Consider the following 72,089-nt stretch of genomic DNA (forward strand, 5'->3'; position numbering starts at 1 on the left):
CAGACATGTCTTGCACAACATAATTGATGAAAGAAGCTGTGCAGAGACACTCGACAGATAAGGGATATCCGTCGGGTTAGCAGTTTGACTTTCCGACGGATAACTGCGGTTAAGCTTATCCGTCGGGATACAATCACTAATCGATGGATGAAAAATATCCATCGAGTGAGTTGAAATAAATGAGTTTAGAGTGGAAACTATTGTGGACTCTGTGCAGATTGATGAGAATTTTGGCACAGATGTCTCAACAGTTTTAGAAAGAAATGGCAAGTGAGCCAACAAATCATCTAGAAGATGATGCTCACTTGTTTGGATTTTTGGCTTCTCCAAGAGAGTTAAAGATGGAGAATTTGGAAGTAATGTGTTTATCATGTCAACATCTAAAGAGTGTGTGGAGTTTGGTGTTTCAGGGGCTTCAATTGTTAGAGATTTTGGTTGTGACTCCACATTTATTGGAGCCACATCAACCTAACTTTGAGAAGGTGCAGTGACTGTGTCTTTAGCACCAGTTTGCACAGTGTGTGAACCCTGTGCCTCCCCAAGGGTCTTTGATTTCTTCTTTCTAGTGTAAGTTTGGGGTGAGCTTATGTCCCTTACCCTTTTGGCCTGTGCTCTTGGCTGAGAGCTTTGTTCAATGGTCACATCCTTTTGGGAGGATGTAACTAGTAATGAGCTTATATCCTTATTCAGCACTGCAGCTTATGGGAAACTGCAGTGTGGCTAGGCTGGAAAACACTCACCTCTTTAACCTTATCCTTAGGGTTTCTTTGATGTTCACCCTGTCCCTCACCTTTCTTACCCACCTTCACACTCCCCTCTTTTGGTTTGGTGGATTTTACAACTGACATCTTTTGAGAGACACCGGAGGGGCTTTCTTTGTCTTTGTTTTTGAAATTTTGGGTTTGACAGCTTGGGTAGGCAACTGTTGGGTCAATGACACAGTTGCCATAGCTACACTAGAATGCAAAGAAGTTTGTGAGGCTGGAAGAGTATAGACTGTTGAACTTACCTCACTTACCTGAGGTGCCTCCATAACAGGAAAATAGAAGAGTGGCACCTCTTTGTGATGGTTTGCCCTGTTCAAATATGCAATGATTCTTCTTTATTGAACCCAATAATCTAATTTGTTGTTTGGGTTCTCAAGCACAATATCCTCAGAGAGGTGGTTAGCAAGCATCATTAAAAATCTAGCATAGTAAATATTTTTACCCCTCTTATTTAGCTCCCCTAACTTAAACCCCAACTCAAATATGACAAGATCACTAAAGTTGAAGAATTTATTAGTTACTAGCATGTAAAACATGTTAAGTATAGAGATATTAACTGAATCAAAATTGCTAATTTTACCAGAAAATACTTTAGTAACTACATCACACAGATAACTCCACTCCTTCCTAAGACCCAACCTCCTAATTTCACTTAATTTAGAAGTAGAGAGTGCATAGCCCATGGAATTAAGCATATTAACAATGTCAGTGTCTGTGTGTGGAGAAGTTACAGTATTATTAGGAATTTTGAAACATGTTTTAACAATATCACTATTAACACAGAATTCCTTACCTTTAATAGTGAAGGTGATAGTCTTATCAGTTGAGTTGTACGTTGCAGTCATCCACATTTCTTCAACAACCTCATAAAAATGGTGGGTGATTCCAGCATGGCATAGTTGAGTTTGCAGTTCTTCACAAAATCCATCATTTTATGATAGTCCCCAGACTGCTGAATCCCCTTGTTCACTAAAGCTGTGAAGTTGTTCTTTTTGTAGATAAATCCAGTTTGAGACATGATCTTTACAACTGGTGCCATTGTTAGAGAGTAAAAACTTGTAGAGAGAGAGAGTAAGTGCTTTTGAGAAAGAGAGAAGTTGGAGCAGATGATTTGAGAATGATAAAAGATAAGCAATGAAAATGAATTATGCTTTTATACTATCTCAAAAATAACTGTCAAAAATAATAAAGTAAAATAAAGTGACCAATAAAAATTTCCCAAAATATTCGTTTAAAAATAAACTGTAAAAATTCCATCAATTATCCGTCGTGTTATGCTTACAAATTGTAAGTATACTCGATGGATAATGTTCAGAGAATCAACGGCTAAGAATAAGACAATTCGACGGATGAGAATAAAACAGTTATCCGTCGAGACATAAAATATTCTAGAAAAATAATTGATTTTATTAACAAAATATATACCGACGGATTATCAAACTCGATGGATAATGATCATCCGTCATGTAAATTTTGACTTAGCCAAAATTTCATCCAAGACTGAAAAATCAATTAAAATTTTGGCTACATTTCAACTTGCAAATTATCTGTAAAGATTCAAGAGTAATTTAGCATACCTAACTCACTTACCAACCTTGAAAAGGTGGATTCATCCAGTGGCTTGGTAAATATATCCGTAAGCTGCTTTTCACTTGGAACAAAATGTAGTTCCACAGTACCATTCATTACATGTTCCCTTATGAAGTGGTACTTGATGTCTATATGCTTTGTTCTTGAATATTGTGCTGGATTTTCAGTGATGGCAATTGCACTTGTGTTATCACAGAAAATAGGAATTATTTCCACTTGTAGACCATAGTCTAACAATTGGTTTTTCATCCACAAAATTTGTGCACAGCAACTGCCAGCAACAATATATTTAGCTTCAGCTGTAAAAGTAGAAACTGAATTGTGCTTTTTACTGAACTAGGACACAAGCTTGTTTCCCAGAAATTGACAGGTTCATGTTGTACTTTTTCTATCAATTCTACAACCTGCATAATCTGCATCTGAATAACCAGTTAGATCAAAACCAGAATCTCTAGGGTACCAAATGTCAAGTTTTGGTGTTCCCTTGAGATATCTGAAAATTCTCTTAATAGCTACTAAGTGAGATTCTCTAGGTTCAGCCTAAAATCTAGCACAAAGACATGTAGCAAACATTATATCTGGCCTACTAGTTATTAAGTACAGAAGTGAGCCAACCATGCCTCTATAACTTGAAATATCCACAGACTTTTCAGTAGTGTTTAATTCAAGCTTAGTTGCGGTGGCCATGGGAGTTTTTGCAGATGTGTAATCCATTAGATCAAACTTCTTTAAAAGATCATAAATGTATTTAGTTTGACTAATGAATATTCCATCACTAACTTGCTTAACTTGTAAACCAAGAAAGTAAGTTAGTTCTCCCATCATGCTCATTTCATACTTATTTTGCATCAATTTGGCAAACTTTTTGCAAAGTTTCTCATCTGTAGAGCTAAAAATAATGTCATCTACATAAATTTGAACAAGTATACTAGAGCCATTAACATTTCTAAAGAATAAATTTTAGTCTACAGTACCTCTAGTGAAGTGATTCTCTAAAAGAAACTTTGACAAAGTGTCGTACCAGGCTCTAGGTGCTTGCTTCAATTCATAAAGTGCTTTTAAAAGATAGTAGTCATATTCTGGAAAATTTGGATCTTCAAAACCAGGAGGCTGACTGACATAGACTTCCTCCTCCAAATCTCCATTCAGAAAGGCACTTTTGACATCCTTTTGATAGACCTTAAAATTGGCATGGGCTGCATAGGCTAAGAAGATTCTGATGGCTTCAAGTCTTACAACAGAAGCAAATGTTTCATCAAAATCTATTCCTTCTTGTTGACAATAGCCCTTAGCAACCAATCCAGCTTTGTTTCTGACTACTATGCCATTTTCATCCATCTTGTTTCTGAATACCCATTTGGTATCTATTGGATTCTTTCATTTAGGCTTGGGTACCAGCTTCCATACCTTATTTCTTTCAAATTGGTTTAGCTCCTCCTGCATAGCTAAAATCCAATCAGGATCCAACAAAGCTTCTTCTACCTTCTTTGGTTCTTCCTTAGAGAGGAAGCTGGTATATAGACATTCTTCTTGAGTTGCTCTCCTTGTTTGAACTCTAGAAGATACATCACCAATGATAAGCTCAAATGGGTGATCCTTTGTCCATTTCCTTTGTTGAGGTAGATTAGCTCTAGATGAAGAGGCCTCATTGTTGTCTTGATGTGTGATTGAGTTTTGATTATTAGAAACTCCCCTTGAATTAATGGATCTTTGATTTGAGAAAGGGGAAGTTTCTGTAAGTGATCTATTCTAACTTCCAGCTTCTTTTGATGACCTGACGGATGGTGAATTTTTAGTACCGACGGATGAAGCTGGTTGTCTCCCGATGGATAAAGCAGATTGTCTCCCGACGGATGAAGCATTTTGCAACTCGACAGATGTTGAATTTTGTGCTTCATTGGTAGTGGATTTTTCTGCATTATCATTTGATACTGTCTGTTGATCACTTTCATCATCACTGTCATCACTAACCATCTCCACATTATCAAATTTGAGGCTCTCATGGTAATCACCATCTTGCAGTCCTTCAATCTTTTTATCATCAAACACAACATGTATTAATTCCACAACAATGTTGGTTCTCAGATTGTAGACTCTATATGCTTTACCAATAACATATCCAACAAAGATTCCTTCATCTGCTTTAGCATCAAACTTCCCATTCTGATCAGTTTGATTTCTCAAGATATAACATTTGCAGCCAAAGACATGAAGAAAATTTAGAGTTGGCTTCTTGTTCTTGAACACTTGATAGGGAGTCATGCATTTTGCTTGATTAACCAGAAAATATTCTGAGTGTAGCATGCAGTATTTACAGCTCCAGCCCAGAAATATGTTGGTAACTTAGACTCTTCAAGCATTGTCCTTGCAGCTTCAATAAGTGATCTGTTCTTTCTTTCTACTACTTCATTTTGTTGTGGAGTTCTTGCTGCTGAAAACTCATGCAAAATCCCATTTTCTTCACAAAATACTCTCATGACAGAATTTTTGAACTCAGTTTCATTGTCACTCCTGATTCTTCTAACTTTGAAATCAGGATGATTGTTGACTTGCCTTATGTGATTGATGATGATTTCACTAGCCTCATCTTTGGACTTAAGGAAATATGTCCAAGAGAACTTTGAGAAATCATCTATAATTACTAGGCAAAATCTTTTCCTTGAGATGGACAACACATTGACTGGTCCAAACAAATCCATGTGTAGTAGTTACTAAGGTTCTTCAATTGTTGAATCAAGCTTCTTTCTGAATGATGCTTTAATTTGCTTTCCCTTTTGGCAAGCATCACACAGTCCATCCTTAGAAAACTCCACTTAAGGAATGCCTCTAACCAGTTCTTTCTTTACAAGTTCATTCATGGTCTTAAAGTTTAGATGGGATAGCTTCTTGTGCCATAGCCAACTTTCATCTTGACTTGCTTTACTGAGAAGACAAGTAACAGATTCTGCATTTGATGAGTTGAAGTTAGCTAAGTACACATTTCCTTTTCTCACTCCAGTGAGAACCACTTTGTTGCTCCTCTTGTTTGTCACAACACAGGCTTCTGAGTTGAAGGTTACTGAATTGCCTTTGTCACACAGCTGGCTGATGCTCAACAAATTATGCTTGAGACCATCCACTAAGGCAACCTCCTCAATGATGATATTGTCTTTTGAAATCAAACCATATCCCACAGTATATCCCTTGATGTCATCTCCAAAAGTAATACTTGGGCCAGCTCTCTCCTTGAACTCTGTGAGCAGGGTAGAATCACCAGTCATGTGTCTTGAACAACCATTATCCAAGTACCACAGATTCTTTCTATTTCCCTGTACACATTAAAATCAAATCAAGTTGATTTTGGTACCCAAGTTTCCTTGGGTCCTGCCTTGTTAGCTTTCTTTTTCTGTTTCTTAGGTTTGATCTCATTTGACTTGGGGATATCAGATTCATCCTTAGTCATTTGATTTGGACCTTTAAAACCATTCATTGCAACAGAATTATCATGCACATTTTGATTAATAGGAAATGACATGCTATTAGTAAACATGTTATTCCAGTAGGGCATGCTAAATGGCATTTGAGGCATACTAAATGCAGCATAATATGGATTACATGCAAATGGCATATTAGCAAATTGTGCATTCATATTTTGTGTAGACATAGCATTCATAGGCATAGAAGGCATGGCATTCATGTTGGGAAAAGGAGGTAGCACAGATATGGAAGTAGGCATGGCAGTTTTGCAATTAACAGACAAATGATTTACACTATCACACTTAACACATATTTTTCTTGGAGCATACTTATCAGGTGTGTAGTTGTTATGCTTGTTAATCCCTACTTTACCATTTCTATTGTTTTTCCTTTTAGCCTCTGTTTTAACCTCAATCTTTTCTAGTCTTTCATTCAATTGCTTGATAGACAGATGACCAACATTCACTTTCTTCTCCTTCCTCACTTGACTAGATTCTCCTGAAATGAAGTTTTTCGAAACTGATCCATATTTTTCATTGAACTTGGCAAGTTTGGCTTTACTCACAGGTTTGCTAACAGTCGACGGATGAGGGTTTATATCACTCGACGGATAATCCTTTTGATTATCCGACGGATGACTCTCATCATCCGTCGAGTCCACATCTGTTAGCACTCCTCCAACCAAATTGGATTCTAGCTTCTCCTTATTCTTCTTCCAGGCTGCATCACAAAAGGACTCAATACTTTGAACTTTGGTGATTTGAGCATGAACATCTCTAGATGTTTTCCATGCCTTAATCACCTCCGGTTCTCGTTCAAGCTGCTTCTTCAAGATCTCTTATTTCTTCAAGGACTCAGTTAATTCATCCTTAGCAATTTTACACTCAATTCTCAATTTTTCAAACTCAATAAATTGAGACTCTAGCACATTATTTCTTTCACTTAAAAACAAGTTGTTTTCTTTAATTTTAGCATTTTCCTTAGTGAGGGACTTAAGTGTAACACGCAGATGATATAATTCTGTAGAAATGTCATTTATAGCATCATTACACTCAGCTTTAGATAAATGTGCAAGGTTAGTGATGATTACCTGATTACTTAAAGAACTTGTTTATGTTTCATCAGACTTGGCCATTAGGGCTAGATTGGCATAGCTGACATCCTCATCCTCATCCAGACCATATGCTGCCCAATCATTTTCTTGTGTAATGAAAGCCCTTTCCTTTTGTTTGAGCAACTCAAATTATTTCTGTTTATAATCCGTAGGCTCAAACTTCTTCTTGCTGGAATCTGACTTTCTACACTCACTGGTAAAGTGCCCTGCCAAGCCACATTTGAAACATTTGAATTTAGATTTATCCACCATGTTTCTATTTGGCTTAGTTGTTTCAAAGTTCTTCTTGAACTTGAGCTTGGAAAATCTTCTGGAAAGAAATGCAAGATGTTCATCAATATCCTCCATGTCATCTTGGCTCAAAGAATCTTCATTTTCTGCAACCAGCCCCTTGCCCTTGTTTTCACAGACCTTTGAAGTAGACTCAACAGCTTCTATCTTCATCTCTTTCTCTTTCTCTAACTCAGCAACCAGTGCAATGGACCCTCCTTTATTCCTCCCTTTCTCCATTCTTTCATCTTGCTCTATTTCAAGCTCATAAGTCTTTAGAATGCCATACAGTCTCTCTAGTGTAAATTCCTTGTATTCTTGTGAATTTCTCAAGGAGACTGTCATTGGTTTTCATTCTTTTGGTAGGGATCTCAGAAACTTGAGGTTAGAATCTTTGGTTTGGTTTTCATTCTTTTGAAGATTTTAAAAGCCCAGATCACAAAGATTAGTTTGATACCAAAATCAACAAATTTCACCGGAGATTTGTGGAGATCGAATTACCCTAGTTTTTGGTTAAGGCTTTATTTGGCATAACTTGTTAAGTGAAGTTGATTTTTTTGATTTAATTTCTTCTTAAGGCTTTTTTGGTTAATTTAACAAGTGTGTTAAAATTTTGTTCAATTTGTTTTATTTTTTAATTCGAAGGGCACACATTTATTTGTTTTAAATCCAAATTTTATTCTCATTTTTAATTAAATGGCGGATAATATTCAGATTCTAAAAACAAATTTTGTTTCAATTATTGAACGTGATCCAGTTAAGATGGCCTATTTTGAGACATGGATCCATTTTTTAAATGAACACTCCATTGTGCGCTTCGCATTAACTACTAATGTCAAATTAAATGTTGAGCTTCTCAAGCATGTTAACAAAACATCAACAAACTCCTCTGCTAAGACCAACTGGCCTTTTCTTTTGTAATTGAAAATGAGACCATCAGAATCACAAAAGACGATTTAAATAAACATCTTCAGCTACCTCGTGATAACTTTGATGCCATTTCACTTGACTGGGAAATATTCAGTTTCTTCCGAGGTATAAGAAGCGCATTAACAAGGAATGGCGATTTTCCTAAACACTTCAACAAGAGTCATCTTCCCAAGGAATGGAATTTGTTTTTCAACATATTATCTCACTGCTTGGCTCCCAAGACTGGTGGATTCCATGGACTGACTCACTTCAATCAAATTGTTGGTGTTGTTGTCGCGAATAATCTTCGTATCAACTTTGGGCGTATATTCATGAGGCATATTTTGGAGAACCAATCTCAGCATCAAAACTTTATCTTATATACAAGGTTTCTTCAGATTGTGCTCAATGGAAAATTGTCAGAAGCACAAAAGGCATCAACTCACAGTGACATCTTGGAAGATTCTCTTATCATGTCCCCATTGATAGTGGCTAAGTTGCACAGAAAAGGAAACTATCCAAATGCAAATGTTGCTTTCCTAACAGATTACATGACATATGTCTTTGTCATTATCACTGCTCAACATGAAGATGAAGACAATGAAGGTGAGCCTCAAGCTGATGATGCACAACATGAGAACATTGTTCATGAACCTGAAGAGAATGCACATGAAGAAGCAGATCAACCTGAGCCTGAGGATGTTGATCAAGCAGAGATTGAAGTTTAACCACAACAAGAAGCTGTACCTGAAAATGCTCAACAATCTCAACCTGAAGCTGCTAGACAAACTCCAGAAGCTGCTGAGTCTACCCACTCTAATACATCTGTCTATAGACCAGCTTTCTCAAGTATGGGTACATCTGCTATGAGTAATACTTATGAAGCATGCTCTGGTTTCATTAGTATAGATCAATTACAACTTGACACTCATCACACACAGCTACTTATTGAACAAGTAGATAGGAGAGGTAGTGAGTTTGGTATACCACAAATTCATAACCACCTTCTAGAGCCAAATCAAACACCTTCAACTCTCTTAGCCCAAACCCTGGAGTACAAGGACCCAATGCATATAGACGGAGAAACTACACTAGATGCAACAAATAAAGAAGGTATTTTGAGAGAACCCACAGCTCTGTCTCCAACGAAGAAAAGTAGTACCCCCACTGAGATAACTGTAATCCTTCATGTATCTTCCCAAAAGGATACACTGGCTGAAAAGGCACATAAACAGTTACTGGATTCATCTTCTCAATAAGGTGGGTCTATTGAAATTCGCTTGTCGGCCAAGGCATCCTGTAATGAGTCAAACACACTTTCCAATCTTCAAGCTCTTGAAGCTTTATATAAGTCGATAAGAAGAGTTCTTTTTGGTGAGGAAGTATTGACGGAAACAGGGCATTCAACCATTTTATGGTTAGAATATCATGTTCGAGGTCCTTCAATGGATCAACTGCCTTCATAGGTGTTAGGAGAGAGTATTGTAATCGCTGCCAAATCTAGCACAATACTTACCTCCCTAGGACTGATAACCCTGGATGCATCTGCAGATAGTGGATCCGACATGGGCGCGGATCGACAACCCATTGGCGATGAACTAGATTTAACTAGTGAGCCTAAGGGGAATGTATCTTCACATATACAAGGGGAAGCTGGGGATATGATGCCAAATATGACGGCCCCAGTGCTCCTACCAGAGATTCCATCTCTGGATGAGTCATCTAATGATGACAGGAAACTTGTCTCAGACAAGGATCGGTAATTACGAACTCCCATTGCACCACTACTGACCTCCTTAAGGATGGACTCGGAGCTCTGAGCGGAGTGAACATGTGAGAACGAGGGAAACACATCACCCCAAGCCGAGTGCTAGAGTGATGAGTGATACACTTCGAGAAGCCTTTGAGACACCCACCATCCAAAATACACCCATAGATCTATCAAACTATGTCACTAAATCCTATCTTGAAGAGCAGCTGGCTTTCAAAGACAATTATCTCAAAGAATAGCTGACTCTTAAAGACCAACATTTCCAGGAAGAATTATCTCTTAGAGATCATCAAATTGCCAGTCTTTCCGACCAACTAGAACATCAGCAAGCAACATTTGCTAGTTTACGAGAATTCGTTGATCGATCTTTATCTCACACAGGAAAAGGAAAGACAATTGCCAATACTGAGCCAAAGCTCTCAGTTAGCAAGCAAGCGCCGATCTCGGTCTTTTCTAAAGCAACTCTTGCTGGTATTGGGCCAATGACCTCAATCATTAAGCAACTTCCTATTTCTCTTGAGATCCCTGTCTCGACCTTACATGCTCAATCAACACCAGCTCTGAAGGATAACCCAACTGAGGGGGAGAAAAGGGTAAAAGAACAAGAAAAAGTAGCCATTGATGTTGATCTACTTCAAGATGCCTATAATGAATTTGGAGATGAGATAAGGGAAGAGCAAGAAGAGAGAATTGATGAAAGGGTGCTCCTCAAAGAAAGATTCACTAAGAAAAGTGCAACATCTCAGGGGGAGCAATCAGGACATCTGAGCCAAATAATTACAACTCAGAAAAATCTGTTGTCTCGGATTTATGCTCCAAGACCCTTATTGTAATATCTGGGATATATTGTGTAATTATTTTTGTTAATAAATAAATATTATGTATGATCTGTATTTATTTTATGAATTATCTGTTAAGTGGTATATATGTTTGGATGTTTAAATATGATATAATTTGAGTATTTTAATTTTTATATGTCTAAAATAATGTGTAGATAATTGTCATATTTTTCTATCAATTTTTATATTATTTTATGATTTTATAAAAGATTTATGGGTTTAATAAATTATTTTTCCGAGTATTTAAAAACTATTTTGTATAATCGGGAACCAGCCGACCTCACTCGTTTTTAAGTTTTTATAACCCAAAACTCTTCCGAGAAATCCTTTCTAACCTAATTGCAATATTCTGAGCATTTTCCATGTTTTGACTTTTTCGATCCGGCATACGGTTTTCCCCGTGCGGGTCCCGGCGTGATATTTTCGATACAAAATTTGTTTCGGTAAATCGATAAAACCCGTATTTTTGATAAACGGGATATTTTTACTAAACTATTATAATTATCATCTCGTAATACGTGTAATTAAAGTGCTGAGACCAAGACCGCAGTATAAAATGTACATATTTGGATAATTATCCCAAAACCGGTACCGTTTTGGATTTGTTTTCTCAAATAAACGTAATATTTTATATCCGGTATGATCCAATGGGGTACCAATATTCCGTTATTATAAATAGCCCTTACCGTATTTTATTTTGTACAAAAAATCATTTGTAGTCAGTAATTATATAATTTTACAGAGAAAAACAGTATATTCATATAAACTTCTGAAAATCAAACTGCAATTTCAAGGCGTTACCGGATTCCGATTGGAAAGCTGAAGTACTCAAAACGAAGGTCTTGAGGTGTTCTATCAGAATCAATAAGCCTTACAACTTCAGAAACTACTGGTATTTTCTATATTTTTATTTATTTTCGAATTAATTTGATTTAAAATATGAATTTTTGTTCGAGAGATTGTTTGTGTGATTTGATGATTGCATGTTGTAGAGCTTTCCTTCCTAATGATTTTGATATATTATATGACTGATTTGGAGTTCAATAACGTGTTCAAAACTGAGTTTTAATTTCAAATTATAAAATTAGGGTTTATAACCCGTATGAATGTTTTCAATCGAAATTTGGGGGTTTCTTCCCCATGGGTTATTAGACGTTTTTGTTGATTGCATCGTGTTCCTGGTTGAATTTGCAATCGATGTATAATACATCAACAGACGATTCCTGGTTTGCTTAAATCAAAGCAAACAAAACTCGCCGGAGACGGCGAGTTTCTTCATCAATTTTCGGCCAACTCCGGGGTTATTAACGTGATTTGATTGCATGAATGAGTTCATGGTGTTGTGTAGATGATATCTGGAGGAGATGGTGGTGTGCCGATTCCGAGAACGCCTTCTCCGGCGATTCCCGTCGTTTTCCGGCGAGATGTTTGCAAAATTGCAAACAGGCCCCTAAACTTTTAAAAACGATGCACTTTAGTCCCTGTAGTTTCCAGAATTTGCAAAAATAAGATTGTTGTTTTAAAAATATTTAAAAAACATATTCTCTATTTATTTTAATTACAAAAATTCATTTTTAATTATTAAAAATTCTAGAAATTATTATTCTAATTCTAAAAATTATTTTTAATTCAAAAATAAATCTGAATTAATTAGTTAATCAATTTTATTTAATAATTAATTAGTTAATTGGTCAATTAATTCAAAAATTAATTGATTAATTGATTTAATTAATTATTAATTGATTGTAATTAATTATTTAATTAGATTTAATTCTTTATTTTTGATTTAAAAATTATGAAAAATTGTTTCGAGCTTTAAAATATTATTTTAAATTGTTTTCAAGGCTCAATAATTATTATAAAATTATTTTAAAGCCAGATTCAGCCAATCGAACCATGTTTATTGTTTTAAAATGATTCAACGGCCCGATTTAATTCCGTAAAATGTTTAAAAATTCATATTAAATATTCGAAAAATTCTTTTAACATCAAATCTTCTTTGAAAAAGTATTTTCATCAAACACCTTATGTGTTATGTGTTATATGTGCATTGATTGACGTGTTAAATGCGTATGTGTATATCATATGACTGTTTTAATCATATCTTTCAATCCGTAAATCAGATTTGGGTAAAACGAAGGGTAGATAGAAGTTTATATCGAATATAATCATACGAGATGAGTATTGATAGATACTTGTGATATGTGAGCAGAAGAGGCAAGGCGTAGGAAAGGGAAGTAGATAATCGGAGAATAGGAGATTGTGATTTAAAGCCAGTGAAGCGTTAGCAAATTAAGACGAGGCAAGTGTTCTGAACTTTCTCAAGATACAATGTGAATAATTGATAGTTCTGTTTTATACTGCAAGTGCTTTGAAGTACTGAACCATAAACCTTGATCCCATTTATTGATCTTTGAGCCGTAAGCCTTATTCTTTCTGAACCATTGATTGTTGAATACCCTGATACGGACCCCAGACATACGATACTATTCCACAAATACATGCAAACTATATACCGAACACTGAACCAAAATTGTTTAAACACTCAAACCTTTATATCTTACACACTGAAAGACAAATCCTTATAACCACGAGACGTTGATCCTTTTATTTTCCAATTCTTGTACCGGCTGATAGCCAACCCTGGTGATTGCCATGTTATTTCCTTGTGAAGATTGCAAACCATGTTATGCTTGGAACCTAATGTTGTTTATGATTCTGTTTATTGATTTACATTATTTATTCTGTTATTGCTATAGAATTGGATTGTTTTAAAAAATATGGACTGGATTCGTGGTCAGACCAGATTGGTGGTCAAGTTAGGCCAATGTGTACCTTGGATCCAGTAATTAGAGCAAAGTTGTGCGCCTTGCTCGGGGTTAGTGCGTGACTGATCAGCAGCCTAACCTTGGGTTTTAAAATGAAAATTAGATATCCAATTCTAATCATTTCTTATCCACAAACTTGATACGTTAAATCATTTCACTTGATCATTGTTTAATCTCAGTATTGTCAATGTGACTTGCTGAGCTAGTTAGCTCATTTGTGCGATTTTGTTTATGTTCTTTTCCAGTTAAGAAGGAACCCGTTGGTAGCGAGGATCCCCAATCCAGTGCGCGATCTAGGATTCTAAGTTAAGAGGAATAAGCTAGCTGAAGACTTTTTTGATAGTTTAAGCTTGTGAAGTTTGTAAGAATGTTTATTATTCAGATGTAAGTTTATATAGTTGGAACTTGGGACGTTTGTAATATAAGTGTGTGTGTGTGGCTTATGTGCATACTTTAACCTATTGCGATCTGTGGAAGCTGATAAGTAGGGTCACTGCATATTATTATCTTTATTACTGTTATAAGCAGGTTTATAAATAAGGTGTGTGTGTGTGGACCCCACACTTCTGACCCGGGTTTGGAGGGCCGCACACTTATTCTCTGAAGAGGAACTGGAAGAAGGTGAAATAGATGAAAGTGATGTCCCGATGGGGTCTGAGCCAAGATTTAAAAAAGTGACTACGGAAGAAAGAAAGATCATTACTGAGGACAAAGAGTTTGAAGATGAAGATGCCTTCTCAGACGACTGTTTATTCTATTGATTTCCAGAGAAAATCATTCGCTCTTATATAAAGATTCAAGAAGAAATGGAAAGATCAAGAGCAAGAATTCAGAGAGCCATTCGAAGAAGGGAGAACAGAGAAGCAAGAGAAGCATATCTTCGAGCTAACAGAAAAGGAAGCAAATGAGAAGAAATAAAGAAGAAAATGGACCAACCAGAAACATATCGCTATTTAGACCCTGGTAACTCTAATCTGTTAAGAACTGTGGAGCATTACAGAAAAGAATATGAAAACATTCATGAGTTCTAGCTCGCGCACTGGAAACATCCGTAATTATTTTGCTGAACTGATCACAGGAACTACTGTGAACATTCTAAAGAATGGATGGAAGATCACTATCAATCACAGAGATGGTATACAGATGAAGGTGTCTACTAGTGTGCTGAAGAAGTTGAACATTGTTGAACTGTTTGTCTTAGCCTCAAAAATCCCATGGTTGAAATCAAATCAGAATGAATATTTCAGAGACAAACTTTGGAGAATAATGATGGATGTATCCCCTCAAGCTTTATGTATCCATTCGTGATCAAAGTATTTATGGGTGGCAGGATGCAAAACATCACCATGTCTGACCAACACATAAGAACCATCCGTTTTCTACAACTTACTTTCCTAGAAAGTCAACTCAGGAGCAAAAGAGCTTAACTGGAATCTCCAGGTGTTAAAAGATCAGAAGCAGATTATAAAGCTGCTGAAGTTCTATATGCTTATAGGCCATAAAATGATCAGAGATACAGAGAAGGACATGAAGAATGTTACAAGAGCGTATAATGAGATGGTTTTTATTAATGGAGAACCATAAATTAATCTTCTAAAAGACAATGAACCCATAATCAACATTGACAGTGAAGGGGAGCTAGTCTACAAAATCAACAAATACAAGATCAGAATCAAAGACTTCAGGATAAGTGAATCAGACTCAATAAAGCAAGCATTGATGGATGTCAAACTATCCACATGCAAGGAGGACAAGGTTGCTCTAATTCCTATCATTAAGATACTTGATGAGGTGCTGGAAGAAGAATCAATCAATGATACGAAAAGAGTACGAGGACATCCTAAAAGGATAACAGTCTTCGTAATGTCCAGAAAATCATCACTATTGTTTGATATTGTTCCTAAATGCACTAAAGTCAAATATCTTGAGATAATGCTTCATGAGCTGAACAATCCACCTCCAGTCAATGTACTAGAAATAGAAGCTCGTGATTGTGTGCAAGCTAGATTGAATGAGTTGAAAGAATCCCCTCCAAAACCTTCAGATCCTAAGAAAAAAGTCACTTAGAGAAAATCTGATCAGACTCAAGAAGGAGAAGGAAGCAGGAAGCAGAAAAGAACAAGGACAAAGAAGAAATAGAATATATATGTTTAGGCTAGAGGAGCACTCATTTGTAACTTATAACTTAAAGAAATTTGGAATTGAATAATTAATCCAAAATGTAGTTAATATCTTTATCTGTTTTGAGGTTGTACTTTTTATTATTTCTATAAGTTGAGTTATCCTTAGGGATTTGCTTGTCGAACTCTAACAATCAAATAGGGGGAGATTGTAAAGCATAATGTAATGTAACATGTAATCGATGAATTATAACTCAACATGAAAACAGAAACAGATAAACAATATTAAACTGTGAAGCACAGGAACCCTACAGATAAAGACAGGATAAACACAAAGAACCAAAAGATGCAATTGACTCCTTAAGTCCTCAAAATAGATCGTGGGAAGAAGTTCATTAACATGTTCAAGAAGCCATGAAGAATAAGACATCAAAGTACTTTAAACATCAGTTACATGAATTGATTTCAAGTGTTATAGATCAAGGGTTCAGTGAAAGAAGCAATGGATATTCACAAATCTGTATCAGATCAAAAACTCAAGATAAACTGAATTAAGTTCTCTCAATGCTAGTTGTTGATGAACCAGACCAGTGCACCAAGCATTAGTATTCAAGAAGGAATTATGATTCAGTTACAGATTAAAATGTTGATACAGTGAAGAATGGCTAAACAGAAGTAAGAACATTTTAAGGCATAATATTCTTCACTCTAGTCACCATAGAAGTGTTCTCTAGTACTCTATGGTCACCACAGAACTGGTCGCCATAGAGAATTACTCTAAGGCACCACAGTGGTCGCCATAGAGAATCTCTAAGGCACCAGTGGTCGCCATAGAGCTTGGTCGCCATAGAATAGGACAGTAATTCCCTGGTCGCCATAGGGCCTCCATCACCTGGTCGCCATAGGGCTTCAACAGGTCGCCATAGAGCAACACAGCTACTGGTCGCCATAAAAGAGCAAGCAGAGAATGTTCAAGTTGCCATAGAAGAGTTGTGATATTAAGAGAATATGTTGCAGCAAAAACAAAGGATTGTGTGGAAATAGTAATGCCACCTATCCACTGAATTTGAAAGACTAAATTAGAGGCTAAATAAATTGAATATATTTCAGTTATCTTCTTCAGCTTTCAACAGAGTATTTACGGGAGCTCCATTAAAGCACCTCATTTATTAAGCTTGTAAACATATTGTTATGTTGTTGAGTTTATTGTAGCTAATCAATTTATTGATTAGATTGTAGCAACCTCAAGGATTATATTAATACAACGATATATTCCTCGAATTGTTTTGTGTCTAATTTGATTCTGTACTTTTAATGAAGAACTTGCAAATGAATCGAAAAGATTGTAGGTATCATATTCAACCCCCCTTCTACGATACTTTGGGACTAGAAAAATAATACATGTAGAATTATATGTCTTATAGGAATTAAAAAGGATAAAAATAATACACTTAAATTTATAACATGAATCATAAAAGGTGAAACAAAAAGGTGGTGGAACCAACAAATAAGTGAAACCAGATTACCACTTAAAAAGGGATTTCGCTTATTAATAAAGGTTATTAATTTTCATGTTTGCTTTCGTACGGGTAATCACATTATTTTTGTATTGAATTTATACATAAGAATAATTTGATAATTCGTTTGGATGTATTCATTTTATTTGAAATTCTGGATTAAAATCAAATATTTTATTTGGATAGATAAAGAATTTAAATTTATATTTTGGATTAAATTTCAGCCGTTTAAAAACGGAGCCCAAATAAGAGAATTTCAAATTACAAATTTATACCCGTCATTCAAATTAAAATTACTCAATTCTTAACCTAACTCTACTTTCGAGCTCTCGTCTCTCTCTCATCTCTCTATCTTGTGAGTTTTCGTTTCTCTATCATCTCTCATCACTCTCGACTATATCCATCTCTTCCCTTTAAAGGTACAATATTTACATACCTAACTCTTTTAATTTTCGATTATAAGATCTGTAATTATTTAATTAATTTGTTGATTTGTACTGTTTGATTGGTACTGTCTTTATTTAATTTTTGTTAGTTAATCCTTGATTTTATCTTTGTTAATTTATTAATATTGATATAAGGATCTGAAATTTTGATTGAATTTTAGAATTTTGTCAGAAAGTAGTTGAAATTGATAATTTTGTGTTTGTTTTGAGCTACTTTGATCAGGATTTTAGGTTATTCAAAATTGAGTGTATATTATGTTAGCTAGATCGTAAAAGTCTAGTTTTACGGATATGTGATTTATATGTAATTAGGTGAGCCGCATTATTATATTTGAATTAATCTGACTTTTAATGTATTGTATAATTATCGAAAGATGTTAGGATTTTTACATGGGTTCGTCAACTATTTGTTGACTCTTTGTACGACAACTCTTTGTTGTAAACTTAAAATTTAACATGGGTTCATCTTTGACCTAATGGAAATTCATATTTGTGATACAATTGTTTGTAACAACAATACATTTTGAAATTGATAGATCTCGACTGGCAGTAAGTGCTATCCGAGAACAATTAGTCAATCTAGATTTACGGATTATTATAGATTCTTCATTGGTAGAATGGAAATAGTTGGGGAAAGTCACATAGCAAATGAGTGGGAAGATCGAAAAGTTGCAAGATGAAAGGATTTTTTGGTTAAGCGTATGGAATTATCGAAAAATTTTATTCAAACAAATACAGACCTGAAATGGATGATTTTGTGTCTATTACATGTCCTTCCTCCTGAGATAACATCGATCATTCTCATAGATTATCATACGTATCTCAAAAAAATGAAAATTAGATTTTTAACGTAATTCTTTGTGAGTAAGTTGTCACATAAGTACTAAGAAATTATCAATAGGATTTAGGTTTGCACAACATGATTCATTTTATTCAGTCAAAAGAAATATTTTCCAATAAATCATTTTTGAATGAATAATTTAAATAGTTTAAGTAATTTCAAAAAAATAAAAGAATCGGTAAGTGTGCAATATGTGACTCTCAAGTCAAGATCTTATTATGCATACTCTCTCATTATACAACTACCATGCCTAATTTTTTCTCGTAGAAATTATGCATACACTTAAAAAAAATTCTTCTTTAGCAGGAAAAAGTAAAGAGGGAAACAAAAAAGGGGGTTGGGCCTTATTTAGTATCCATCTAAAACTAAAATCCTAAGAAGTGCCCGTTCATTGAAATAGAAAATTTAGGATGAATTTGGTTGTATCCTTTTTCTTTCGTGTTGTGCAAGACATGCCTGTACTTTAACAAGACTAAGTAAAACTGTCAGCCCTAAGTAAGTTGTATGATAATCTAAGTTTGTATTTTGTATTATAGCACTTAAGTCTATAAAAGTGTAAATAAATTAGACTAGAGTATTTTTCTGTAAAATAGTCTCAAGCCTAAGAATAAACTCAAATCCAGCCCAGGTTTAGGGCAAAGATCAGCCCAATAAGAGGTAAACCCAGAAAAGGGCCTAATTAATTGGGGAATAAGAGCCCAAATACAAAACCCAAATAAAGGCCCAGGAAAATAGGAATAAAAGGTTGATATCCTGACCCAATTCGATCAGGACTTGCATTACATTCCTATTCGAATGAGTTGAGGTCGAAATTCTGTCGACAAGGGCTGAAGAAAAGGGTTATTTCGACCAGGATTTAAACCTATTCGACCAGGAATTATATAGAAATCCTGATCGAAACTCTTGAGGACGAAATTGCTTCGATCAGGGCTTAAAAGGATGGCTAATTCGGTTAAGACAGGGAATTTTGACCCAAAACCCTGACCGAAAATTTCCTGCTCGAAAAAAAAATATAAGAAAATCCCGGCCGAAATTCGACCCGGATTCCTGCTCGAAAGAATCCTCCTCGAAATGCTGTCGACCAAGGCACAATGAAGGGTAATTCGACCAGGATCTTGGTCGAACAGGATTCCTGGTCGAACCAGGTGTAAAAAAAAAGAAAGAAAAAAGAAGAAAAAAGAAGAAAAAAAAGGGAGAAAAAATGTTTTCTGAAAAAGAATTTTATATTCTGAATATTTTTAAAAATAAGGAAATTCCTTAAAATATTTTCTGAAAATATTAATATTTTTTAGAAAATTAAGGAAAAATCCCAGAATTCAGGGAAAAAATCCTGGAAATTAGGGATAAATTCCAGAATTGAGGAAAAATCCAGAAAATTAAAGGAAAAATCCATAAAATCAAGGAAAAATCCTAGAATTCAGGGAAAATTCTCGAAAATTAAGATAATTCCTAATAAAAGGGATAAAAGTAAATCATTGTAAATGTGTAGGTCGCTCCACACTCTACGCAAAAACGATACCCTGTAAGGGAACAAATGAACGTAACTTCTGCGAAACCTAGTCACTGTTTCCCAAAAGTTGGGGGGCAAATGATAGAGAAGAAAATTAATCCTGATTGCATAGTTAATATTGCATTAATTACACATGATTTGGGCTACAAGGTCCAATTAGAAGATGTATGACATTCAGACCAAAAAGGTTAACACATTGATCGGGCCTGATGGACCAGATCAGGCATGATGGAACAAAGAAGGCCCAAAACCCTGAATATTAATTAATTTCGTAATTAATTAATAAGGGAGAAAAACAACTATTAAGATAAGTCCTAGTGGGGATATAAATCCTTGTAGATTGACCTCCAAGGAACCTCATGAGATAAGGAATCAGCTTCCTACTTCCTAGAACTCCAAAGTCCATTCTAATTCAGAGACTTGACCACCAAGTCTCCTATACCAAGTCCAATTCGAGGACTTCCAACATCTATATAAGGGGTCTCACACCACAAATCAGAACTACGTTTTTTGACTTGATCCTTGGCAATCAGCAAGGTACGTAGGCATCTTGTTAAGGCAGATTAAGTCACGAAACACAAGAGCAGTCAAATCGAGCCTCGAAGCTCACGTTCCTTAGTAAAAATACAACAATTATATACCTTAGTTTTTAATCCATAACAGATAGTATAATAATATTATAATTATTGATACTTAACAAATTATCTTTTTCAGCTAAAGTATAATTAACGTCTCCATTTTTTCTAACAAACCCCCCTTTTTAAAAAATAGTTATATTAAATAATATGAAATAATGATTTTATAATTATTAATAACCAACTAATTAATATATTTTAAATTAATGAAATAATATTTAATTTGCAATTCATTTTTTTTAATATTATTAAATATTGTGCATGACACGGGTTATAAGTTAGTTTATACTAACTATGATAATCGTTTATAAAAAAACTATGATAATCAGACTTGGCTAAATTATGATAACCAGAATGAAGTGTAATTTGGTTCAACAATAATTTCCTTATTTTGGTTAATAAAAATAAAATAAATAGTGTTATATATCTACTCAACTACTAAATTGCTAAATTATTAGACATTACGACCACAGTTTATCTTACTAAACTGCAAACACAGCTTCTTGGTAAATATTTGATTATTTATATTATAATTCTATAATATTATATATTTATATAATTATATTAAATTGGATAAATAAAATTTTGAAAAAAAATATATTAATGAGAACCCGTATATTATACGGGGTTTAAGGTAGTATTATTAAAATCAAAACATCAAAAATTTGACAGTATAGTACTATTTTAATACCAGCACTTTCAAGTAATTTATTTTATAATTATGTAGGTTGAGTAAGAAATTTGAAAACATCTACTTTTATTATTATTAGTGTTACAGAGGAGTTGTCGTGTTACAGACTTGGACTTGCGGGTATAGAGTCGTGCATGACTCTTTAGCCGTGGATGGTACATGTTGTGTGTTTTTCTTATTTGTTTTCTTATTAATTTTTCTCTTTTTATTAATTAAGAAAATGGGTGTTTTTTTGTTAGTTGTTTTTCTAATTTATTTCTTTAATTTGTATGTTTTTATTATAGGAATGGGTGTTTTTTTGAAAGCGGTATATGTTTAAATTTTACAATTGTGAACTGATAAACCAAGATGATAGTACATATAGCTCCTGTGAGGACTACTCCTATGCTTTTAACTCTATACAGCTCCTAGGAGGACTACTCCTAAGCTCCAAACTCCATATAGCTCCTGGGAGGGCTACTCCTAGGCTCCTAACTCCACATAGCTCCTGGGAGGACTACTCCTAGGCTCCTAACTACACGCAGCTCCCGGAAGGACTAGGCTCCTGACTACATACAGTTCCTGGAAGGACTAGTTCTAGACTCCTAATTCCATACAGCTCCTGGGAGGACTAGTCTTAGACTCCTAACTCCATACAGCTCCTAGAAGGACTGGCCCCAGACTCCTAACTCCATACAGCTCCTGGGAGGACTAGTCCTGGCCTCCCAACTCAGTCTAGTCGTAACACTACCAGTCCTGACTAGTCTAGTCCCGCGACCCCAACCTTGAGTAATCCCAGCACGTGAGACGCTGGCCCAAACACATGATGGGAGTAACTGTCACGCATCAATCATGGGAATAATCAAGGCACGTGTCAGAGGATCCTCAGAATATTACTCGGCCAGTCCCGCACTGACACGTGTAAAGCATCCACTCCCGCCAGGTGTCCTCCGCTCCAAGAACCAATGGCTACGATTCAAAGGTACCAACCCCAAAACCCTATCCTTGGGCTATAAATAGCCCAAGAAGGTGAGGTTTTGGGGTTAATCATTCTCACATACTGACATATACACACAACCATCTCTCATTCCTTACTATCTTCATCTTCCCCAAAAGCGAGTTCTTACTCTCACGCCAGAGGCGTCGTGGGACCAAACCCCCCTTCCGGTGTTGTTTTGTAGGAGCCCCACAGCAGCTACACCACCACAGCAGCGAAGGATCCAGGCACGGGGACGAAGGAGCAGCCCCGCCACCAGGAGTTTTCACAAGAAGTATGTGGTTTAATGAAGGTGTCAACCGACCGATCAAACGAAATTATGTTTCGCTTAAAATAGTATAATATAGAAGTAATATTATTAATTTTTGGATTTTTCATATTTTATATAAATGGAACCATTTATGCATTGTAATTTCTAGATTTATACCTGTAAAATTCTATTTTACCACCAAATGAAAGTATATGTACATAAGAATATTTTATTATAAAAAAATATGTGATCACAAACTATTTAAAAACACAAATACAGCTAATAATAAGAAATATAATATGCAATTACTTAATTATGTTGATTTAGTATTTTGCTAAATTATACGTCAATTGTGTTAGTTATTGCTTGGCCTAGGTTTCGATGTAAAATGTTAGTTATATTTTTTCGGATAAGAGACATAATAAGGTTGAGTTTGTTGTTCTCATAAAATTTGAGTTAATGAAAACTACATATAATTTTAGAAAAATTGTAATAATAATATATTTTTATTTATTATATATTTAATTATAATTTAGAATAAACTTCTATAATCATTATTATTCGGCCCGTGTTTCACAAGGGTTATTAATTACTCCCTCCATCTCATATTATGTGTCATATTTTGACCAGTCAACAGTTAAATTATTTAAATTTTGACCGTAAATTACATATAAAATATAATTAGATAATTTTTAAAACTAGTATCATTAGAAAATATATCTAATTCTCTTTCAAATGTATTTTTTATTTTTTAAAAATAATACATAAAATTATCATAATTATCGGTCAAAACTTGATCAATTTAACCATATATTAGTCAAAACAAAACACATAATATGATATGATAATATGATATGGAGGAAGTAGTAAATCTAAACACGAGGGTTTGGATAGTAAACAAATTAGGAGGGAAAAGTTCCGGGGATAAAAAGATATGCAACACAATACAATCCGAACTTAAGGCTTTCCAAGCATAGGTTGCCAAGTTGTAGACAACTAGAAAGTCATCTAAAGCCACCAGAACTAGTCACTGGTAGATAAAGTGAACGGTGCTCAAAGGCAGTACATGTAAAACTGTTAATGTGCTTGTCTATCCGGTAAAAACTCATGGATCCTAGCGATTAATTTTTTCCAACAAAATGCTTTATCGTGATCCTCAATTATTGCTCGAGTTCCTGCTTGGCGCCTAGAAAAATAGTTAGTCAAACCTGTGGGTGGGTCTTGAAGAGAAGTGATGCGTCCGTTTACTATGCTGTCTGTGGATCTCATCACTTTATATAGAAAAAGAAAGAATGGAGTACCACTCTCAGTCTCTCACAGTCTCACGGGTGCCACCAACAATTCATTCGGTAGTATTTCCGTCCTTCTTATTTCTTATGATTCTTTTTCGTATGTTTGACACGAATTTTAAAATGAATTTTAAAGTAATTATAAAATATATTGTTGTAATTTATTTTTAATTTTTTATATAAAATTTTAAATATTTTATTTTATTTAAAATAATAAAATAATTAAAAAAATTATAAAATTATATTTTATAAAAATATTAAAAAGTGAGTGGCGAGTACCCGTTGACCGTATAAATAATTGAGGGGACACGGACAGAGTATAGTACAAAATCGCTATCCCGTGTGCTGGACTCTCATCCATACATCCTAATTTGTTCTTTTTAGCAAGTACATGTGCATTTTTTGTTATTCCGTATTATTACAGATATTGACCCTTTGTAGAAGTTAGTTTTTAGAAAAAAAAATTATTTTATTGAACAAAATTAAAGATGTGATCAAATAAAACTCATGATATTAATATTAGTATTTAATAGTTGAAATAACGGTTCGATTTAAATTAACTATTAGATGTTATTTAACATCTAACGTTGTTTAATTATTAATGATTAGCCGTTAATAATTACGAATTCAATTAATAGTTTTGATTTTGATTAAGTTATTTTGATTATCCGATTAAATATGTATGATTAGTTCTTAATAAAAAATAACAAAACAACCCTCGTGGTTTACCAAACATTAATATGTCGTATAGCCAAATTGGCCCTTGCTTTAGACAAAGACTTATAATCAAATTTAAAATGAAAAATACTAGAGACCCCAAATTTTTATATCAAAAATTTTTTCCAACTCTGATGTGTCATATGAATATTTGGTAACATTTCTAATAATAATATGAGACCCGTGTGTATTTATACGCGCCCATAAATTAAAATCAATCATATATCAATCAAATTATTTGGTAAATTTTTTGGGAAAGATACTTGGTTACTTCCCACTACTCAAAAAGGAAGATATTTCATTTTAAATTGAAAAAGACAAGTGTTTCGACATAAACTACTAAGATTGTAATAAAAAGAGCCAGTTGATGGATCGGCAGATCTATATAGATTATCTATTTACATGTAAAATATGTAAAAGCTCCCTCAGCCACAATAATTTTTTATTTATTTATAACCATTTTGTCATTGTCTCCTCTTGCGAAATAGACGCATAAATATATATCTTTATATAATACAAAAATAATGTATTATATATGTCTGTGGAGAATCAAGAGCCCAAAGTGGGGAGAGAAGACTTTGAAAAGTTATGGAGATTTCTCCCTTAAATCGTTTCTCTTTCATCATCTTGATGTTTTTAATTTCTGTTGTTACATGGTACAGTTTGAGTAAACCAGGCTACTTTGGCTGCACTGGATCCAAGGCACTTGGGTGCACCTTTTCGAGCCGCAAGCATATAAGCCCGGGCTCGCAGGCTTCATCGAACTCAAACTCGAACTCGAACTCTAACAACAAGTTGAAAAAGCTCATTGCTGCCACCCCACTGCATCCACTTGATCCACTCACTGTCCAAGAAATCAACCAGGTTAAAGCCATTTTATCCAAATATGAGCCTTTTTTAGCTTCTTTCCCAGTAATCAATTCTTTGGCTCTTGATGAGCCAGATAAATCTCAAGTGTTGGCCTGGAAAAAAGGTGACTCACTTCCTGTTAGAAAAGCATCTGTTATTACAGTGTTGGATGGCCATACTCATGTTGTCATTGTGGACTTGGGCTTGGGCCTTGTTACAAGCCACACTATGGACCCGTATTCGGGCTTTCCTGTTGTGACCATTGATGATCTGGGGGAAGCACTAGTAACTACTTATCGTAATGAAGATTTTAAGAAGTCCATTGCGGCCCGGGGTGTTGAGATGTCGGACCTGTCTTGTATTACGCTTTCTCCGGGTTGGTTTGGGCCTGGCGAGGAAGGAAGAAGAATAACTAAGGTCGAATGCTTTTCGAGTGAAGGCACGCCCAATTTTTACATGAGGCCCATTGAAGGTATTGTCGTTACGGTGGACATGGACAAAAAAGAAGTTTTAAAAATAATCGATATTAATCGAGGGATACCGATCCCGAAAGGAGAGAATACGGATTATCGGTATTTGTCTCAAGATAGACCCGTGAATATGAAGCCTATCAATCCAATTTCTATAGAGCAGCCCAATGGCCCTAGTTTTACGGTCCAAGATGGACATATTGTAACTTGGGCCAATTGGGTTTTTCATCTCAAGGCGGATCAACGGGCCGGACTAATAATTTCGCAAGCCAAGGTTCGAGATTCGGAGACAGGTGAATTGAGGAGTGTAATGTACAAAGGCTTTACTTCAGAATTGTATGTGCCATACATGGACACAGAGGAGGGATGGTACTTTAGAACATATATGGATGCAGGTGAGTTTGGGCTTGGAGCAACAGCAATGCCACTTGTGCCATTGAATGACTGTCCAAGAAATGCATATTACATGGATGGGCTTTTTGTAGCTGCAGATGGAAGCCCATTCATTCAGCCCAATATGATTTGCATTTTTGAGCGTTATGCTGGTGACATTGGATGGAGACATTCTGAACTTCCCGTAAATGGTTTCCAGGTATGTCAGAATATCAAAATTGTTAGCACTAAAACTTTTTATCTTATTGCAATAAAATTTTGAAAGTCTGGCTTCGAAAATCTGGCCCGGCCTGATTCGGTCAAAACACGGTCAAATCCGACCTGGTCAAAACCCGATCCCGGCCCGGGCTTAGAGCTTCAACGAGCCCTATATTTTTAGGTAAAGCCCTGTCCGGCCCGGCTAAAAGCTCGGGCTTCGGCCCGGCCCGATTAAAAGTCTGAAAAAACCCGGTTGAAATCTGATTATTCTAATATACTAGTTTATAAGCCGTGCTTTGCGCTCGGCATCTCAAAAATTATTTAATAAAATAAATAAATAAATTTATATTTCAAATTGAATAATATGATTATGAAAGATTAAATTATCTATATAATAAGTGTATGACATCTACATATTATAATAAATTTATTTAAGAACTACTTTCGTTACATATGTTATTTTTATATTATATATTTTATGAGATTATTTCTATAAATAGATATGTTAAAATTTAAACTCTACTTCAAATTTGTATTAAGAACTTACCATAAGTGGTTTTAAAAAAAAAACTTACCATAAATAACACAATTCATATTTAAAATTGTATTGCAAAGTTTCTATATTTAAAATGGGTCATAATAAGTAGATGGATATTTTATAAATCTTATATGGATACCAAACCTAAAAATGGATAGTCCAGTGGGTCAAATTCAAGTTAAAAATTATATCCGAACCAAAATATGGATACCAAACCTTAGGAAAGGGTTATCCCGCAATTTATAATATATAGATTTTCTTATATATTTATGAATTTACATTTACTATAAATATAAATAATACTTTAAACACATATATATTTACATATTCGTGATTAATAATATTATTTATATATACTTTATTGCAGGACTAATGAAAGAAGATATAGTAAGTACACTTGGATAATATTGATAAAACATATTATTCTATAAAATGTTTATTTTTTTCCGAATTTAAATATTTTTAACGAAGTAATGTTTTCATAAAATATTTCAGGCAAACTAATACATTTAGTCTTCATAAATATCTAATAAAACTCGATCCGATTTAAATTAGAAAAAAGACCGGCCCGATCCAATTTGGCCCGAGAAAAAGCCCGGTGAGACCCGCGTCGAGAGCCCAAATGGGCTCTGATATTTTCGGAAAGTCAGGTTCAATCTAAATCTGGGCTTTTTAAGGGACGGGATGGACCTTTTGTGCATCGCAGTCTGCTAACAGTTCGTAAGCATTGCACCACTATGGTACTAGAAACCGATTTTTTTCTCATTGTATTACAGAACAGAGAATCTAGGCCTAAAGTAACTCTAGTTGCTCGCATGATCGCATCCGTAGGAAACTACGACTACATTTTTGACTGGGAATTTCAAACAGACGGTTTAATTCGTGTTAAGGTAATGCAGCTGCACTTAATTTTGTCCTTGTATATTAATAAATTTAATATTTGTTCCTGGTAGTTTAAAAGAGGACTTGTACAGTTGTACTAATGCTAAAACAGGTAGGACTATCAGGAATGCTAATGGTGAAGGGAACTAAACATGACAATGTTGATCAAGTGTATGAAAACAATGAATTGAACGGTCCATTGGTGTCTGAAAACGCGATTGGAGTAGTGCATGATCACTTCATTACCTTTCACCTCGACATGGATATCGATGGCACTAATAATTCATTTGCCAAGGTTCATCTAGTTAAAGAGGAAACTTTGGCAGGAAATTCTCCTAGGAAAAGTATTTTAAAACCTCATAGGAAAATCGCAGAAACAGAGGATGAAGGGCAGATTAAGCTTAAGCTCTACGATCCATCTGAATTTCATGTAATTAATCCTTCCAGCCGGTCTAGATTGGGAAATCCCACAGGGTACAAAATTGTTCCTGGTGGTATTGCTGCTAGCTTGCTTGATCTTGACGATCCTCCACAACTGAGGGCAGCTTTTTCTAATAATCAGGTAATAGTGTTTTTTATTCGAGTAGTCAGTTATAGAAATTTAAATACTCACAGACACATGTCGCTATTGAGACTCGAATGTTCAACACCTTGTTACAAAAAAGGAGAGGGGTTTGCAATTCTGAAGTCACTTTTTTCGGATTAGAGAAGCACAAAGTTTAACAAATATATATGCTACAGATATGGGTCACAAGCTACAATAAGTCTGAGCAATGGGCTGGTGGACTCTTAGTCTATCAAAGTAAGGGAGATGATGGTCTTGCGGTGTGGTCTGCTAGGTACAAACTGTATTTTGCAGCTCATCTTTTACTTGCTCTATTACTTTCGTAGTTCTATCTATAATCATAATGTCGTCAAAATTACATAGTAATTAATTTTAATCACGAATAGGAATCGTTCGATTGAGAACAAAGATGTCGTTTTGTGGTACACACTGGGATTCCATCACGTACCATGTCAAGAAGATTTTCCAGTGATGCCAACTGTGTCATCAAGCTTTGATTTGAAGCCAGTTAACTTCTTCGAAAGCAATCCAATTCTCAGGGCCATGCCCAACTTCGAAAAGGATCTTCCTGTTTGTGGACCAGGTAGCTCATATCAATGAGAGCTCACTATAGTATACAGGTTATTAGCATAAATTGGAGTTCAATCTTAGATCAGCAGAGACAATGTTAATTGTCTGTTGCTTTTTATATTTACCAACCTGTCACATATCTTCTGGAAAATAAAAAAGCTTGGTAGTATACTTGATCTTAAAGAACCCTGTAGTTTTATGTAAATTTTTGATATTTAAATGGCTGATGCTAACACAAAGCTACACCATTATATTTTAAGCAGACCATCTGCAACAAGATGAACAAATTCTCTGGGGATACTTTGTTCAAAATTTTGCACTTTGCGAGAATTCACTTATGATTAAAATCAATTTTCTTTTGAAATTCAAGAAGTATACTTAATCTTTTTGAATCAAAATAAAATATTATATTATTCAATGTAGTTCATCAATAAATAATTGAGAATAAACCCTAGATACTTTTCCTAAGGTTATCACAAATAAGTTCACCACACATGTAGGTTAATCATAATCATTTATTATTAAATATTTACTTACCATATATTTTGCATATTTTAAATTAGAAAAAAAGCAATATAATAACAAATATAATACACTAAAGCCAACCATTATCTTAGAATTTTTTCCTAAAATTAATCTTAGGATTATTTTTCTCTAACTAATATTTTAAAGTTAATTTTTTTAAATACCGTCAAATTTTATTTTTACAAATTTAAATCAAATTTCATTGATTTTAAAGGCAGTCAGATAGAACAAATTTCTAATCACCGATATAATCAAGTTGAAAAATAAATATTTTAAATGAACAATTATCCGCTTTATTTCCTCAATACAAAAATATTTAAAACATAGATTTAAAAGATGACTATCTTAAAATGGAAAACGAGATAATCTCCTATGACATAAATTATTTCAAAATAGTAAAGAATTTTAAGTATTTCAGATATTCTTCTCATGCTTCCAAAAAAAATTAATTATGCCAACTGAAATGGAAATATATATTTATTTTGTATAAAAATAATTAAAGAAATATGATTTTTTTATGAATCTCAGATACTTTTATTTTATTTTTAAGAGCGTCATTCACGAACCTTGTGTACAGAGAAAAGGCAAGCAAGGAGAGAAAACTTTGAAAAGTCATGGAGATTTATTTCTTAAATCGTTTTTCTTTTGTTGTCTTCATATTTTTTGCAGCAGCATTGACATGGTATACTTTAAGTAATCCAGGGTGCTTTGACTGCACAGGATCCAACTCACTTGGGTGCACCTTTTCGAGCCGCAAGCACCTAGGCTCGGGCTTGCAGGTTTTGAACTCGAACTCGAACTCGAACTCGAGTCAGGGTCAAAGTCACAACCTCAATGAGCTCATTAATGCCACCCCACTTCACCCACTTGACCCACTCACTGTCCCAGAAATCAACCAGGTCAAAGCCATTCTGACCAAATATGAGCCTTTTTTAGCTTCTTTTCCGGTTATCAATTCTTTATCTCTTGATGAGCCTGATAAATCTCAAGTGTTGGCCTGGAAAAAAGGTGACACACTTCCTCCTAGAAAAGCATCTGTTATTACAGTATTGGATGGCCATACTCATGTTCTCATTGTGGACTTGGGCTTGGGCCTTGTCATAAGCCACGCTACGGACCCGTATTCGGGCTATCCTATTGTGACCAATGATGACCTCAAGGAAGCCCTGGTAACTACATATGCTAATAATGATTTTAGAAAGTCCATTGCGGCCCGAGGTGTTAAGATGTCGGACTTGTCTTGTATCACACTTTCTCCGGGTTGGTTTGGGCCTGACGAGGAAGGAAAAAGGATAGTTAAGGTCGAATGTTTTTCAAGCGAAGGCACCACCAATTTTTACATGAGGCCCATTGAGGGTATTGTTGTGACGGTCGACATGGACAAGAAAGAAGTTTTGAAAATATTCGATAAAAATCGCGGCCTACCGATCCCGAAAGGAGAGAATACGGATTATCGGTACGTGCCGCAAAACAAGCCCATGCATATGAAGCCCATCAATCCAATTTCCATGGAGCAGCCCAATGGGCCTAGTTTTACCGTCCAAGATGGACATATTGTTACATGGGCCAATTGGGTTTTTCATCTCAAGGCGGATCAACGGGCCGGACTAATAATTTCGCAAGCTAGTATTCAAGACTCGGAGACGGGTGAGCCCAGGAGTGTAATGTACAAAGGCTTTGCTTCGGAATTATATGTGCCATACATGGACACAGAGGAGGGCTGGTACTTTAGAACATATATGGATGCAGGTGAGTTTGGGCTTGGAGCAACAGCAATGCCACTTGTCCCACTAAATGACTGTCCAAGAAATGCATATTACATGGATGGGCTTTTTGTCGCTGCCGATGGAAGCCCATTTATTCAGCCCAATATTATTTGTATTTTTGAGCGTTATGCAGGTGATATTGGATGGAGACATTCTGAACTTCCTGTTAATGGTTTCCAGGTATGTCAGATAATCAAAATTTTAAGTACTAATGCATTTTATCTTATAGCAAATTAATTTTAAATTTTTTATTAGGCGCTAAACATAGCTTCTTTGAATTATTCTTACATCACACAACTACCAACTAAGAATTTTACTTGTCACTATATTACAGAACAGAGAATCTAGGCCTAAAGTGACTCTGGTTGCTCGCATGATAGCATCTATTGGAAACTACGACTACATTTTCGACTGGGAATTTCAAACAGATGGTTTGATTCGAGTTAAGGTAATGCCGCGCTTCTCAATTATGGCCTTATAAATTTATATGATTATAAGTTGTTCTTGGTAGTTAAAGAGGACTTGTGATGATGGTTAAACAGGTAGGACTATCCGGAATGCTGATGGTGAAGGGAACTAAACATGACAATGTTGATCAAGTTTACGAAAACAATGAATTGGATGGTCCGCTGGTGTCTGAAAATGCGATTGGCGTAGTGCATGATCACTTCATTACGTTTCACCTCGACATGGACATCGATGGCACTAACAATTCATTTGCTAAGGTTCATCTAGTTAAAGAGAAAACTTTGGCCGGAAATTCTCCTAGGAAAAGTATTTTGAAGCCTAATAGAAAAATCGTGAAGACAGAGGATGAAGCGCAGATTAAGCTTAAGCTCTACGATCCATCTGAATTTCATGTGTTTAATCCATTGAGGCGGTCTAGACCGGGGAATCCCACAGGCTACAAGATTGTTCCTGGTGGTACTTCTGCCAGCTTGCTTGATCTTGACGATCCTCCACAATTGAGGGCCGCTTTTACTAATAATCAGGTAAAAGTTTCCGTTTATTTTTCTTCTTGAAATACTCAATCGTAGAAATTTAAATACCCACACACTCGTGTCCCCAATGAGACTCGAACGTTCAACATCTTATTACGTAAAAGATTAGGTGTTACAGCTAATTTCATCAGTTGTTTTGGATGAAACATAGTACAAATTTTAACAAATAATCAAATACTAATGCAACAGATATGGGTCACAAGATACAATCGGTCTGAGCAATGGGCTGGTGGACTCTTAGTCTATCAAAGCAAGGGAGATGATGGTCTTGCTGTGTGGTCTGCTAGGTATAAACTGCACATGCAGCTCTTTTAGTTCTACTAGTATTTCTTTTGAAGCGCTATTATATGAAGTTAGAATGTCGTCAAAATTATGTTGTAATTTATTTAATTCATGAATAGGAATCGTTCGATTGAGAACAAAGATGTCGTTCTGTGGTACACTCTCGGATTCCATCACGTACCATGCCAAGAGGACTTTCCGGTGATGCCAACTGTTATGTCAAGCTTTGATTTGAAGCCAGTTAACTTCTTCGAAAGCAATCCGATTCTGAGGGCCAAGCCCAACTTCGAAAAGGATCTTCCAGTTTGCGGAGCTGGTAGCTCATATCTATGAGAACAAACCTATACACGTCTAAGCATAAATATGTATATTTACGGAGAACATCTGCTGTAAAATGAACAAATTCTTTGGGATTTTGGGCATTTGGCTGGAATTTCTTTAATTATTCATGTCACAACTGTAAACAAAAAGTGTTGCTTTGATATTTGAAAAACGTTCCTTTTGTATCCTGAAATTGTTGTATTTTGAAAATAAATTTTTATTCGGTCTCGAATTGTTAATTTTGTATTGTAGAAGAGGAGTGGGGATATTCTGTATTCAACATGACATAAGTTTAGAGTGCTTGCCCGGTGCTGAAATACAAATGTTTTTTTTATAGTTAATCACACACACACGTCTGTGCCAGGAGTCGAATTCCCGCAAGGGGACACGAGCTCAACCACTGCACCAACACTTTGTTGGCGCTTAATGTTGGCGCTTAAATACAAATGTTGCACGATGCATAATCTTTTCTAACAGTTTTCATCTATCGTCTTATTTTACAAGTCACTAAATTTTGCTTTTGATCTCAAACATCATCTACTGAAATTTGTGCAGTACTTGTAGTATTTTGAATCTGATAAAACAACCGCTTATACTCAGAATATATCTTACTTTAGTTACTGGTAGAACTTGGGATTAGACAGCCTTGGAGATGGAATAAGAACAAGAGGTACCGTCTTCTTCAACACAATCCCAAACTTCTCCGACAAATCTAACTTCTGTCCTTGGGGGAGCTCCCAGTCAAATGAATGCAGCAGCGATGCAAGTGAAAACAAGAACATTGTTTCAGCCATAGCAATCCCTGCACACATTCTTCGTCCTGACCCGAATGGGAGATAATTGTTGGGAAATCACAGATATATATATATATATATATATATATGCGTTTTGTTAACAAAATGTAATGTAGCTGAGAAGACAAAACAGTATTTGTCCAACTGACGTATTTTATTTATGAAGCAACACTTACATATATAGAATTCATAAGCAAAGAAAAAACTAACTGAAAAATAGAGAACTAAACTGACTCCTACAAACTCTCCATGACTAGAACGTTATTCCACCATTTGTCCTACTAACTAGCAACTACTTGACACCTGATCCTTTCAGCTGAAAACTCGGTCTAACCAGAGTGAATAAAACAAATAAATATAAATAAAACATAATTCAAACGTTTAGATTAAAAACCAACAAATTTCCCCCGTAATCTAAACTTATTCCAGCAGCTCCTTGATGCCCAGAAGTTTACGCATCCTCTCGAATTTCACCACTGCAAGAGCCTTAGTTAGAGAATCTGCTCGCTGCATGTCCGTATTCACATGCTTGACAATGATTTCTCCCTTTTCAACGCATTCCCGGATGAAATGATATCGTATATCTATGTGCTTGCTGCGTCCGTGAAATATAGGATTCTTAGCTAAATCGATAGCGGACTTGTTGTCCAAGTAGATTACTACAGGACTGATAAACTCACCTGTAATCTGAGCCAACAATTTTCGTAGCCAAATGGCTTGGCAGGCTGCTGCAGTAGCAGCCATAAACTCCGCTTCGCAAGATGACAGAGCCACACACTTCTGTTTTTGTGAAACCCAGGTTATCAAGCTTTCATCCAAATAAAACACCATCCCAGTGGTACTCTTCCTATCTTCGACTTGTCCTGCCAAATCACTGTCACTATAGCCTGTCAACACATTGTTGCCACTGTTTCTTGTGTACACGAGACCATAATTCAAGGTACCCTTGATATAACGCAGGACCCTTTTTGCAGCATTAAGATGCATTACCGTAGGTGTTTCCATGTACCTGCTGATTATACCGACAGAAAACGCGATATCTGGTCGTGTATGGACCAAGTATCGTAAACCTCCAACCAAGCTTTTAAACTGTGTTGTATCGACCAATTTCCCACCTTCATCTTTGCCAATGTTTTCTTTTGGATCCATTGGGAATTTGGTTGCGTTGCATTCACTCATGCCAGCTTTCTCCAAAATCTTCTTGGCATAATTAGTTTGCCTTAACTCAATACATCCCTTGCTTTGTCTGACTTCTATACCCAAATAATAAGAAAGCTTTCCCAGATTGCTCATCTCAAACCTCTCATTCATTCTTTTCTTGAACTCGTTTATCATTCCAACACTAGAACCGGTCACAAGTAAATCATCTACATATACTCCGACGATTAGAGTTTCCCCATTGCTTTTATTCGTGTAAACTGCATGCTCGTATGGACATCTCTCGAAACCCAGCTCTTCCAGGCAGCTATTTAGCTTTGCGTACCATGCTCGAGGCGCCTGCCTCAAACCATATAGGGCCTTCACAAGTCTGTACACTAAGTTCTCCTTTCCTGCCTTGACAAAACCTTCGGGTTGTGAAACGTAGACCTCTTCTCGAAGCTCTCCATTCAAAAATGCAGTTTTTACATCGAGGTGATGAACCTCCCATCCGTTCTTCGCAGCAAGAGCAAGTAGTAGTCTCACAGTTTCTAGCCGAGTCACCGGGGCGAAGATTTCTTCAAAATCAACTCCCTGCTTCTGAACGTACCCTTTAGCCACGATCCTCGCCTTATATTTTTGAATTTTCCCGTCTGCATTTCTTTTAACCTTGTACACCCACTTCAAACCAATGACCTTGTGCCCAGATGGCAATGTGGTAAGTTTCCAGGTTCCATTGCGATTGACAGCCTCTATTTCCCTTGCCATTGCCTCTCTCCAGTTCTGCTCCTTTTCAGCTTCTTTGTAATTTACAGGTTCGTCCACCCCCATGAGAAACAGCTCTTCGTCTTCAAGAACAACTTCTTCCGTATTAGCATAAATGTCATCAAGTGATCTGAGATTCCTTGGTTCGCTGCTCGTGTCAGAGTCTGTCATTGATGCTATGGAGCTTGAGTGTTGAGTCGATTCTCGAGAGTCCATTGAGTCTGCATTTGTGGATTCTGAATGAGATTCATTTTCACTCTCAGACTCGAACACCATATCTGAACCAGCTCCAGAAGTGTTTTCCTCCACTGTAGGTGCACTTCCTCCAAATACCGTGAATGTTCTAGTCTCAACTGTTTCTGGATATGCATCGGACTCCCATGACCAACGTTTCTTTTCATCGAATGTTACATTTCTACTAACATGTACCACTTTGTTTACAGGGTCGTACAACCTGTAAGCTTTGGTACCAGATTCCTTTCCAAGATAAATTACTGGCTTGCTGCGATCTCCTAGTTTCTTCACCTGAACACTTGGTAACTTCATGTAACCCAGGCAGCCAAAAACACGCAAATGCTCAATATTGGGCTTCACTTTTGACCAAGCTTCGTACGGAGTTACATCAGACACTGCTCTCGTAGGTAATCGATTCAAAATGTAAATTGAATGCCGAATGGCTTCACCCCAAAAGTGATTTGGCAGTTGTGCTTCCTTCAATAAGCTACGGGCCATCTCCACCATTGTTCTGTTTCTTCTTTCCACGATGCCATTTTGTTGCGGCGAGTATGGGGCGGTGTATTGTCTCTCGATGCCTTCCTCTTCACAATAATTCACAAATTCCTTTGAACAGAACTCACCTCCTCTATCTGTTCTAAATGCTCTGATCTTTCTCTCCGGACAATTTTCAACTTTTGCTCTGAATTTCTTGAAGACTGAAAAGGCTTCATCTTTTGATTTTAGAAAGTAAGCCCACATGACTCTGCTAAAATCATCAACCAACAAAAATATATATTTGTTACCTGCAGTCGTAGTTGGCGAGATGGGACCACATAAATCTCCATAAATCAACTCCAGCTCCTTCTTTGTGTTGTAATTTGACTGTGACGGAAAGCTTTTCCTGGCCTGTTTTGACATAAGACACCCTGCACACACATCCTTGAGGAAACATAGCTTTGGCAACCCATGCACCATCTTCATGTTCTCCATCAGCTTTAAGGCCTTGAAGTTTACATGTCCCAATCGAGAATGCCACAGCCAGGTGTCTTCTTCCGCTTTTGACAACATACAATGTGATTCACCGTCTTCTAGAATGATTTTGTACAACCTGTTTTGAGTTCTTTTCACTTTCATAAGTAGAGTTCCACATGCGTCACGTACCCACAAGTAATCCCCACTAATTGTCACCTTGTTCCCTTCCTCTGCTAACTGCCCAATGCTGATTATGTTACTGCAGAGGGATGGGATGTAGTACACGTGACGTAGGGTTCGTTCCTCTCCAGTTTTTCCTCTGACCACCACTGATCCTCTTCCCTTGATGTGGACAACCGATCCGTCTCCGAACTTGACTTGTCCAGTTACCTTCTCGTTCAGTACCCTGAATTTCGAACGTTGACCCGTCATGTGATTACTAGCTCCGTTGTCCAGGTACCATAGGTTGGACTTCATCTGATTTCTTTCGGCTTCTTGACTCAATTTTGGAGACACTCTTTCCTCGGTTATGAGAACCACCTTCTCATTTTCATCCTCAAGTTCATTCAATAACAGTGCAGGTTCATCATCGGGAAGTTGTGCTATGTTAACCTCTTCCTTGTTGTCCCTGTCTCGTTTTGGTCTCCTGCAATCTGCTGCAAAATGCCCGAGTAGGTTGCAGTTAAAACATCTTGCACGACTCCTGTCCCTTACACCTCGATTATTATCTCTTGCTCGCACCTTTTGATCGAGTCCACCCCGATTCGAGCGTTTGTTCCATTCATCACGAGTGAGCAACAATTTGCTCTCCTCATTTTCTTTCTTCATCCATTCCTCTTCCGTAAGAAGCAACTGACTTCCATTTCCTTCACTTGGTCCTCGCATCCTCTCCTCATGAGCCTTCAAAGAACCAACAGTTTCTTCGAAAGTCATTGTTTCCAGATTTCCGAACTGCTCAATTGTGGAAGCAATCTGCAAGAATTTCGGAGGTACAGCTCTTAATAATTTCTTTACCACGTATGACTCAGCAACAACTTCTCCCAATGCACGAATGTTTGTCACCAAGGCTGTGATTTTCAGACAAAAATCGTCTAAAGAATCTGTATCTTTCATGTTCATTGCTTCGAATTCCGCCTTGAGGGTCTGAACTTTTGCACTTTTGACATGTTCAGCACCTTGGCTCATTACTTTAATTGCTTCCCACGCTGCTTTGGCAGTTTCCTTATCTGCAAGCGATAAAAGAATGTCTTCTGGAATGCTTTGATAGATAGCAGCCAAGGCGAGCTTGTCTATCTTTTCTTCTACCACCCCATTGGGATCCTTGGGTTCCACTGCATCCCAGACGCCATTGGCCTGCATGTACACCTTCATCTTCATCGCCCATGCTGTATAATTCGTTCTCGTCAACATGGGATAATTCAAACTCACTGTACCGTCTTTGTTTCTTCCTGGCTCCATTGTTGTTGTTGTCTTTGGCATATATTTGGGCATCAGCCACTCAATCAATTTACTAATGCTCTGATACCAGATTGTTGGGAAATCACAGATATATATATATATATGCGTTTTGTTAACAAAATGTAATGTAGCTGAGAAGACAAAACAGTATTTGTCCAACTGACGTATTTTATTTATGAAGCAACACTTACATATATAGAATTCATAAGCAAAGAAAAAACTAACTGAAAAATAGAGAACTAAACTGACTCCTACAAACTCTCCATGACTAGAACGTTATTCCACCATTTGTCCTACTAACTAGCAACTACTTGACACCTGATCCTTTCAGCTGAAAACTCGGTCTAACCAGAGTGAATAAAACAAATAAATATAAATAAAACATAATTCAAACGTTTAGATTAAAAACCAACAATAATCAAAATCCTTGCCACTTTGATCCCGTTGACCATCCAAAAATCTCTCAGGAATAAATTCTAGTGGCTTGTCCCAAATGCTAGGATCACGGTGTATCGACCATACATTTATAAGAACACGAGATCCTTCGGGAACTGTGTAACCACCAACAACACATGTCTCACTTGGACAATGAGGCACCAAGAGTGGTAAAACAGGATGTAAGTTAGCTTGGGAAGGTGACATTCTTCTACCAAGTTATTTTTCCCCACAACAATTTCCAGCTCATCTTGCACTTTTTGGATTATTTGTGGCTTATTCATCATCTCAGCCAACGCAAATTCCACTGTGTTAGAAGTTGTTTCAGTCCCACCAAGCACCATATCCTGTTTCAGAACTGTTATGGATAAAAAATCAAGGTTATTACTTGCTGTATTTAATACTAAGATTCGGGAGCTCAAGGCCTTTAATGGCTGCTCTCGTGTTTCGTGACTCGATCTGCCTTTACGAGATGCCTACGTATCTCTGTGAATTAGAGAATCAAGCCAAAAAACGTAGTTCTGATTTGTGGGGTGAGGCCCCTTATATAGATGTTGGGAGTCCTTGAATTGGACTTGGTATAGGAGACTTGGTGGGCAAGTCTCATAGTTAGAATGGACTTTGGAGTCCTAGATAGTAGGAAACTGATTCCTTATCCTTTTAGGTCCCCTTGAGGCTAATCTCCAAGGATTTATATCCTTATCGGGACTCTTTTCAACATCTGTTTTGTCCCTTATTAATTAATTACGAAATTAATTAATAATCAGGGCTTTTGGGCCTTTTTTATTCCATCAGGCCTGATCTGGTCCACCAGGCTTAACCTTTCTGGTCTGAGTATCATATATCTTTTTATTGGGCCTAGCAGCCCACAGCTTGTACAATTAATGCAGTATTTAATAATACAATCATAATTTATTTATCCCTATCATTTGCCCCCCAACTTTTGGGAAACATCGATTAGGTTTCGCAGAAGTTAAGTCTATTCGTTCCCTTACAGGGTTTCATTTTTCCGTAAAGTGTGGAGCGACCTACACATTTACAATGAATTTTCCCTTTTATTCAGGAATTATCTTAATTTCCAGGAATTTTTCCCTTATTTCCGGGATTCTTCCCTTATTTTCTGGATTTTTCCCTAATTTTCTGGGATTTTCCCTAATTTCTGGGATTTTCCCTAATTTTCTGGGATTTTCCCTAATTTTCTAGGATTTTCCCTAATTTTCTGGGATTTTTCCCTATTTTCTGAAAATATTTAAGGAATTTCTGGATTTTTTCCCTAATTTCTGGGATTTATCCTTAATTTTCTGGATTTATTCCTTATTTCTGAAAATATTAACATTTTTCAGAAAATATTTAAGGAATTTTCTTATTTTTCTAATTAAATGATCAGAAAAACAGAATTTTTGTTGCTCAATACATCCTAGGCTTGTTGATCCACGCCTAGGAGACAGTTTCCTAACAACGTCTAGGAAACTTGCGTCCTGGGCGTTGTTGGAGGCTGATGCTTCCTGGGCGTTGTTGATCCACGCCTAGGAGACGGTTTCCTAACAACGTCTAGGAAAACTTGCGTCCTGGGCGTTGTTGGAGGCTGATGCTTCCTGGGCGTTGTTGATCCACGCCTAGGAGACGGTTTCCTAACAACGTCTAGGAAACTTGCGTCCTGGGCGTTGTTTAAGACAGATGCTTTCATAGATCCTAGACGTTGTGCACCCACGCCTAGGAGACAGTTTTCTAACAACGTCTAGGAAACTTGCGTCCTGGGCGTTGTTGAAGACAGATGCTTTCATAGATCCTAGACGTTGTGCACCCACGCCTAGGAGACGGTTTTCTAACAACGTCTAGGAAACTTGCGTCCTGGGCGTTGTTGAAGACAGATGCTTTCATAGATCCTAGACGTTGTGCACCCACGCCTAGGAGACGGTTTTCTAACAACGTCTAGGAAACTTGTGTCCTGGGCGTTGTTGAATACAGATGCTTCCTGGGCGTTGTTGTACCACGCCTAGGAGCCACACTTCTAACAACGGCTAGGGACGATGTATCCTGAGCGTTGTTGGGGACAAATGCTTCATGGGCGTTGTTGTACCACGCCTAGGAGCCACACTTCTAACAACGGCTAGGGACGATGCATCCTGAGCGTTGTTGAGGCTGTTCGAGCCTTGATTCATTCATTGAACTTTGATTTTAAATCTTTTCAAAATTCAAATCTTATGGGCTTCCCGCCTTTTTCTTAGGCCCAGGCCCGTTTGTGCATCTTTGAGCTCCTCTATATAAGAGGTGGAGTGTGAGTTCATTTCTCACACTTCACTTTCACAAAAATTTCTAAATTTCAACTCTGCAATTAGTCTCTTAAGAATCGCCACCTCCAAGCGATTTCCGGCTTTCTACTCCGCCGCTTTCTGGGCTTATTTTGAAGATTCCGTCTGAATCTTCATCTTCTTTACTTACTTTCAAGAGCTTCCTGGGTTTTTGTCTTCATCCATGGCGGATTCCGATTCATCTCACTCCCATGTCCCCCAAGCTGTTGCCCGTCCCTCTAGGGCCAGCCGAGGTAAAAAATCTCTTGTACATTCCTCAGTTATTTCTCTTAGGGATCTTTTAACCGAATTTGGGCAAGCCTTTCCTAACATGTTACACTTAGATGCATATAATTATCCTTCTAGATTTGGTCCAGATCAAGTAGGTACCATAGCCCGCCTTTTTGGCATTTCTCACCCTTATAGGGCCGAGGCTCCAGGACCAAATGATAGGGTCTGCTACCCAAAACCTGGGGCCATTCGGGTCTATAAGGAAACCTTCTATGCTGGTTTTCGCCTACCTCCTCATCCTTTTGTTTTTCGCCTTTTGGCTGAGGCCCGAGTCTGTCCGACCCAACTCACACCCAACTCTTGGCGTTTTATTCACTGTTATATGGCCCAATCTCGTAAACACGGTTTTGAGCCAAACGTTTGTGTCTTTCGTTATTTATTTAAATTTGTAAATGCTTCTGAGGACCAAGGATGGGTCAAAATAGTTCATAGATCCTTGGCTCGTTCCTGCTTTATTTCTGGCACCAATCCCGACTCGTATCCAACATGGAAGAGTGAGTGGTTTTATATATTTCTGGATTCCGAGGAGGGTTGAGACCATTTTTTCAGGCCCAACTTCTCAAAAAGTATAGACGGGTCTTTAAGAGACCTAAAATTGGGGATAGATGAGGATGCGGCCATCAAGGCCATTACTGCTGATAACTTGCACCATTGCGCTCTCATCCTTTCAGAGGGTAATTTACAAGGTTTAGGTCTAAGTGACCTTGGTCCCGAGGGTATTTCTTTCCCCTTTTTGTTCCATTTCCTCCATTCTCTATTTGTCCTTTTTCTTACGTGCTCGTATTTGCCTGCAGCTAGGGCCGCTTTGGACACGATCTTCAAGAAGCGGGAGGCCCGTGCCGCCAAGGGCTCTGCTGTTGAGAGCCACCGCGACAAGCGGGTTAGGATTGGTGACGACCCTTCAGTCACGGTTCAGGAGGCCGTCCCTACTTTTTTATCCCAGAGGCCTCCTAGCCTTGATGAAGATAACTCTCCCTTCACCGTCACTTGGGGCCTTCAGAGGAGGGACACGGTGGTAGGGAGTTCCGAGGCTGCCGCCGTTTGGTCTCAGAGTGTGATCACGCCTCGTGACAGGGCTGAGATCGTCGAGTCTTCTGATGACCTACAGATTGAACGTCTGGGTGCTCAGGCCGTGGCTTCTGTAAGCCTCTTCCTTTTTTAACTGTTTTTTTTTGTTTATTATTACTTACTGTACTTTGATATGTTCGTGCAGATGAATACCTATCTCCAGGCTGCCCTTCACAATTTGAAGGATGTGAGGACCAGCCTAACTATTGCTGAGAGGGACAGGGATAGGTACCTCAAGGCTTCCGAGGCCAACTTCACTCGTTTTCGTGAGGTAGAGAAGGAGCTGGCGGACGAGAAGGAGAAAGTTCGTAAGCTGGAGCTGGATGCTCAAAGGGCCCGAGCTGAGGTGATAGCTGAGTATAAGGCATCTCAGGACTTTCAGGATGTCCTAAATGCTGAGTACGATGCTAACTTCCCGGAGACCTTTTCTAGCTGTTGGGAGCAGATAGTAGAGGAGATTGGGAAGAAGATTCCGGAGGTGACTCTTACTGCCTATCCAGTCCCTGATATTCCTGGGAAAGAGCCTCTTCTTGATGATATCCCTCTTTCTCCTATTCTTGCTTCTTCTGCTGAGGCCGAAGCTGTTTCTCCTCGAGGTGCTGATCATGTTCCAGTTCCTTCTTCTGCTGCCAATGAAGGAAACATCGATGATGACTTCTTCAAGGATCTTTGAGTATTTTGTTTTTCTTGTTTGGCCCATTGTGGCTTTCTATGTATTGACTTAATCGCATTCAGAACTTATTACCCTTCGGGGCTTGTATTCTATATGTTGCTTTTCTTGCTTCTTTCTATTTTGACTTTACAATCTTAATATGCATTTGAATCTTAAACATCCTTAGATTGAAATAATTTCAAACTCTTTAATATGAAGTCTGGTTTTTCAAAACCTTACATAGCATGGGTTCGACCCTAATTAATAATAACTAGACAAAGTAAATTCTACTGAAATATAAAATCCTACGCAAGCAAAGCTTCAAGGTGCTTTTAAACCTACTTGTCATAATGACAAGTGAGAATCGTACTTCGCCTATCTTACACATAGTAAACCTTCAGGTTTTGTGCGTGCCAGGTCCTCGGGACTTCAAAACCATCCATAGTTTCCAGCTTGTAGGTTCCTCTACCCTGAACGCTCTTGACTCTGTACGGCCCTTCCCAATTTGGGGCTAGCTTTCCTTTCTGTCCGACACCAGAAGCCTCTATTTTCCTCAAGACTAGATCGCCTTGTTTAAAAAACCTTTCTTTAACCCTTAGGTTGTAGTAGAATGAAGCCTTTTTCTGATATTCTACTACCTTTGCATGTGCCGTATCTCGCACTTCATCGATCAGATCCAGGGCTAACCTCTGCCCTTCCTCATTTTCTTCTGCATTGAAAGCCTGAATCCTTGGAGAGGAATGTGATATCTCTATTGGAACTACTGCTTCTGCCCCATACGCCAACATGAAGGGAGTTGCTCCTGTCGTAACTCTACAGGTAGTCCTATAGGCCCATAATATGGGAAGTATCTCATCCACCCAATTATTTCTTGACTTCTCGATCCTTTTCTTTAATCCATCCAGGATTATTCGATTTGCTACTTCTGCTTGCCCATTAGCTTGTGGGTGAGCCACAGAGGTGAACCGTAACTCAATTTCATTTTCTTCACAATACTTCTTGAATTCCTCGTTGTTGAATTGTGTTCCATTGTCAGTGACGAGGATACGGGGAATTCCATATCGGCACATAATGTTTTCCCACAGGAATTGTGCAACCTGTTTAGTTGTGATTTTGGCCAAGGGTTTGGCTTCAATCCACTTAGTGAAATAATCAATGGCTACAATCAGAAACTTCCTTTGTGCTGTGGCCATAGGGAAAGGCCCTAGAATATCCATCCCCCACATAGCAAAGGGGATTGGGGAGTTGATAGAGGTCAGCATCTCGGGGGGTAGTCTAACAACTGGTGCGTGCTTCTGACAGCGATCACACTTCTTCACATATTCTTTGGCATCAGCCATCATTTCTGGCCAATAGAAGCCTAAACGAGTTATCTTATGAGCCAAGGCCCTGCCCCCCAAGTGTTGTCCACAAATACCTTCATGCACTTCTTCAAGAGCCAAGCGTGCCTCATCGGGCCTGAGACACCTCAAGTAGGGAACCACGAAAGATCTTTTGTAAAGAATCCCATCTATCAAAAGCCAATGTTACTTTTGTCCTGGTCCTCTTCGGGGCTTCTCCAACAATATGCATAACCTCTCTAGTATATGCATTTCTGGAATTTTTGGACAATCCAGCAGCAGTTGGACCTCCAAAGATCGTGTTTATCACAGGCCCTCGAGGTCTCGGCCCTCCATAAATGGTGTTTATAACTGGTCCTCTAGGCTGGGGGTTTCGCCCCTGATCTTCTTGGTCCCTCCTACGATCTTCAAAGTTCTTCCTTCCATTATTATTTCTGTCCCCTCCATCTCCAGTATACTTGTTTAATCTTCCTTTTTGAATCAAAAACTCAATTTCATCTTTCAATTGCCTACACTCATCGGTGTCATGGCCAACATCTTTGTGAAACCTGCAATACTTGCCCTTATCTAGCTTGGCGGGATCAGCCTTCAAGGGCTTAGGCCAGCGAATATCTCTGTCTTTCTCAATCTCCATCAAAATCTGACTTCTGGGAGCATTCAGCTTAGCGTATTCAGTGAACTTTTGCCCAGGTCCTCCCTTCTTGGGGGTTGAATCAGGGTTTTGTTCGGTTCTAGGATATTTGTCCTTAGCGATATACTCCAAATCAGTTTTTCGTTTCTTGCCTCCAGTGGGCTCATTACTTACTACGGTCTTCCTCATACTTTCTTCAACCTTGATATACTTCCCAGCCCTCTCTTGGAGCTGCAACATGCTCTCAGGGGGTCGTTTGGCCAAAGACATCTTGAAAAACTCATCCCTAGTTCCTTGTTGCAGTGCTATCATGGCTACCTTATCATCAAGGTCTGGGACTTTTAAAGCCTCCTTTGTAAAACGATTCAGGTAATCTCTTAAGGATTCCTTAGCTCCCTGCACAAGACACATAAGAGATGCTGAACTTTTCTCATGGACTCTTCCACTGATGAATTGCTTAATAAAAGCCTGACTTAATTCTCTGAATGATCCAATAGAATTTGGGGGTAGGCGACTGTACCATCTTTGAGCCATTCCCGACAGGGTTTGAGGGAAGGCCCGACATTTTATAGCATCATTCACGGGTTGCAGCAGCAGTGCATTAGAGAATGTCCTAACATGATTAGCGGGGTCTCTCGTGCCATCATAGGCTTTGATAGTGGGCATCTTGAATTTCCTTGAGATATGGGCATTCATTATCTCTTCTGTGAAGGGTGGAGTTGGATCATCAGGATCTCCAAGGGGAAGAAGATTGCTTGGATCAGTTCTTGGGACAGCAGCCCTTCTTCTTACCGGACCATCCAGGTCTATGATAGGAGGAGGATTTCTCCCCCTAGGAGGTATGTGGGGTCTGGTGGCTTGGTGAGCCTCCAAATCACGCCTCAGCCTTTGGATTTCAGCCTCATGAGCCCTGATCTTTTCCTGCACTTCTTGGGGATTCGCCCCTGGGGTGCTTTGGGGGCGTTGCCTTCCATCGGCCATTGGCTCTTTTCCAGGACGCCTCCTTCTCGGTGCCACTTCATCATCCGAAGACTCGGAGTCTCTCTCAGTGTATGGACCAGAAAATTCCCGATCCTCAGGGATAGGATCCAAACCTCGTATATAGGGGGGCGACCGCCCTCGTGCTTCGCTTCGCCCAGCATATCCGCTTCCTCCAACCTCAGGGTGAAGGGGCATCCCATAAGGGGGGTTAGTAGTGACAATAGTTGAATATTCATACCCGACGGGTCGAGAATTCACAGGTATATGTATTTGTTGAACTTGAGGATTCGTACCTTGAATCGGGGGAGTTGTCCCTTGTAGCTGGGGTTGAGTTGCCCCTGTCTGGGCTTCCTCCTGAGTAGATGCATAAGTTGAATGAGGAGGAACCTCCACGGTTGATGAAATCACCTGGGTTGTCTCTAATGGTGTTCCTTCCTCTAGAGCTCCAATTGTTCTCCGTGTTCTCGCCATGGTTGTTGTTGTGATTCCCACAGACGGCGCCAAATGTTATGGATAAAAAACCAAGGTTATTACTTGCTGTATTTAATACTAAGATTCGGGAGCTCAAGACCTTTAATGGTTGCTCTCGTGTTTCGTGACTCGATCTGCCTTTACGAGATGCCTACGTATCTCTGTGAATTAGAGAATCAAGCCAAAAAACGTAGTTCTGATTTGTGGGGTGAGGCCCCTTATATAGATGTTGGGAGTCCTTGAATTGGACTTGGTATAGGAGACTTGGTGGGCAAGTCTCATAGTTAGAATGGACTTTGGAGTCCTAGATAGTAGGAAACTGATTCCTTATCCTTTTAGGTCCCCTTGAGGCTAATCTCCAAGGATTTATATCCTTATCGGGACTCTTTTCAACATCTGTTTTGTCCCTTATTAATTAATTACGAAATTAATTAATAATCAGGGCTTTTGGGCCTTTTTTATTCCATCAGGCCTGATCTGGTCCACCAGGCTTAACCTTTCTGGTCTGAGTATCATATATCTTTTTATTGGGCCTAGCAGCCCACAGCTTGTATAATTAATACAGTATTTAATAATACAATCATAATTTATTTATCCCTATCAAGAACCTTGTTAGATATAATTATACTGAATGATAACTTAACGCATGGAGCACATATAGCTCGAATAGTACAATTGATACTCCGTATAAATCATGAACTTTATTAAACTGAATATTTAAAGTCATGCTGTCAGTTAAGTACTTGGTGGAAGGCGGCTTAATAGCAATGATAAATTAGGAATTGCACAGATTTGCAAACTTGAACCTGCAAGCTCCTGGAGAAGAGATCCAGTTACACGGTGTGGTCTATGAGGATGAACTGAATGAAGAGGTGGATACTGATGACTTGTTCGACTTGTTCTAAGTCCAGTTTCTTGAGTATGCTTGAGTCTAGACTCTTATCTGGGAAGTGAGTGATATTAGAGTGGTTTGTGGCAGCTGCTAGTTTTCTTGTTTGCGTGTCTTAGTCTGTTTTGTAGTAGTCTATGTCTTGTTTTTCTGTTTGTGTTCGGGGTTTTCCGTTACTATGTTTCTAACCCTTCTACTACAACTGGAGGTTTTTTTCTTCAATGAATGGGCTTCAAAGAAAAAGGTCCAAGGTAATTTCAATTCTTATCCTAACATGTGTTTGTTGCCCGAGAAAACACTAATCCATATAGTCACAATGCTATTTGAAAGATATGATTAAAATGATATCAGAGATAGATGCAATGGCATATCAGATACAGATGCAGTGCTATTTTTTTTATTAAAAACAATCATGTTACATAATAAGGAGATTGCAGTAAAGCACATACCATGAGCATGGCTTTGAGGTCGGTCATTGTAAATGGCATTTTTGCGTCTTGATTATCTTTTAATTTCAACAAAAACTGTAGAAAATCCTTACTACCTTCTTTTCCATCCATTTCCTGCCTTTGTTTGATCGTAGCCTCAAAAATATCATCAAATTTCTTTGCCGACACCTTCATCTTTTTACGTACCCCTTGAAGGTCAAATCGAGCTAGACCTGGGTAGAAATCAGATATATTAGGCGTCGCCAACATATGAGTAATCTCATTTACCACTAGCCTAAACTCTGCTCCAAGCCCAGCTCTGTCATGCCCCTTGACTGTACCACCCCACATCATACTAGTGACTACATTCATCGAAGTCAAAAACATCTGTTCACCTATATCAACTGGTAACCCAGCCCGGCTGTAGAAATACCCCGTAGTCTGTCTGATCTCCCTTCTTCTAAGATCATAGAAAGAGTCTAATGTACTCTTGCTAAGCATCTCATTCACACACACCCTCCTCAACATTCTCCACTTGGGCCCGTATGGTGTCCACACGATATCCTTGCCACCATAAAAGGCCTCATAGGCTGCAACTGGAACATCACGATTAGCAAAACTGGTGTCTTGGTCTTTGAGCACTTCGCGTGCTAACACAGGTGAATTGATCACGATCCCAACCTTATGGCCTAGCCAGAGTATCACAATCGGACCATAAGTCTTACCAAGGCTAGCAAAATATGTATGGAGCTCAGGGTCAAGGGACAAGAGGTTACCAAATAAAGGCAGGCTTTTGGGGCCTGGTGGCAATGGAGGGCTGATCTTTTTCGACTTGGTGAATCTTAAAGTAATCAAAGAAATGACAAGCAGGGCTGAGGCTGTAACTGTAAGCGCAAAGGCAAAGTCATTTGTGTTGATTATAAGCAACCACCATGACCAAGCATCAGTAAAAGTGATTTTTGTTTGTTGAATCATTTGTTTTAGATATTAGTTTCTAGTTGACAACTGCACAATTAGAGGTGTGTTTCAGATATCAGAGTTTATAAACATAAAAAAGCTGGATGGACTGAAATAGGAAGAATGATATTATCCTAAGAAACTTGGCTAACAAAAAATTAACTATATCACTTCCCCTCGTCCACAAGGATCAACCTTTAACAAGGGGTTGTCAATAGAATGACCATATAACAATGTGACCTCACACATATCTTTCCAAAATTTATTTTTTCAGATAACTATATAAGTTTTTTAAGGTGACGTTTAAGTTTACGGTAATTTGTAAATATGAGATTTTTTTACTATGTTGTCATCTCACAATCTGCAATTCAACTTGAACTTCATGCATTACTTGTGGTTTGTTCATCATCTCGGCCAATGCAACTCCAGTGAGCTCGCCACTTGTAGACCTTCCATTTTTTCCGTCTATATGTTACGATTTAATATCCATGGCAATTTTGGTGGAAGATTAGGGTTTATGTTTCCTTCCATGAAAGTTCTTCATCATGTGTATGAAAAGATTCAAAGAGAAAGTTTTCGCTGCTTGTAGACCCTCCGTTTTTCTGTCTTTATGTTCTGATGCTTTTTTTGCCTTTACTTCTCCGTGATTTCTTGTATTTTCTGATGGTGCAAGCAATGCTATCTTCACTATCATGTAGGCTATGACTGACTACTATAAATATCACAAAAATTTCTTTTGTGGACAACGGGTAATATAGAAAGCGTGTATTGTGGAAAGGAAATCGCCGGTTAGTATTAGATCAGAAATCTGAACAGCTTGACCACTGATCAATAAAACAGCTCTATGTCCTGCGAAACAAGGACACGTGTGTGGATTTCGAAAATTTAAAAATATGGGGATACGGGTGCGGAGGGACACGTCATACATAAACATAAAAATGTCATGTTACACACATCGAGACTAGAGATGCATAATGTCAAAAGCATAGAGATGCATAACTCCTTTAATCTTTTGTTTACTGCGAGTATTGTTTGGCCGGTTAGAGGATGTACTGAATACTGATCAGCTATTTTACGATCTTATAGACGTCTCCAATATGGCTAGCAGATTCACCGTGAGATATCAAAATTTTATCTATACGATTCTTGCGCCTTGCCAAATGTTGATGTCAATTTTCGTCACGGACAAGACAATAAATTAAGATTTATAATCGGGCACTCATATAGATCTAGAACAATTGACGTTGTCCACACTCGAGGCAAGATGGGGAAAAAACGGACCTTGAATCCAAATAAAAATCTTACTTTTTCTTCTGCATATTTCAAAATATTACAGGAATGTTACATCATTATTTGTGACTTTAACTTGGATAAAGCTGCAAAAGTGCACGGATATCATTTGATCCTTAGTTACTGGTAGAGCTCGGGATTAGACAGCCTTGGCGATGGAATAAGAACAAGAGGTACTGCCTTCTTCATCACAATCCCAAACTTCTCTGTCAAATCTAATTTCTGTCCTTGAGGGAGCTTCCAGTCAAATGAATGCAGCAGCGATGCAAGTGAAAACAAGAACATGTTTTCAGCCATAGCAATCCCAACACACGTTCTTCGTCCTGACCCAAATGGGAGATAATCAAAATCCTTGCCACTTTGATCCCGTTTACCATCCAAAAATCTCTCTGGAATAAATTCCAGTGGCTTGTTCCAGATGCTAGGATCACGGTGTATTGACCATACATTTATGAAAACACGAGATCCTTCGGGAACGGTGTAACCACCAACAACACATGTGTCACTTGGACAATGAGGCACCAAGAGTGGTACAACAGGATGTAATCTCAGAATCTCCTTCATAACAGCATACAGATAAGGTAGCTTGGGAAGGTGAGATTCTTCAACTATGTTATTTTCCCCCACTACAATTTCCAGCTCTTCTTGCACTTTTTGAATTATTTGTGGCTTATTCATCATCTCAGCCAACGCAAATTCCACTGTGTTAGAAGTTGTATCAGTCCCACCAGTCACCATATCCTATTTCAGAACCTTGTTAGATAAAAATAGCTATTTAAAGTAAGGGTTTAAGGACATTTTCATTTTTCACACTTGCATTTGTTTGCCTGAGTAAACACCAATCCAAAAAGTCACAATGCTATTTCAAAAATATGATTAAAATAGATATCTGAGATAGATGCAATGCTATTTTTTTTTATTAAGAAAAATAGCATGTTAAATAAAAAGGAGATGGTAGTAAAGCACATACCATTAACATGGCTTTGAGGTCGGTCATTGTAAATGGCATTTTTGCATCTTGGTTATCTTTTAACTTCAATAAAAACTGTAGAAAAGCCTTACCACCTTCTTTAGCATCCATTTCATGCCTTTGTTTGATTGCAGTCTCAAAAATATCATCAAATTTTTTTGTCAACACCTTCGTCTTTTTACGGATCCCTTGAAGGTCAAACCGAGCTAGACCTGGGTAGAAATCAGATATATTAGGCGTAGCCAACAGCTCAGTTATCTCATGTACTACTAGCCGAAACTCTGCCCCAAGCCCAGCCCTGTCATCCCCCTTGACTGTACCACCCCACATCATACTAGTGACTATATTCATCAAAGTCAAAAACATCTGTTCACCTATATCAACTGGGGACCCGACCCGCCTGTAGATATACCCCATAGTCTGTCTGATCTCCTTTCTTCTAAGATCATAGAAGGAGTCTAATGCACTCTTGCTAAGCATCTCAGTCAGACACACCCTCCTCAACATTCGCCATTTAGGGCCATGTGGTGTCCACACTATATCATTGCCACCATAAAAGGCTTCGTAGGCTGCAGCTGGAACATCACGATTAGCAAAGCTGGTGTCTTGGTCTTTGAGCACTTCGCGTGCTAAACCAGGCGAGTTGATCACGATTCCAACCTTATGGCCTAGCCAGAGCGTCAAAATCGGACCATAAGTCTTACCAAGCCTTGCAAAATACGTGTGGAGGTCAGGGTCAAGGGACAAGAGATTGCCAACTAAAGGCAGGCTTTTGGGGCCTGGTGGCAGTGGAGGGCTGAACTTATTCGACTTGGTAAATATTATAGTAACCAATGAAATGACAAGAAGGACTGTGGCTGTAACTGTAAGCACAAAGGTGAAGTCATTTGTGTTGATCATTAGCAACCACCATGACCAAGCATCAGTAAGAGTTGTTTGTGTTTCCCGAATCATTTTTTATAGATCAAGATTAGTCTGTAGTTGACAACTGCACATTTAGAGGTGTGCTTCTGATATCCGAGTTTACCTATTTATACCGAAAAATCTGAATCCAATTCATCCTCAAATTTACCACTTCAGCCCTGCAATTTTTCCTAATTAACAACTTCTGCTACGTACTCATGCTTTTACAGCATCCATGCATGGGCTTACTACATGTAAAATGAAGACAAATGTATACAAAATTTATGCTTGAAGGGTCAATGTCTATGGACTATGATGGGAGTTGCTGTAGTTGCTCAGTTTTCCTATTTGTTTCGACTGAAAATCAAAAAAAAAATGTGGAACTCAATGTATATTTAGACTGACAGGTTTCGATCAAAGTTGTCGTAAACAGCATGCTTAGACTTCGCAATCAATCTAAATATGATTAAGTTTTGTGTGCTTAACCAGGATTTTCAAACTCTTACAGTTACAAAAGATATGTCTTTTATTGTTTTAGTTTGATATTTTTTAATATTTTGATTGACATGGTGAAACTTTGAGGTATTATTCTTTGATTTGCTATTGTTTCTTCCTCGTGTTTCAAATTTGTGGGAATGTGGCTATCGGTGAAATTCTTAATTATATTTCGTGAGCTTAAGCCATTCATGTAAGATTATTCATTTCTCGGCTTATTCTTAGCAGAAAATAATAATAGCATTTTTTTTCTTTCAATTAGTATTTTAAAAATTCTAGATTTAAACCGATTAATCCCTGATTAATCTTGTGCTATACAAGGTGATCGGCCGATTTGATTTTTTGAATCCGATTAATCCTTCTAAGATTTTCTTTGTCGGGATATATATATATTAATTTATTAAAATTAAAATATTATATTTATTTAAATATAATAATTATAAAATTTATGATATGGTAAAAATTAGTTAGTAAATAATCAATATAATCATAATAACATATTAAATAATATTTTGATATTAAAATACAACCAATTTTCACTCCGATTAATCCCGATTTTTGATTAATTCTAAATTGATAAGTGAACCGATTAGATCCGATTTCTGATTTTTACAACTCTACTTTCAATAATTAATTAAATGGATTTTCTCGTGGGACTGAAAATCAAAATGTGTAGAACTAAATGTATATCTAGACTAAGTTTTAATCAATGTTGTCAACAATATCATGCTCAATGTTGTCAACAATATCATGCTTAGTCTTCATAATCAATTTGAATATGATTAAATTAAGAATTCACGAAGGAATATAAAGTGTTCTCGAATCCGGGATAGAAAGAAAAGAATAAAAAATAATTATTATCTTCCTTTCACTTCTAATTTTTCCAAAATTAAGAAGAAGATTTTGAAGACAAAAATAAACAAAACTTATTCGCATATCTACATATTTCTTTACCTTTCTTTTATAAACACTAAGCTGTAGATGGTTTCTTGCAACACTAAAACCGTGTCTCTATATATCCCTCCATTTGATGTTGTTATAGGCCAAACAATGGTTATAGTAACATCTAAAGTATGTTGGGTCCTGTTAGGTAATGAATACAACACAGAGGTGAATGTGTTTTAGACAATTTTAATGACTTTTGAACTTATGGTGAACAAAATAATCTGTATTGTAGAGATAATGTGTTTTAATAAAATAATTTAAACATGCACATGAACACACTTATCTTTCAAAACTCACTTAATTTTATATTAAAATCAAGCTAGTGTTTTGCAACAAATTTATGGGTTCTTAGTATGTTAAGAACTCAGCTTCTTTCTTGAGAGTTACAAGATTTTTCAGATCTATTTGTTACTTCAAAACAAAGCATCCATTGTTTACTTTATAGAACTGTAAACACTGGTTTTACACAACATGTAATAGCATGTACTAAACCCTACTTTTAAATAACTAAATCTTTCTATTTCTGGCTTAGTGTAACTTTGCAAATTGTGCACGCCTGTGACTTTACTTTGTCAGATAATCTCGGCCTTTGATCTTGTACCCTTCAAGCTACTTTTGTAGACTTTTCAAATCAGTGATTGATTTGTTTGTTGATTGATAATCCTGGATATTAAATTGATCTGCATTCTGTACTTTGAGTTTTACCTCGAGATCTCCAGTTTGGTATATAGAGAACTCGGCATCTCGATAACTATAATGACTTATCGAGATCTCTTATTACTCTATAGTTGATATGCCTTATCGAAGTCTCTGAGTTCTCGAGTGTAATCTTGACTTATCGAGATCTCTGAGTTCTCGAATGGACTTGACTTATCAAGATCTTTGAGTCCTCGAATGAACTTGACTTATCGAGGTCTTTGAGTCCTCGAATGAACTTGACTTATCGAGGTCTCCATTTCTTTGCATGTAAAATCAACTTATCGATATCTCTGAGTTCTCTAATGATATTTTGACTTGTCGATATCTCAGAGTTCTCTAGTAAAGAAATGACATGTCGATGTTTTCAATCTTTATATCTTCAATTTGGCTTGTCGATATCTCTGAGATTTCTCTATAAGCTTTTCTTGACTTCTCGATAAGTCATTCTGGAGTTCTCGAATGACTTCTCTATAACACTTAATCTGTGACTTGTAGACTTCTTGACTTAGAATATTTTTCACAAAACAGATTTATTCAACTCCAAGTTTCTTCACACTTTCTCTGAGGCATGATCTTCGTGATCTTCTTCCAGAGTTTATTCTTAGACTTGAGACTGTTTACAGAAAAATACTTCAGTCTAATCTAATTACATTTTTACAGACTTAAGTATTACAATACAAAATGCAAACTTAGACTATCATACAACTTACTTAGGATTGTCAGTTTGACTTGGTCTTATTATAGTACAGGCATGTCTTGCACAACAGGTCCTAACTAGTTATTATAGGTATCTATAGTAATATCAAAACATATCTAAGATAACATAGCTCGATATGCTGTAATAGATTCATACAGATGTTGTAAAAATACCCTAAAGTACATAATTTGCTATGTTGCAATAGATGTTCTAATTTCTAAAAAAAAAGTGGGCTCCACAAATTAGGGGCCTACATTAATATGTGACCCACAACAATAATTTTTAAAAATTTATATTTTATTTTTACTTATTTTTCCTTAAATTTTCACAAATATATTAATTTATAGAAAAATATTTAAACCAAAGATATTACAAGAATAATTAGACTAACAACTCAAATTAAATTAACCAATATAAAACTCATGAATTATTACAAATACATAAATCAAGTTCTCTAAAAATTACATTCGAGTATCATCAAAAGCTATGTCAAGTTTTCTAAAACTACACAATCTTAGCAATAGCAGCTGCTACTGATTTTTCACCCCTTCTAGCCATCCGTCTTCTTTTGGGTAGTCTTCTTCTTACTTTCATGAGACACCATCCCCTCTAAAAATAAAAACATCAATAACAAGAAAAATGATGCATGATTTGGATTTAATATTCATAACGAGAAAAAATTGAATAAGTTACAAATAATTGAATTTAAAAGTTGACCAATTCATAAGAAAGCCCTGCAACCAAATAACGAATATTTGACTTATTGTTCCATAAATACATATTTAATTAGTACAAGTCGATCAATATTTATTTAAACAACTGAAACAAGATAATAGCACTTAGAACAAATACTAAGAAGATTTACAGGCATAGAATATTTTCATGGTTGATGCTCCATATATTTTAAATTATTTACTTGCATCTTAACTATACGAAAACCCACTGCTTGATTATTAGTTTTTTCATCGAGTCCTACAAGTTTGGTGCCGTTGGAATTTTTAAGTTCAGCTTTCCTTTCAAGTGCAAAAAAAAAACTCAATATGCATATAAATAAACAAGTCTTGATTCTAGACTTCAATTTCTTAAATATTCATTAGCAATAGTGGTGAACTAAGAAAATTTATATGACAAGAATTGAAATAATTAATGCAGCTAGTAGCAAGTGAGATTAGAACAGATAAGCTTGTCGCTAATCGATAGACTAAACTAACGAAGAAACAAAACTCAGAAAAAGTTAAGGATGCAGACCTCAACTTTTTTCTGCTAGAAAATATAATTGCTCACACTGCTTCAGTAGCATTAGTTTTCAGGGGAGGAGCAATGAATGATATAAAGAAAGGATGAATACTTGTGGCAGTACTTGAGAAATTATCGACATCATCTACAAGAGGATGATGCAATATCATTATAAATAGAATAGTAACACTTTTAATAATTAAGAAGAGACGAGACGATGGGAAAAATAGATATATTAGTCTGATTCCCTAAAAGAAATAAGACTAATCTGAGTACTCTCAGAGTATTAGCTGAATGAGAAGGGCAATACTGTGAAAATATTCATACAAGGTTCATAACCATAGCCATAAGAAAGAAAGAGAGAGGGTGCATCCGTACATAGAATGAATAATACAGATAAGGCTTTCGGGCCTATTTTATGCTTTCTATATATTTGTCCCCTAAATGAAATGACAATGACATATTAATTAAGATGAAATGCTAATCCAAATGCACCTTCTCTGGCCTGGCCTCTGTGTGGTCCTTGCTACAGCTGTCATTCCTCTTTCTAATCGGTTTGGACACATGTCTGCATTTACTCCATATTTTTATTAATTATTTCGATGTTGATGCCATGATCCTCTGTCTTTGTCTAATTTGTTTTACCCCCAACTGATTTAATTGTCATTTCCTCAATTGTCGAGCCTCTTATTGTATCAATAATCCCTCCATTTGAAGATCCTTGACCCCAAGGATCAAATTTTGGATGCTGCGATATGATGAGAGAAGCATCTTCCCACATGGCTTCCTCTCATGGAAATTGAGCCCATAAGACTAGCCATTGTACTACTACATCATTTCTCCTCTTGATGGTTCTTACTTCCAATACCGCTGCAGGAATTTTCTCAGCGACACTAGCTGTAGTATCATAATCCGTAGGGAGAGAGTTGTCGAGTGTGGTAGGTAGAGACCCCTGGTGCCTTTTTAGCAGGGACACGTGAAATGTAGGATGTATCTTCGAGTGAGGTGGCAGTTGCAGCTGATAAACTAATGCGCCAACCTTCTTGAGAATCATATAAGGTCCAGAGTATTTGGGAGTTAGTTTGTGATTGCTTTTGGAGTGGACAGATGTCTGTCTATATGCCTTTAATTTCATATACACCCACTCACCCTCTTCAAAGTTTCCATCACTTCATATTCTGTCAGCCAATTGCTTCATTCTATTCTAGGCTTTGTGCAGATTGAACTTCAAGACCACAATGGCTTGTTCCCTCATTTGAAAGCTCCTATCAACTATGTCCACTACATTTGAACCAATGATGTATGGTCTGTGAATGGGCGGAGGTTGATTGTACATAACCTCAAAGGGGGTTTTTTGGATGACAGAATGAAAGGTAGAGTAATACCAAAATTCCGCAAGAAGTAACCATCTGAGCCAGTTTTAAGGCAAGTCATGGCACATACATCTTAGATAACCTTCTAAGTACCTACTGAGGACCTCATATTGGCTATCCGTTTGAGGGTGGTAATCGGTAGATAGCTTAAGTTGCCCTCCCAGCAGTCTCGTGAACTCAGTCCAGAATTTACTGATAAAAATCTTATCCTTGTCAGAAATGTTGCTCTTTGGGGATCCATGTAACTTATACACTTGGTTTAAATATTGTTGAGCAACTGTGACAGCAGTGAAAGGGTGACTCAGTGCAAGGAAGTGGGCATACTTGCTCAGTCTATCCACCACCACCATGATTACAATCTTATCGCCAGAACTAGGAAGACCTTCACCGAAATCCATAGTCATTTCCTCCCATAATGTGGTGGGTAAAGGTAATGGATGCAACAACCCTGGAGAAGCAGTATGATCATACTTACATCTTTGGTAGACTTGACATTATTTAATAAAGAGCTTGAAAAAGAGCTTGAATTCTTTTAAGTGTAGCTTGGATTCCAGAATGACCACCACTACCTGAACTGTGCATCCACTTTAAAATTGACTGCTTCAAGGCATCATTATTCCCTACCACCAATTTCCCTTTTCTCCTTAAAGTTTGTTGATGCCAAGAGTAGTGAGTGTGGCGCACCAAAATCCGGGGTCAGGAATCTAGGAGGCCACGCCAACTTGAATGCTACATAACACTTATCTCGTATCACAATATATAAATACTCACACCTTTATGACCCCAAAATTATCACACACACACACACACACTTATAGGTTATTATCTTGGAAACGAACCATTCATTATTAGAGTAATCAATCCACAAAATGATAATTATTACAACCCAAAAGTAATTAAGTCTTACCGCGGAAATAACCTTTAAGTAAGTTTAGTCCGTCGGCCAAATATTCGTTTCTTATTTATTATCTTACATAAGTCATACTTATAAATAAGCCGGACTAAAAACAACTGAGAACCAATCTAGTTTATCCGACCTACATGAGGTACAACACCAAACATCCTACGGAACAGCTGGCCGTTTCCTACCCGTTTCCTGGCTGTGAGTTTCATGATAGGCATCTTGATTTACTTTTGTGTTGTGTAAATTTAAGAAAACAAGTGTGAGCTATAATGCCCAGCATAACAATGTACAATATGAAATGACTGTATGATAACTCAAGTATAATACCATAAATGATGAATGGAATTTTAGTCAAAAATAGTTTTCCTTGGTGATACACACCTTCTTTTGAAAATAATTCTTTAGTGGATTTATTATCTTGCGAATACCTTAATGGTAAACCCAACACCTAGGCTTGGGTTATGGTATTGCATCACAATTCCAATTGGAAGAATAGGACATTCACTGGAGCCACCGCATACGATGATCAGTCGTACTACAGAAATAATAACCTTTTCTACTAATAGAAGGACGATTCCCTTTTGTTATCGGTTATCACCCTGACCGCATTCGGGCCTTTTCTGTGTCCATCCCCCTCAGGTACACACTTCATGTCTATCCCTCTCAAGACACGGTTTTTGCGTCCATCCCTCTCAGGTACGCATACTCCACATGTTCATCAGTATATAAGATACCTTCTCATGTGGTAGTAAATTGGTAGTCTTCCCAGTCCACGAAGTACTGGAGTCTACCCCTCCTTGTCCTTTTAAGAATCTCATCATATATCTGGAACTTATATTGTTCCCCAAGCATATTGCTTGTTGATAGGTACACTTTGATTTGTATGTATATATATGTACTTCCGAGAATTTCCGGAGGAAGTACTAAGGATGTGAGTTGACCGTTGTCAACAGATAATTAAATAAAGGGGAGTTTCTTTTGAAACTGTATTCAAATATTTAAAATAAGTCGAGATAATATTCTCCGACGATCTGAATTTATTCGAATGATTTTCCGAAAACCAGAATGTATTTTAAATCAGGTTTTATTATTTTTAAATAATATATAAATCATTTTTAAATTTTTAATAATTAAATAATAATTATTAAATAAATAAACCTCGAATAATTATATATTTTAAAAGAATATTTGAAATAATATTCCTCAACTAGTTTATGTTGAAATAGTTAGAATAATCCTTAAATAATTGACCGAGTTCGAAATAAATAATCATTTGTGAATAGTTCTCTTATATGAAATAAAATAAATGAAATAATATTCATTATTCGAGTAATTAAACATAGTTGAGGGAATACAATCTTTGGAAATCGTTTTAATAAAGTTCGAGGTATTTAATGTTTCACAAGTGGACGTCGAGTCCCTTGGAATAAAATAACTGCAGACTTTAATCGTCCAAAATATCACCGGAATGATTTCCGGGTTTTCATTTTAAAACTACGACCGACTCTCGGTCTTATAATTATACATCACGCTCATGGTGGCGATAAACATTCTACGACATATACATATCGTACAACATCGCTACATTATGCGAAAATTCAATTACTTAGTATCATGGCAAGCATGACATTTATGCAAATGATAGTAAAACAATCCTTTCACAACACAACAGTATATCGAGTTGGGTTCGTAAACTTGTCTAGGTATTTCGAGGTGGAGGATGCTCTAAGGTCCGCTCGGAAATCTATAACCATAAACATAAATCATTTCGTTAGTTCCCGTCCTAATTTATGGCGACTCGTACTCATATGCTACTTATTATTCATCTTATCAACTTATATTACCCTTATTATTTCTTTAAGTACTTATTCATGTCACGGTCGCTTCTTTTTCGAAGTATCTTATGTTCGTTTTCATTTTCAACGTCGGCTCCGCTTATGAATTCTAACGGTTTTCTAATCGCGCGATCTTGGTTCCGATATTTTTATAAAACTGAAAAATCATTATTTTCACTTGAAATTTTTATAGAAGTTAAGGAACTCTATTTAATACTCTCTGTAAAAATTTCATGATTTATGAATATTTTTAATTTGATCATTTCTATTTCCAAAATTCGTAATTCGTAGCAGTTTTTGTCGCGTAAATCACTTTTAGTAAAATGGTCATAACTTTTGATCCGTAAATCGGAATCAAGAGATTTAAGCACCTAAACAATCCTTATAATATTTTCTATAATAATAAAGTATTATTTTTCAAAAAACTACAGTTTATATCTTCAGGACTTTCTGCAGAAACGTAATGTTGTGTTTTGTTCGTTTTAGCGAGATTACGATTACGATCCGAGTTTCGTTTACGCCTTAAATCTCTATACTACCACCAACAATCATCAAATTATCATCACCACACTAACTCCTCTGAAGAACATCATATTCTTGAGGCAACAATCATCAACCTTAAATCTAATTAACCAAATATCAAGATTACAACAAATCAACCACCAAAACTAAGTTTACATCTATGTTCAAAAGATTCTTGAACTTAAACCTTAAATAAAGATGGGTCAAAGATTTATATCTTTCTTGAAAGCTTGAGATGTGTTCTTGATGATGGTGAAGTCTTGGGAGTGCTTGGTAGGGTTTTCGGAACCAAAATCAACCATTAAAATCAAGAATCCAAAGAAAAGTTACTATTCATACTATTCATTATCCTCTTTCTTGAATTTTTTTCACCCATCAAACCTTGATAAAATGAGCTTAAAAATTCATCTTATCTTAGTTTAGGATGTCTGAAGCTTAGGAATTAATGAGGGATTTTTTCCATGACTAGAAGAGAGGTTTTTGAATTTGATTTCCTTCCCCTTTTTGAAGAAGCTGAATGAAGAAGAAGAAAATGGGGAGAGAAAATTTGTGTTGTGTTTCTTGAATGCTTCTTGCATAAGATTTGTATTTGATTTGTATATCTTCTAGTATATATCCTAGAACTAGAGTATGTTGGCATATCTTTGAACAAATCTTGCTAGCTTCCTAGGTTACATACAAGCTAATCTACATGGTTTTAGATTTTAGCTTCACTATTTCTAGCTTTAGGTTATTATTCCTATATAGCTAGGTTACTATTTGATGATTTAACCATGGTTAGTTTCTTACCATGATTAATTAGTTTAGTTAGTTTGGTTCGATATGTTTATTTATTCGTTCACGCGTTTTCTCGGTCGCTTAATCATTTTCGTGATGATTTCTCGTAAACGGTTCGCGGTGTAAATCCTTTCGTATACATTCTTTATGTTTTAAAATATCGTTCTTGGATATAAATCCGTAGGATTTTAATTTCGTAATTATATTGTGATTCTCGTAATCCTTGATGGTTCGTAAATACAATTATTTTCAAAGTTCGTTTTCTTCGAAAACTAATAGCGTTTACATACACTCATTTGGTACGTATAATCATGTTATCAACTCCGAAACTCAATTTATCATGCACAACAAAGTGTGGGCTAAAAAGTTTTCCCCGTCTGTCAGGGTCACTATTCATTAAGCGTTTTTACAAAGTCTCAAAAATTCGAGTTATTACAGTGAGGGTGTGATGTAGAATCTACTTGTAAGTCAGAAATCAGCTTCTGTAGAGATGCATCCGTAGCCCAGTGTTCCTGCAAGTCTATCTACAACTGGAAATGAATAAATGATACAACCATGTTGAAGAGTTGAAAACTAGGTACTCTTGATAGGGCATCAACAACTCTATTATCTTTACCACACTTATGTTCCACTATAAAGTCAAACCCTGCAAGTTTGGATGGCCATTTTTGTTGAAATGGGGTAGAGAGTTTGCGTTCAAGTAAGAACTTGAGGCTCTTCTGATATGTCCTGATAGTAAAAGGCAGAACCATCAGATAGTGTTGCCATTTTGTGACAGCAAATACTATAGCTAGCAACTCCCTTTCAGATGCTAACATTAAAGTTGTTTTATCAGAAAATGCCTTACTAATGAAAGCTATAGAATGCCCTCATTGCATGAGAATTGTACCATCCCCTTGCCAGATACATCTGTCTCAATTATAAATGGCCTCTGGAAGTCAGGAAGAGCTAATACAGGTGGGTTGGTCATCTTGAATTTAAGTATTCAAAATGCTTCTTGAGCTTCCCATTCCCACATAAATGCATTTTTCTTTAGCAAGGCTGTTAAATGGCTACAAATTTTACCATAGTCTTGGATGAACCTCCTGTAGTATCCTATCAACCCCAGGAATCCTCTGAGTTGTTTCAGATTCTTTGGGATTGGTTATTCTATGATGGCTGCAATTTTATCTTGTTCTGTGTACACCCCCTCAGCGGATATGATATGACCCAAATAATGTATCTCAGAAACTCCAAAAGAGCATTTTTTGGTATTGGCATGCAATGAGTTCTCCTTCATCAGCTGCAAGACCGGTTTTATGTGAGATATGTGCTCATCCCAAGTGGAGCTATACACCAATATGCCATCAAAGAAGACCAAGACGAAGACCAAGACTCCTCTTCCTAACAGAGGATTAAAAACTTGATTCATCAATGATTGAAATGTTTAGGGCGCATTAGTTAGGCCAAAAGGCATAAATAAATATTCAAAATGACCAAAGTGAGTCTTGAATGCAGTCTTATGTATGTCTTCAGGGCTAACTCTTACTTGATAGTATCCAGACTTGAGATCAATCTTACAAAAGTACGTGGTGCCATGTAGTAGCTCCTCAATATGATAGGGAATTCATCCTTCACAATAGCTTTATTTAAACTTCTATAGTCAATACACATCCTCCATCCTCCATCTTTCGTCTTTACCAATACTATAAGGGCTGCAAATGGGCTATTGTTAGGTCTGATTACCCCTTGATCTAACAAATCTTGTATCATGTCCTCAATGACTATTTTATGCACAGTGGATTATCTATAAGGCCTCAAGTTGATTACATCATTACCTTCAATGAGAAGTATTTTGTGATTAAACTTGTCTCTTGGTGGGGGAAGGTTTTGTGGTTCCTTAAAAACTTCAGAATACTGGTCCAACAAACTGATCAGTTCTGGATCCTGATTTTTCTGATCTGCGGATATAGAGGATACTTGAAGAGTATAGCCTACTGCTACTTGAATCAATTACAGCATAGATAACTAACCATGGGAATCCAACAACTTATTAATCTTCTGTGAATGTGTACTTTTCAGTTTCTTTTGAGATATCCCTCTCAGTTTCACCTTTCCTCCTTTATAATTAAACTGCATAGACAGCTTGGCAAAGTCGAAAACCATTGGTCCTAGCTGTGATAACCCAGTGAATGTCAATGACCATGTCACTACCACTCAATGGTAAGAGCAACACATCAGCTTGAAATTCAACCTTTTGCATCTTCCAACCAAAATTCTTGATGATTTTATCACAGACCAATTGTCCACCATCTGCAACTTTCACCCCCATTGGTGTAATTTTCTCCACCCTGTAGTCGAATCTCATAGCTACATTAATGTCAATGAAGTTATGAGTACTACATGTGTCCAGTAGCACCTGCAAGGCTTTCTTCCCATGGTGTCCTGTGACTCTTATTGTTTAAAAGTTAGTGACGCCCTCAATAGCTTCTAAGAAGATCTGAGCATATTGGTTCTCCAGTATTAACTGCTCCTCACCCTGAGGTTCTTCCTGATCCACTCCTTCATCTTCATCATCCACCTCAATATGGAAAAACTGTGGTTTCTTGTTCTTACACTTGTGCCCAGGTGTGTATTGTTCATCACACTAAAAACAAAGGTTCTTAGCTCTCTTTTTACTTAGTTCAGCAGGTTTCAAAGTCCTTCTATTTTTGGTTAATGGAGGTCTATTTATGGTTATAGTTTTGAGGGTATTCTTTTTATCAGAGTTTAGAATGGATAATTTTTGAAAGGTATTGATAGTTCCTGAGTAAGGTTTAGCAGGTGAAGGAGTAGGCAGTAGAGGTGGCTTGCTATTGTACTTTGATTTTTTTGCCTTTTACGCTGCTTCTTGTAATTTAGCCAAACACAAGGCCTGCTGGATAGATTTGGGAGAAAATATCCTAACAACTATCTATATTTCATCATCTAACCCCCTAGGTAGCAGCTGAGAAGGTATTCCTCAGACAAATTTAATAGGCTGGTTAAGGCATCAAATGAATCATGATAGTCCTGAATGTTCCCGTCTGCCTTAGTGATTTCAAATCAGCCATCGGGTCATCGTAGAGGTCACTAAAATTTATGTTGATATCTTCAGTATACTTAGCCCAAGTAGGTACCACATTATTGCACCTGTGCATATAAGTTTGATGCCACAGAAGGGCCTTACCCTCCAAGTGAATAGCTGTTAACCTCATTTTTTGATCGTCAGAGGTTTCATCAATTTGAAAGAATTGATTACACTTATACAATAACCATGACCCAAGTTCTGTTCTATCAAATTTTGGGAAATCAACCCTTGTCATTCTAGCAGAAAAAGGGTGGTTCTTATTATAGTTATCATGGAATGTGTTATCCCTCTTATTACTTCTACCATTACCAGTATTCTTTGATTCTTTACTATCACTAGCTACCAGTTTGGAGAGATGTACAGAAAGGCCCAATAACAACTCATTCAACTCCACAATTGATTTAGCATTATACTCTATATTAAGATTGTTATTATTACAAGTCTGTATCGGGCGCTGATTCTGAGCCTCAAATAAGGTTTGTAAGATTATCTCTATTTTGCTCAGATCTGTTGTGTCCCCTCCTTCTTCATCAGATGTAGTACATGATCTTGTTCTTCCTGGCCCCATGTTTCCAAAGTCGTAGAGCTCTGATACCAATGATGGAATATCAATATAAATAGAATGGTAACACTTTTAATAATCAAGAAGAGACGAGACGATGGGAAAAATAGATATATGAGTCTGATTCCTTAAAAGAAATAAAGACTAATCTGAGTACTCCCATAGTATTAGCCGAATGAGAAGGAAAATATTATGAAAATATTCATACAAGGTTCATAACCATAGCCATAAGAAAGAGAGAGAGAGAGGGTACATCAGTACAGAGAATGAATAATACAGATAAAGCTTCCATGTCTGGTTTATGCTATTCTATATAGTTGTCCCATAAATGAAATGACAATAACATATTAAGTAAGATGAAATGCTAATCCAAATGCACCTTCTCTGGCTTGGCCTTTGTGTGGTCCTTGTTACAGCCGTCATTCCTCTTTCTAATCGGTTTGGACACATGTTTGAATTTCCTCCACATTTTTATTTATTATTTCGATGTTAATACCCATATCCTCTGTCTTTGTCTCAATTATTTTACCCCCAACTAATTTAACTGTCATTTCCTCAACTGTCGAGCCTCTTATTGTATTAGAGGATCAACAAAAATATCTGCAAAAACAGTCCTAAAAGTCAATAGATGGTTGTCCACTTAGGATTTTTAACAACATCAACAACATTATTATGTTGTTCCTCCAAAAGATCATATTCTCTCGTTGTTTTCTGCCACCAATGCATTAATCGCATTCTAATGTAGTTAATATAACTCCAATAAAAAGAAAGAGTATATGTACATATGAAATAGAATTAATGACACATCACGAACCTCGTGATAGTCGTTCATGTACTTAATTGTTTTAGACCTATTCACAATAGAGGAAGCTTTTGACCTTTTTACATCCTCAAGCCATCTGCAATCCCACTGATGAACTCTACAAATCAACTTGATAATCATCATACTTGTCAAAATCCTTCTTTAGTTTAGCCACAGTCTCATCATGATTCAAATTTATTTGATCTAATGAATTCTTAAAACCAGGGATCTAAGTTTGGAAGTTGTAAGAAATCCATCACCGTCCAGATTTGTTGCCTTAAAAAAAGCCTGAAAGAGGTCAATTACACATAACACTTAATAAGAAGAAATTAGAAGCTCTATAAAAGAGCAACTAATATCAAGAAGTACGAGGATAAATGTTTCTATGACTTCTTCTTTGGGTGTTCCCCGATAAGTTGACATTCTTCATAGTGCACATATGTTATCGTACAAATGAGCTACAGGGTGAATATGTGTCATCTGTTAACCACCACTCAAATTGTCAGATAATTGTTAGCATGTATCCATAAGCATATTGACATACACATAGCCGCAAGTGAAGTTAATTTAAGAAAAAAACCATGGATGTCATTTAAAATAAATCATAAAAAGCAAATTAAACCATGATTCCATAATATTACAATTCTTGTGCGTCCCTGTACTGATTCCATTGATGATAGTAGAGCGGGAGAGAGAGAGAGAGAGTGCGAGATGAGGGAGGGAGAATAACACAAGCATTTAGACACCTAATTGAACAAAATTACTCATCAAATATACATACATAGTTTAAAAAGATGATAAAAAATTCATTTCGAATTGCCTCAACACTTCTTCGCTTCCATCATAATTATCTTCAGAAAAATCATCAAAATCACAATTTAGCAAGATATTTCAAACAAACAATAATAGTATCAAATCAAAGATTCACGGGCATATACATGCATAACAATGTTGTTACATCAAAAACACAAATCAGCTAACACCGTATCATAGTTTTGTACATTCAAGAAATTACAGCAGTATAAAGCTTTCTACATGTGGACACTACTATCAAGATTAATTTTCATCGAATTCCAGAAATGAACAATCACGAATTAGAAAGCCTGAGAAAAATAATCCCAAATAACCTAGGGATAACACACACAAACACTAATGGGCTAATTTCCTAGCAACACTTAAAATTTCTTCTATATATATTTTGGCATCTAGACATAACACTGAATGGCAATGTTACTTGCTTTTAGAAATGAGTAATATCCAATTAATTTATAAGCAAGCCACGATACAGAATGTCAGATATTTCGGTAATTTCTATGGTATTAATAAGTTTTATGAAACTAAACACTATATTAAACAAAAAACATCCAATTGAATTTAAAATTTAAAAATATAACAGTAATGGACATAAAACCCTATGTCGGGAATTACTAAAAATTTTAATCAATAAACATAGGACTAATGTGTGTACACGCAGGGGAGTGGGAAAACGGAGGGGGGGGGGAGTGCAAGCGAAGGGGATGGAGGGGGAGGGAGGGAAATAACCCTAATTCAAGCTGGGTAATGGACAAATATTGTGACGGCCTCAACCCTGGGGTCAGGAGTTGACGTCACCAACCAACAGTAATAACAAACATAATATAATCCAATTCAATATTAATACATAAACATGACCCCTTAACCAAGATATTTTCAAGGTTTAAGTATGACTTATGTTACAACTATTACAAAACCAACTTATTACAACAATCCTGACACAACTAACTTAATACAGCAACTCAGCAGAACATCTATGGTCTGACACAGCTAACTCAGAGGAGTCTGGTATGGAAAGAACTGGAATTCTGCCTTGACTACGACGGAAGAGTCTCCTAGGCATCTGCAATACATATATACAAAACATTCAGCAAGGGTGAACAATCATTTGCCCAACAGTGCCACTATATGAATAATAAGTAAAATAATTTATGATAAAACAGTTATAGGAACATAATTCATAACTTGTTACAAAAACAAGTAAAACATTTTATAAACTTGATATCAACAACTAGCATGCTCTTTAAAATAACATCATCAGTCGTGTGCTATGTGTAAATACCGGAGTCCAATTTTAGCATGCTATTTTCATTTCCAAACCACCGTTCCATTTTTGGAACCACCAATTCATCTATTCCGTTACCAAAACCACAAAACCAAAATCAGATATACATTGGATGTTATCTAGGGACGGCGGATCAGGCCTCCACATAAGTTATCTAGGATAGTTGGCCGGGCTATCACACAAATTATCTAGGAAAGCTGATCAGGATTTCACACAAATTAATCGGATCCGTAGAGACTAGCTAGGTCTCTGATTAACTATGCCGGACTAATCGGTGAAGATAGGGTGCGCAACCGAATTAGCCACTTACGCAACGTTATCCAATATTTGATTCCTTTTATCCAGTTTTCAAAATCACTTTTACCTATCTTTTATTAAAAACAAATTTTGTTATAGCACACTATTCAAAACCTCTTTTCCATTTCAATCACATTTTAGAGATAGGTACTTTCAAAAGTTACTTCTCCCCAAAACAGATTTAAAACAACATTTCAAAATACATGGGATACGTAACTTAAAACATTTTATGTTCCTGTACGAGACTAAAATAACAGTCTATTCATATATACTGAACCATAAGAGTATGGTCAGGGGTACTTATCTTGTAGAGCTTTCAATTATCACTGATTGACCTTGAACCGATTTGGACGCTTGGCTTTATCGTTTAACATATAGTCTATCCTTGATCCTACTTCAACACTCAGGTCCTTCGATTGGAACCTTGCTGAGCTTGTCGACTGATCACTAGGCTGTCTTTAGTCCGATGTCAACTTTTGGGTCCTCCGATGAAAACCTACAGAGTCGAAATACCCTACATTAGATGACCAGTTATGCTTGACATATCCTTACTATTATCTCTACCCAAATGATATCATATCCCAACTCGTAATTATATGTATTACTGCAATACACACAACAATCAGGTCCACATCCTCAAAACTTGGTTCGATAATCTTTTTCAAAAAGTACGTACAACCGTCGCTGTATAAGATAGGGTTGATTATCATACAAAATATGCGATCATGACACACAAGTAGATCTCACAAAATATTTATAATTATATAAGCATATATGTTCGACTGATATTCCCGATATATACTAGATACGTCCCCGATATATTAGCATATAAATTTCCCGAAAATTGGGCAGTATTTCCTTTGTTTATCGGACTACCCGTCGAAAAATAGTCGACGTTACAACAACCAACAATCACAATCCAAACCAATTTCATAGCCCAAACGCCAATAAAATTCTAAAATAATTAACTCTTTTTCATTTCGAATAATAACTTTACGAACTATATTATTTATTTTAAATTTTATATAAATTTAGGACTCAGAATGATCATCACAGTGCACCGTCGGCTTGCCGAGGCTCATCGCCGACGACGGTAAAATTCGTCGGTGCCCGATTAATTCGGATGTCCATTACGAATTTCACCGATAAGAAATACTAATATCCCAATAATCAAATCATCCGAATAATCAGAAGAATTCATTCGAATTTTCCTAAAATAATTCGAATAAATATAGCAAATTTCATTCGGATTATTCAGAAAATACTTCAAATAACCAAGGCAACAATCGAATAATTTTCCATCACAAACACGGCTGCAGAATCAGAAAATATGAATCAACAATACATACATATATACACACATGTATATGTGTGTGTATATAGCTATGCAGACTCAAAACTAAATTACGGGCACAACCAGAAACGGGGGCGGCGAGTTCGTCAGAGACGGGCTGGCGGCTTATCTGAAAAGAAGAGAACGGCGGCGACCACAGAGAGGGAGGGATAAGAGAGGAAGAGGAAATCAGAGAGATATAGAACATAGATTGATCGAGAGCAAAGAGAGAGACACAGGCTCGATTGTGTGTCTGTGTTAATGTATTTTTGTTTTGTTGTTTTGTTTTTTTTCTTTTTTTTATTTACTCAGTAGTTTACTCAGCAGTTCTACCACACAATGGGAGCATAAGACACGTGTCCATTAAAAGGATACGTACCCCCTTTTATGGACTGAAAGCAAAATTTCACCCGCGATTGTACAAATAACGATACAAACTTGCGGGTGAAAATAAGTTGGATAAATTTCAAAGTAGTTCTAAAATTCCCAGAATAATTAGAAACTAAAAAAATAAAATTTTTATAATTTTAAAGCATTTTTGGATCGCTCATCATACCCGCATTTTACGATTTAACGAACAAACGTGCGGGTGAATTTAATCCAGAAAATTTCTGAAATAATTTTAAAATTCTTAAAATATTTCAACTTAATAAAATATGAGTTTCATAATTTTCGAAGCATTCTGGAATTTAATACTGAATTTACTCATAATTACAATCAGAAAATCATTTAGGAATAAATAATCGATAAAATATTATTTTGTATTTTTTATAAATTCCCAAAAATCATTATTAAAATTAGAAAACCATAAATTTTTTTTAAAGACAATTCAAATATTTATGAAAATAAATCTTCAATAAATCTCTTTTACAAGTAACAACAAAACAATACCGGTCAACAATTAATTATACAATTAATCTTCATATTCTAATAAATTACACATAATTAATAATAAGCACCATACACCTGACGGAAACAATACACATATTTTATTTAATTAATTATTCAATAATTACACATTTAAATAATACAAAAATATACGAGTCGTTATATCCTTCCTCCCTTAAAAAGATTCTGTCCTTCGAATCTGATTAAACTACACAAGTGAGGATATTTGTTAAGCATATTTGACTCTAACTCCCAAGTAGACTCTTATACTCGAGGATTTCTCCAAAGTACTTTAACTATAGGAATAGATTTATTCCTAATGACTCGCTCTTCACAATCTAGAATCTGGATTGGTCGCTCGATGTACTACAAATCTGACTAGAGCTCGATTAGATCAAACTCAACGCCTTAGTTCGAATCAGGGATATATTGCTTTAAAATAAATACGTTGTTATATATATGTGATGATGTCAAAGATTACTGGAGATAACAATATCATTAGTGTCCCTGATCAAAGTATGAAGCAAAGCCAAATGGACATCAGATCTAAGGAGATTAATGAACTGTTACCTTTGGTAATCAGCTAAGCTTGGGGCCAACCCTAAGTAAGTTAGATTGTTATCTTAGTCTGTACTTTGTACTTGTAACACTTAAAGTCTGTAAAAATACAAAGGAGCAGACTGGAGTCTTTTTCCTAAAATAGTATCAAGCCTAAGGATTCTATTTGGAAGAAGATCAAGAAGATCATGCCTCAGAAGAATTTTGAAGAAGCTTGGAATTGAATAAAACTGTTTGGAGAAAAATACTTTAAGTCAAGATCTCTACAAGTCACATATTTAATGGTATAGAGAAGTCATTCGAGAACTCCAGAATGGCTTATCGAGAAGTCAAGAAAGCTACTAGAGAACTCAGGAAGATATCGACAAGCCAAATTGAAGACATGAAGATTGGAGATATCGACAAGTCATTTCTTCACTATAGAACTCGGAGTTATCGACAAGTCTACATTCATTAGAGAACTCTGAGTTATCGATAAGTCAAGTTCCACTAGAGAACTCAGAGATATCGATAAGTCAAAATTCACTAGAGAACTCAGAGATATCAACAAGATCACTAGAGAACTCTGAGATATCGAAAAGTTAATTTGACTAGAGAACTCTGAGATATCGACAAGTCAAGAAGCCACTAGAGAACTAAGAGTTATCGATAAGTCAAAGTGAAGATGTGAAGACTAGAGATCTCGACAAGCCTAAAATCTCTTATAAAGAACTGAAGACCTCGACAAGCCAAACTAAATATAGAGTACTAGAGATCTCGATAAGCCAATATACTTATCGAGATGTCAAGTGTTCTATAGACCTAAACTGGAGATCTTGAGGTACAATCTCAAAGTACAAAATTACAGATCAGTTCAATATCCAAGATAAACAATCAACAAACAATCCAACAGCTGAATTGACAAGTCTACAAAAAATAGCTTGAAGAATGTGCAAGATCAATGAAAAAGATTAACTGACAGAGGAAGATCAAAGTGAACACGTGATGCTAAAGATATGTTAATCTAGAAATGGAAGATCTGCTTTTCTATAAATAGAAATGACAAGTGACAGTTTAGAAAAGCTAATAGCATGTCTTATTACACACTGTATAAACCAGCAGTTAACTAAGTTATAAAGTTAACACTGGTCCTTTAGTCAGTGGTA

The 72,089-nt window shown here is 36.7% G+C and overlaps 3 protein-coding genes and 1 pseudogene across 3 annotated transcripts; 2 read left to right on the plus strand and 2 right to left on the minus strand.

Moving 5' to 3' along the window:
• Positions 1-25,064: 25,064 nt before the first annotated feature.
• LOC141683351 (amine oxidase [copper-containing] gamma 2-like) lies at positions 25,065-29,254 on the plus strand. Its single transcript, XM_074488046.1, has 5 exons — positions 25,065-26,447; positions 27,761-27,874; positions 27,979-28,428; positions 28,608-28,705; positions 28,818-29,254. The coding sequence occupies exons 1-5, from the start codon at positions 25,125-25,127 to the stop codon at positions 29,029-29,031; spliced, it is 2,199 nt and encodes a 732-aa protein (XP_074344147.1). The 5' UTR covers positions 25,065-25,124; the 3' UTR covers positions 29,032-29,254.
• Positions 29,255-30,140: 886 nt separating this feature from the next.
• On the plus strand, positions 30,141-32,937 carry LOC141686364 (amine oxidase [copper-containing] gamma 2-like). Its single transcript, XM_074491404.1, has 5 exons — positions 30,141-31,472; positions 31,627-31,740; positions 31,835-32,284; positions 32,483-32,580; positions 32,695-32,937. Exons 1-5 carry the CDS (start codon positions 30,141-30,143, stop codon positions 32,906-32,908), a joined length of 2,208 nt encoding a protein of 735 aa, XP_074347505.1. The 3' UTR covers positions 32,909-32,937.
• Positions 32,938-33,164: 227 nt separating this feature from the next.
• On the minus strand, positions 33,165-48,863 carry LOC141682965 (flavonoid 3'-monooxygenase CYP75B137-like; annotated as a pseudogene).
• An 883-nt stretch (positions 48,864-49,746) lies between these two features.
• LOC141684688 (flavonoid 3'-monooxygenase CYP75B137-like) lies at positions 49,747-52,174 on the minus strand. Its single transcript, XM_074489768.1, has 2 exons — positions 50,933-52,174; positions 49,747-50,703 (listed from the first exon to the last, which is right to left on the minus strand). The coding sequence occupies exons 1-2, from the start codon at positions 51,884-51,886 to the stop codon at positions 50,083-50,085; spliced, it is 1,575 nt and encodes a 524-aa protein (XP_074345869.1). The 5' UTR covers positions 51,887-52,174; the 3' UTR covers positions 49,747-50,082.
• Positions 52,175-72,089: the final 19,915 nt, after the last annotated feature.

This window comes from Apium graveolens, chromosome 9 (genome assembly GCF_009905375.1).
Source record: "Apium graveolens cultivar Ventura chromosome 9, ASM990537v1, whole genome shotgun sequence".
Lineage (NCBI taxonomy): Eukaryota > Viridiplantae > Streptophyta > Magnoliopsida > Apiales > Apiaceae > Apium > Apium graveolens.

Bases quoted from the DNA above. Each gene is read 5' to 3' on its own strand.
- LOC141683351 (XM_074488046.1), top strand. From the start codon at position 25,125: ATGGAGATTTCTCCCTTAAATCGTTTCTCTTTCATCATCTTGATGTTT. The intron at 26,448-27,760 runs GTATGTCAGAAT...ATTGTATTACAG, and splicing joins TTCCCGTAAATGGTTTCCAG to AACAGAGAATCTAGGCCTAA. The intron at 28,429-28,607 runs GTAATAGTGTTT...TATATGCTACAG, and splicing joins CAGCTTTTTCTAATAATCAG to ATATGGGTCACAAGCTACAA.
- LOC141686364 (XM_074491404.1), top strand. From the start codon at position 30,141: ATGGAGATTTATTTCTTAAATCGTTTTTCTTTTGTTGTCTTCATATTT. The intron at 31,473-31,626 runs GTATGTCAGATA...ACTATATTACAG, and splicing joins TTCCTGTTAATGGTTTCCAG to AACAGAGAATCTAGGCCTAA. The intron at 32,581-32,694 runs GTATAAACTGCA...ATTCATGAATAG, and splicing joins CTTGCTGTGTGGTCTGCTAG to GAATCGTTCGATTGAGAACA.
- LOC141684688 (XM_074489768.1), bottom strand. From the start codon at position 51,886: ATGATTCGGGAAACACAAACAACTCTTACTGATGCTTGGTCATGGTGG. The intron at 50,704-50,932 runs GTATGTGCTTTA...GTTCTGAAATAG, and splicing joins ACCTCAAAGCCATGTTAATG to GATATGGTGACTGGTGGGAC.